The sequence below is a fragment of the Cnephaeus nilssonii genome (assembly GCF_951640355.1).
Source record: "Cnephaeus nilssonii genome assembly, chromosome: 6".
In the NCBI taxonomy this organism is placed as follows: Eukaryota; Metazoa; Chordata; class Mammalia; order Chiroptera; family Vespertilionidae; genus Cnephaeus; species Cnephaeus nilssonii.
The window spans coordinates 87,635,561-87,707,649 of record NC_137077.1 but is presented as its reverse complement, the minus strand read 5'-3'; the positions used below and the strand labels follow the sequence as shown (position 1 = coordinate 87,707,649).

At 43.2% G+C, this 72,089-nt stretch overlaps 1 protein-coding gene across 1 annotated transcript; it reads left to right on the top strand.

Moving 5' to 3' along the window:
* Window positions 1-15,971: 15,971 nt before the first annotated feature.
* GALNT8 (polypeptide N-acetylgalactosaminyltransferase 8) lies at window positions 15,972-68,973 on the top strand (the record flags this gene model as incomplete). Its single annotated transcript, XM_079775746.1, has 12 exons — window positions 15,972-16,182; window positions 23,591-23,885; window positions 44,169-44,335; window positions 49,938-50,121; window positions 50,843-51,040; window positions 51,513-51,627; window positions 52,661-52,729; window positions 54,846-55,031; window positions 58,199-58,336; window positions 58,903-58,998; window positions 60,047-60,211; window positions 68,833-68,973. The coding sequence occupies 12 exons, from the start codon at window positions 15,972-15,974 to the stop codon at window positions 68,971-68,973; spliced, it is 1,965 nt and encodes a 654-aa protein (XP_079631872.1).
* Between the last annotated feature and the right edge of the window lie 3,116 nt (window positions 68,974-72,089).

Below are 72,089 nucleotides of genomic sequence, written 5' to 3'. Positions count from 1 at the left end.
ATAGACTTCAGCACAAAGATAAATGTATAGGCAACCAATCCAGGAGGTTAGAAAGGACATTAGAAAATGAATATATATGCAAAAAGAAAACTATCTGCAGGTTATCTGTACTAACCCCTGTGCCACGCCAGCACAGCCAAGGGTTCAGCGAGCCTGAGGGAGGACCGGTGAAGGATGAAGAAAAGACAGACAAAGAGAATAAGCTGGGTCTAGGTGAATCTTCTGTGCCTGGCTGAGGCCACAGAACAGATCCAGACTGCAAGCTGATGCTTTATTTTATAGTCAGAGGTAAACAAGGTAGTGGTCACCATAGTTACATGTTCTTGTGAGTTTCACTTGTTTTGGCAGCACTTGCTGCACCTCCCACAGCCCATTAGCTACCCAGGAAAGATCTAGGGAGTAGTCACAAGATCAAGCTTAATTATGCTAAGAGGTCTGTGCCCTCTAAGTGAAATAAGACCTTAAGAATATTCATCTCAGGTAAAAACTGCTGTTTGAATTTTAACCCTGCTATCCCGGCTTCTACACTCATTTACTTGCTTAAACAATAGGGTAGTTACCTCAGCTTCCAGACTGAGACCTGAGGACTCACAAGGTAATTTTCCTGTGCCTGTGGACCAGGACTACAGGAGATTGATTCCCACTGATTCAGTAGCTCCAGGAGTAGAAACTGTAGATAACCTTTAGAGATTACTGACTCCGCTTGGGTCTGCTTCTGTAAAACCTGCTTTCTCTAGATAGGGCCACGTTCCAATAATGTCCAGCAGGGGCTGGAAACCCCCCCCCCCCCCCCCCCCACACACACACACACAGGCTGTTCCCAGCATTTAGAATTTAGAATTTAGAACAAAGGAAAATTTTTGTGGTTTGGGCCTTTAAAAAGTCTGGCTAGACCTGAAAAGGTGCGGTCGTGTGGACTCCACCTGCATGTGGTGATCTCGCGGCCGTCCTGGCCAGTTCAATAAATCCTTGCCTGTTTTTTTAATCAATCAGCAGCCTCCGGTGGTCTTATTTTGGCTCCAGGGTTCGACCCCATAACACTAAGCTGGGACTTGTTTGCGGCTTTGCCAGCAGGTCAGTCTGAGGCTTAACCCTATAACCGCTCCCTACAAACCCCCAAAAACTATAGTATGAAGAACTATAATTCAAACATTGAAAAGAATATAGCCTGGTAAATATTACTCAACCTCTGACCCTCAGATTCTTTATCTGTGAAAGGGGATCATGATCCCAATATCACAGGGTGGTTATGAAGACCAAATGAAATCACATGTACACAATGACTAACACTGGATGTCCCATAGAAGTGCTTACATATATTTGTTTTCTTTTTTTCCTCCAACACATACTCATAATCTACAAATAAGCTTTTCTCAGTCATTATTACCAACTCTATTATTTGTCAAATGAATGCATCTTCTGCAATTACAGATATTTGTAACTGATTTAGTAAGAGAAGTTTAATCTCTTGAGAACCTATTACCCCCACCTGAGCATAGAATGAGCAGTAATTTTAGAGATAATATATGAGTCAGGGAGGAGTCCCCCCCAAAAAAAGTCAGCATTATGACCAACAAAAGTATTTCATTTTGAAATATTTACTGACTGGCTAGAGGTTTTATGCTAAGGGAGAGAAAAAATAGATATTATTCATATTGAATCACCATTTTCCTCCAATATGATTTTAAGATACTACAAACATAAAATTGTCCATACTTGAATATTCTATTGCTATGTTTAATTACAATCCACTTCAATTCTCAAAAGCTTTTTTCATTTCCTCTGAGAAAATTTTTTGCCCTTGATTTCTCCCTAGAGCTTCAGAGCCAAATTTCCATTTTCTTTTTTTAAATGTTTATTGTTGAAAGTATTATATGTCCCCTTCTCCCCTCGCATTGACCCCAGCAGGGGCTGGGAACACCCCCCTATTTTCTGTGTCCATGGATTATGCATATATGCATTCAAGTCCTTTGGTTGATCTCTTCCCACCCACCCACCCCTGCATTCCCTCTGAGGGATTCGACAGTCTGTTTCTATGTCTCTGGATCTATTTTGTTCATCAGTTTATTTTGTTTATTGAGTGAGATCATGTGATGCTTGTCTTTCTCTAATTGGCTTATTTTGCTCAGCACAATACTCTCCAGGTCCCTCCATGCTGTCTCAAAGGGTAAGTGATCTTGCAGAGGCTTTTCAAGTGAAACCTATGTTTCCTTTACCTAATTATTCCCCCTCCCCCATATCTACTCTTCCCCTTTGTTCTCTCCCTGTATTCTGGGCACTGCCAAGCAGAAGCTAGACACTTCAGAGTCCTCTTTCACAACTTTTCTCCCATAGCCTCCAGTTTCAGATGGCGACTCTACTTTAAATTATCATTAATTTAAGGAAATAATAAAGATCAGAAATAAATGACATAGAGACCAAAAAAAACAACAACAAACAATACAAATGATCAATAAAACCAAGATCTGGTTCTTAAGAAAGAATAAACAAGATTGATCAACCTCTAGCCAGGCTCACCAAGAAACAAAGAGAGAGGACCCAAATAAACAAAATCAGAAATGAAAGAGGTGAAGTAACAACAGACCCCACAGAAATATAAAGGATTGTAAAAAATACTGCAAACAACTCTACTCCAACAAACTGGACAACCTAGATGAAATGGACAAGCTCCCAAAACTCAATCAGGAAGAACAAAAAAACCTGAATAGGCCGATAACTACTGATGAAATTGAAGCAGTAATAAAAAATCTTCCAGCAAACAAAAGCCGTGGTCCAGACGGCTTTACAGGGGAATTCCACCAAACATTCAAAGAAGAATTAAAACCTATCCTCCTCAGACTATTCCAAAAAATTCAAGAGGAAGGCACACTTCCAAGTTCTTTCTATGAAGCCAGCATTACCCTAATTCCAAAACCAGATAAAAACACCACAAAGAAAGAGAAATACAGCCCACTATCCCTGATGAACATAGATGCTAAAATCCTCAACAAAATTCTAGTAAATCAGATCCAGTATTACATTAGAAAGATCATACACCATGATCAAGTGGGATTTATTCCAGGGGTGCAAGGATGGTACAATATCTGCAAATCAATAAATGATACATCATATAAACAAATTGAGAGACAAAAATCACATAATCATATTAATTGATGCAGAAAAAGCATTTGACAAAATTCAACACCCTTTCTTGATAAAAATCCTCAGCAAAGTGGGAATATATGTATCATACCTCAACATAATAAAAGCCCTATATGACAAACCTACAGCCTACATCATACTCAATGGGCACAAACTAAAACCATTTTCCCTAAGAACAGGAACAAGACAGGGATGCCCACTTTCACTACTCCCATTCAACATAGCACTGGAAGTGCTAGCCATCATGATCAGACAAGAAGAAGAAATAAAAGGCATCTAAACTGGAATAGAAGAAGTAAAACTGTCATTCGCAGATTACATGATATTGTACATAGAAAACCCTAAAGACTCCATAAAAAAAACTACTAGACTTAATAAATGAATTTGGCAATGTAGCAGGATACAAAACACCCAGAAATCTATAGCTTTTTTTATACACCAATAATAAACTCACAAAAGAGAAACTAAAAAACCAATCCCATTTACTATTTCACCAAAAAATTAAGATACCTAGGAATAAACTTAACTAAGGAGGTAAAAAACCTGTACTCAGAAAACTACAGGATGTTGAAAAAAAGATATAGAGGAAGACATAAACAAATGGAAGAACATACCATGTTTATCCATTGGAAGAATCAACATCATTAAAATGTCCATACTACCCAAAGCAATTTATAGATTCAATGCAAATCCCATTAAAATATCAAAGGCATATTTTGCAGACCTAGAAAAAACTCTCCAAAAATTCATATGGAATAAAAAAAGATCCTGAATAGCCACAGCAGTCCTGAGAAAGAACAAAGTTGGAGGGATCACAATACCAGCTATCAAGCTATATTACAAAGCCACTGTTCTCAAAACTACCTGGTACTGGCACAAGAACAGACATAGACCAATGGAACCAAACAGAGAACCCAGAAATCGACCCTAGCCATTATGCTCAATTAATATTTGATAAAGAAGGAAAGAGCATACAATGGAGTCAAGACAGTCTCTTCAATAAATGGTGTTGGGAAAATTGGTCAGATACATGCAAAAAAATGAAACTAGACCACCAACTTAGTAGTAAACCATACACAAAAATAAACTCAAAATAGTTAAAGGACTGAAACATAAGACAGGAAACCATAAAAATCTTAGAAGATTCCATAGGCAGCAAAATATCAGACATATGTTATAGCAATATCTTTACTGATACAGCTCCTAGGGCATTGGAAACTAAGGATAAAATAAACAAATGGGACTACATCAAAATAAAAAAAACTTCTGCACAGAAAAAAAAAATCAACAAAATGACAAGAAAGCCCACTGTGTGGGAGAACATATTTGCCAATGTTATCTCAGATAAGGGTTTAATCTCCAAATTTTACAGGTAACTCATACATCTTAACAAAAGGAAGATAAACAATCCAATAAAAAAAATAGGCAAAGGACCTAAATAGACACTTTTCAAAAGAGGACATACAGGAGGCCCAGAGACATATGAAAACATGCTCAAAGTCACTAATCATCTGAGAGATGCAAATCAAAACTATAATGAGGTACCATCTCACACCTGTCAGAATGGCTATCATCAACAAATCAACAAAGGACAAGTGCTGGGGAGGATGTGGAGAAAAAGGAACCCTCGTGCACTGCTGGTGGGAATGCAGACTGGTACAGCCACTGTGGAAAACAGTATGGAGATTCCTCAAAAAATTAAAAATGGAACTCCCATTTGACCCAGTAATCCCACTTCTGGGAATATATTCCAAGAAACCAGAAACACCAATCAGAAAGGACATACGCATCCCTATGGTCATAGCAGCACAATTTACAATCGCTAAGATTTGGAAACAGCCTAAGTGCCCATCAGCAGATGAGTGGATTAAAATATGGTGGTACATCTACACAATGGATTACTACACTGCTATAAAAATGAAGGAACTCCTACCATTTGCAACAGCATGAATGGACCTGGAGAGCATTATGCTAAGTTAAATAAGTCAGTCAGAGAAAAAGATAAATATCACATGATCTCACTCATATATGGGATATAATGAACAACTTATACTGATGAACAAAAACAGATCCAGAGACAAAGAAACACTGAACAGACCTCCAACCTCAGAGAGAAGGCAGGGGAAGGGTGGGGGGGCGAGCGGGCTAGAGATCAACCAAAGGACTTGTATGCATGCATATTAGCATAACCAATGGACATGGACAATGGAGTAGTGGGGGCTTGTCCTGGGGGTTAAGGGTGGTGGTGGGCGGGGGCGGTCAATCAGGGAAAAAGGAGACATTTGTAATACTTAAAAAAAAATTTTTAAAAATCGCCCTGGCCAGTTTTGCTCAGTGGATAGAGCAGCGGCCTGTGGACTGAAAGGGCCCAGGTTTGATTCCTGTCAAGGGCATGTACCTTGGTTGCGGGCACATCCCCAGTAGGAGGTGTGCAGGAAGCAGCTGATGGATGTTTCTCTCTCATTGATGTTTCTAACACTCTATCCCTCTCTCTTTCTCTCTGTAAAAAAATCAATAAAATTTAAAAAATCACAAAATGAAAGCAAAGGTAGAAATAAAAAATAAAATCATCATGATTTCTAATCTAAAAAAATTATCATTAATTTGCTAATGTTTCCCATTATGAAGCTGTTAAGACCATATCAACAAATAAGTAAAAAGTAGAAAAAGTAAATTAAATGCCTGTACTGCTAATTTACACATTTGTATTAAGAGAGTAATGAAATCTTAATACAACCATTCTTATCATTCCAGCATATTTCCTTTCAGTCTTTTTTCTTGTACTTCTGTTTAGTTTTCTTGTCTTAGTTTTCTTTTTCTGATCATTTCCTTACTTTCTGCTATTACAAGATGCTTCAGGTTCATCTTGTATTTTTCCTGTTCCAGAATCAATCATTTCTCTAAGATACATTGGTCCCTTGCATTGGAGAATGTGGGCAATGGGTACTGGTTTTCTTTCAAACATTGCTGTAGTCAATGTCATGTATTGGGATATGGGGCAGTTCCCACATGGATTCTAAGCTATGCTCATTGTTAGGTTTAGCCATTTCTGGACCCATCTGGCAAAGTGGTAGAGTAGGTTACCAGGAGTCTGCTAAAGACGAGATGCCTCCTGGGAAAGAACTCGTGCTAAGGAAAGGTGTCAGGTACACAAATGTGTACAATTGCACAGTCCTCATCTGAGGGAGAAGTGATTCTGTCTAGGTGTGATAGTGACATCTGGATTATCTCTGACTCAACATTCCTCCCATTACACATTGAATTTGTGTCCTAGGGAGAAAAAAGGCTGTCTGTGGTTAGAAATGGAGTTATTTTCACTACAAACTTTTTAAGGCAATCAGATACAAGATAGATTGGCTTTGATGTTCACTACCCCCAACTGTTTCCTCCCAGCACAGGATATCTCCCAGTCTTTGGCACCTCTAAGAGGCCTGTGAGTACATCCTCAGAAACAGGAGCCTGGGCATTTCACAGAAGGAGCAGGGTGGGCTGTAAGAGTTTGCTGTGTTTGGAGAGACCACCTGCTGGTGGAGGTAAGGAGGAAAAGGGTAAGATGCTGCATGAAGCCTGGTTGCCCTACTTCTGAGACCCCACAGGGGATTTTTCAGAAATGTGTAAGGAGTCTTTGCAGAGGCTTAGAATCCTATAACAGCAGACATAGAAGGGTCAAATAAATTTGGGCTGTCACTATGTCACTAGGATGCTAATTAGACCCATTTAAGAAGCTCGGGCTACCTGCACAATTTACTTAGCATTTTCTTATAAGAAGCTCTTCATGTTGCAATATGACCTTCAAAACCTTTTTAACAGAAACAACATAAATGATGATATAGAATTTTTATCAAACATGACACCCTTTACAAAAGTTTCTCCTTTAAACTTCACAACAACTCAGTAAAGGAGAGTGTTATATATTCCCATTTTGCCGATAAAGAAAATGAGGTTGAGGTGAAATAACTTACCTTAGTTTATCTGGCTACCAGTAACAGAATCACCATCTTACTCTACGTTCACTCTTTCTCCAACAGTCTCTCCTTGCTGCCCATAATATTCTACAGAGTGGAGGTACCATAATTTAGCTAGTCATCAATGCATTATAAATTATTTAACCATTCCCTGTGGTTATACTTTAAGTCAGCTTATTATTTTTGTACAGTTATAAACAAATATGAAGTGAACAGATGTTATTATTTTTATGCCAGTCCCCACCTCTACATTCTGATCACCCTGAACTATTTGTCCTAATTAAGATGATTTGTAGCTTCTTATTCCTATAACCTTCCTTATACTTGCTCCTTCTGCTGGAGAAACTGAAAATTACATACCGTTCAAGATGCCAAATACTCAGGCTGAATGGTCATTTGCCCTTTTGTGGCACCTGGCCTATGTTGGTGCCTCCTACATTTTCTAATCACATTTACTCTAACTGTGAATCAGTCAATTTCTTCCATGGCTTTGTGGGGCAGAGATGTAGGCTTATTCATATGAGGCATTTGTTAAAATTAAGACACCTAGGTCTCATAATAGACCTACAGAATTACAATCTGTAGACTTAGGAGTTGGATATTTGCATTTTTACCAAGCTACCGTTGTGATTTTTTACCAACTTGAACATTTGAGGACCACTGCCCAGTGTTCTGAGCAGTGAATGGTGCCTGGGAGGGCACTTAGTAATCCCACAGACAATTATGTGGCTCCTTTAGAGCAAGTGAAGACTACAGGGAAAGAAACACTTGCTAGTATCTCTAGCTGAGATCATGATGCACATTTTTATAAAGTATTCTATTTATTTTAAATAGATAATTCTTCTAGAATGATACACACTTAAAATATATAAGAAATTGTGCAGTTCATGGACAACAGGGGGGTGGGGGCATATGTGGGGAGGGGTTTGGGATGGGAATGGGGGGATGACGACAATTATGTGATACCATAATCAATAAAGAAATTAAAAAAAAAAGAAATTGTGCAATGAAAAGCCAGTCTACTTCCCACCTCTATCTCTCAGTTTATCAACTCTTGTCACCCACACTATTCTTTTGTGTATTTTTAATAAAGTGATCTACTTTAACCATAAGTTTGTTTAGGGTAGGGATAATGCTTTCTTTAAAAATAAAACTTTTAATTTTGAAATAATTATAGATTTACAAAATTTTGCAAAAATAGTACAGAGAACTGCTGTGTACCCTTCATACAGTTTCCTCCAATGGATATATTTTATTTAACTATTAGAGGCCTGGTGCATGAATTCGTGCATGGGTGGGGTCTGGCTGGCCCACCTCAATGGGAGCTGATTGGTTGGGGGGGCCGATCGGGGCCCCAATTGGGCCAGTTAGCCCCCACAGTAGGCATCATAGCGACCGGTCATTCCGGTCACTTGGCTTTTATATATATAGATAGTTTGATAGTAAAGCCAGAAATTTTATGTTGATTCTGTGTATAGTTCTCTGCCATTTTATCACACAGGTAGATTTATGCAACCACTGCTATAATCCAAATATTTCAGCACTATTCCATTACTAGTATCTCTATATATAAGAACCTAAGTGACCATTACGATTGGATGACTGGATGACCGGACAGTAGCTATAATGTGCACTGACCTCCAGGGGGCAGATGCTTAATGCAGGAACTGCCCCTGGTGGTCAGTGCACTCCCACAGCTAAACTCCCTCAGCCAGCCAACCTCCCGCAGTCCCTCCCCTCTGGCCAGCCAGCTGTGATCGGGACTGGGTGAGATGGCCCCAATTGCTGGGAGGGACCCCACCTGTGCACTGGGCCTCTAGTGCGTATATAACTTAGCACAGTCTACTAGTGTCATCATTTTACTAGTTTAGATAAAACATAGAAACTATATTTGCCTTTAAGCCCCTTTACCCTCTCCCAGTTATAATGCAACTGTCTCAAATATCTCTTCTACATACTTTGAGAACCATATCAGACAGTGTTGTGATTTTTGTGTCAACTGTCAAACATAATTTAGAAAACTCAAAAGGAAAAGGAAAGTCTTCTTATTTAGTCAGAATTTTACCTTTTCTATTGTTCTCCATTTCTGGACTAGAGGCCTGGTGCACGAAATTCATGTACGGGAGGGGGGGTTGTCCCTCAGCCCAGCCTGCACCCTCTCCAATCTGGGACCCCTTGATGGATGTCCGAAAGCCCGTTTAGGCCCGATCCAGGTAGGATCGGGCCTAAACGGGCAGTCGGACATCCCTCTCACAATCCAGGACTGCTGGCTCCCAACTGTTCGCCTGCCTGCCTTCCTGATTGCCCCTAACCGCTTCTTCCTACCAGCCTGATCACCCCCTAAACACTCCCCTGCCAGCCTGATTGATGCCTAATTGCTCCCCTGCCAGCCCAATTGCCCCTAACTGCCCTTCCCTGCAGGCCTGGTCCCCCCCAACTGCCTTTCCCTGCAGGCCTGGTCGCCCCCAACTTCCCTCCTCTGCCGGCTTGGTCACCCCTAACTGCCCTCCCCTGCAGGCTTGATCGCCCCTAACTGTCCTCCCTTGCAGGCCTAGTCCCTCCCAACTGCCCTCCCCTCTGGCCATCTTGTGGTGGCCATCTTGTGTCCACATGGGGGCAGCCATCTTTGACTACATGGGGGTAGCCATCTTGTGCATTGGAGTGATGGTCAATCTGCATATTAGTCTTTTATTAGATAGGATAAAGGCCTGGTGCACGGGTCGGGGCCGGATGGTTTGCCCTGAAGGATGTCCCGGATCAGGGTGGGGGTTCCCTTGGGGCGTGGGGCAGCCTGGGCGAGGGGCCTGTGGTGGTTTGCAGGCTGGCCATGCCCCCTGGTGACCCAAGTGTAGGCCCTGGTATCTGGGGTTTATTTATCTTCTATAATTGAAACTTTGTAGCCTGGAGAAGAGCCAAGCCTTCTGCTTGCTTTGTGGCAGCAGCCATTTCTGTTGGGATTTATGTATCTTCTATAATTGAAACTTTGTAGCCTTAAGTGGAGGCCAGCCAGGGTGTGTGGAATGCTTGGCTTCCTCCATCGCTGGGGGCAACCCTAGCCTCCTGCTCTTTCCAGCTCCGTGGCTGCTGCGATTTGTTTGGATTTATGTATCTTCTATTATCGAAACTTTGTAGCCTTGAGTGGAGGCCTAGGCCGGCAAGGGCAGGCAGAAAGCTTGTCTTCCTCCATTGCCAGGGAAACCCAAGCCTGCTCTCTGTGGCCGTAGCCATCTTGGTTGGCTTTATTTGCATATTTGCTCCTGATTGGCTGGTGGGCGTGGCTGGTGGGCATGGATGGTGGGTGTAGCGGGGTAATGGTTAATTTACATATTACTCTTTTATTAGATAGGATGTTCCAAGATTCCTTCTTTTGTCATTTGTTCATTTTGAAAAATTTCTGTAGGCTTTCTTTTATTTATTTATTTTTTTAATTACCTTATTGATTAAGGTATCACATATTTGTCCTCAAACCCCCACCCCCCATTTCAATCCCAAACCCCTCCACACGCATGCCCCCACCCCCTGTTGTCCGTGATCACTGGTTAGGCCAGTGATGGCAAACCTATGACACACGTGTCAGCACTGAAAGGTTCCAGGTTCAATTCTGAGGCGGCCGCATGCCGAGGATGAAACATTTGCTGCTCCTGAGGATGAAACATTTGCGAAATAATGTTTTTTCCTCAAAGAGACACACTACTGGAGTTATGCTCAGTTTTATGGGGAAGTTTGACACACCAAGCTCAAAAGGTTGCCCATCACTGGGTTAGGCTCATATGCAAGCACACAAGTCCTTTGGTTGATCTTTCTCCCTTATCCCCACCCTCCCCTACCTTCCCTCTGAGGTCTGACAGTCTGATTGATGCTGTTCTTGTTCTTCAGTCTATGTTGTTCATCATTTCCCCTAGATGAGTGAGCTCATGTGATACTAGGAATACACTTATAGGAACCGAAAATGAGACAAGCAATAATGGTTATGCTGAGAAGCAAATGAATCAGTCTATAGTGAGTTTCTTTCTGGGCCAACAGTTTTTTTGAGTCCCAATTTCTATGTCAAACAGTTCTTTATGTGTACATAACAGCAATGATATTTCAGTTCTGGATGGTGGACAAATGGTGGTAATGCAGGTCCGACCCTCTCTGGTTTGGTCCTGGGCAATCTGCAGTGACGCACATCTGCTGACTGTTAGTATGGCAAGGCATCGTCAGCGTCTTCCATCTCTGGACTGTTTCTCTTCTGTCTTCATGGCTGGAGCACTCTTGTCAATTCCTCTCTATTGCAGGAATCCACATGGTCTCGGAGTTGTTTTCTGAAAATATACAAACATATTCTCGACCAAAAGTTAATAAAGGAATATTTTCTATAAATTTGACTTGAGATCCTTTTTCATTTTTTTGCCCAAATGATTTTCCTTTGGCTTGTTTTGACACCATGTGTATTTTTCATGGGTGTCTCTCTGTTAGCATTATAAATGAAAGTTAATTTTCTAAAGTAAAAATTTTCTAGATGTAATTTACTTACAAGATATTTTTCCTTACATGATATTCTTCTACTATCCCCCCTTTTTTGGTTTAAATATTAGGAGGCTTTTGGAAATTTTATGCTGTAATCTTGATAGCTTTAACCCTTTGCACTCGCTTGCTTTTTTCTTGATTCCTTTATTCTACTCGGGATTTAATTTTTTAAATACCCCAGATTTTACAAAGCACGGCAGTAAGATAAAAAACTGGAGTTTCTTTTCATACAAACTTATTTATTTAGATTTTTTATATTTCAAATTATTGATATATTCAAAGAGTATAAAAAGAGCTGCTACCGATGCTAACCGTGTCGAGTCACACTCGACATCAGAGTGCAAAAGGTTAAATTTTACTTTTTTGCACTAAAATGTGACTGCTTTAGGTTCATTGCATTTTACGCAATTTTACCATGAGATGAACTACCAATAAAAATTTTAATTAACACTTTAGGAACAGCTTTTTTGTCCAGTACAATTGATTTTTCTAGAATATTCGCTTATTTCGATTGGCCAATTTAAATTAGTCTGAAAACTTGACTACTATTTTACTGTCAAATTTAATACTCTAACAACCATCTTATTTTACCCTGTAAATATTAGTGGAGAGGATTATTTGCCTTCTTGAGTAGGCCCTGAGCATTCCTGGTGCTAGGCTGGATTTAGAAATCAAAGACCCCAGTTCCCTGCATCATGGGTACAAGACATCTGCATCAAGTCTTATTGCAGTGAGAGGGCATCTGCTGTCGGCCAAGTCTCTGTTACCTGGGTCCGGATTTGAGCTGGGCATGGGAAGCAAAGCAGCCATGGGGGCAGGAGACCTCCCTCAGCAGGGGTGAGGGTTCAGGCCCCTGCAAACTTGGGAGGGTGAAGGTCTGTGCCCCACCTCTGTTGACCCCCAAGTTCTCTCCTGATGGCCCCTTTGCGCCTGTGCCTGTCTTACGTTATTCCTTCCCTGAGGAATCTTACCTGTCTCTGGCTAACCAGCCATCCTCTGGGGCCAAGCAGGGTGATGTGAGGTTTAGTTCTGTCTCCTTGGTCGCCTTCTGTAGGCTTTCTTTTAGAGTAGATCTACATCAAACGCTCTTAATTTTCTTTTGTCTGAGAATGGCTTGATTTCCTTCATTACTGAGGGATATTTTTGTTGGATAGAGGACTCTGGGTTGACCTTTTTTTCAGCACTTGGAAATGTAATATTTCCTTCTGGTCTCTGTGATTTCTGGTCAGAAATCTGAAGGGAAAGCAGAGGACAGAGACAAATAAATTAGAATTAATTTTTGTTTGTTTGCTTGCTTGGGTTATTTTTATGCTCTTGCTGTCTGTTATTTTTCTACTAGAGGCCCGGTGCACGGATTCATTCATCGGTGGGGTCCCTAGGCCTGGCCTGCACCCTCTTGCAATCCGGGACCCCTCAGGGGATGTCAGAGAGCCGGTCTTGGCCTCATCCCCACAGGCCAAGCCAAGAGTTGTTTTCAGCCTGATCCCCGCAGGCCAGGCTGAGGGACCCCACTGGTGCACGAATCTGTGCACCCAGCCTGTAGTATGCATATAAGATCTTTGGTTAATCTCTTTCCCCCGTCCGCCTCCCCGCTTCTCTCTGAGATTCATCAGTCTGTTCCATGTTTCCATGCCTGTGGTTTCTGCTCTTGCGTTGAGTGTCTGCCCCTTGTGGTCAGTGCACATCATAGCTACCAGCTGGTCACTTGCTTTTTGAATCTGTAGATTTATGTCTCTTGCCAACTTATTTCTTCAATTTCTTGTTTAGCCTCACATTTCCCCTTTCCCTCTGAGACACTGATGAAACACTAAATCTTTTACTATATTCTCAAGTTCTTGAGGTTAATCTATACTTGCTCTGTTGTTCAGGTTGATAATTTCTACTGTCCTTTCTGTTTTCTAATCAAGTTCCCTGATTCTTTTCTCTATCTCTTTCATTTTGCCTTTGAAGCTTCTCCAGTGATTTTAAAATTTTATTTATTGTATTTTCAATTATAAAATGTTCATTTGGTTCCTTTTTATGTTTTCTATTTTATTTCCTTAGACTTTATATTTCTTTGCTGAGACATTTTTTTTCATTTGTTCCAAGTATGTTGATAACTGCTTATTGAAGCTTTTTTTTTTTTTTTTTTTTTTTTTAATGATGGCTGCTTTGCAATCCTCATTAGATAATTCCAACATCTTTGTCATATTGGTATTGGTATCATTCAAATTGAGATTTTCCTGGTTCTAGGTATATCAGGTTATTTATTATTGCATCCTCGACCTTCTGAGCATTATGTTGTGAGACTCTGTATCTTAATTAAATCTTCTGTTTTAGCAGGACTCCCTGACACTGTTTGGTGGGGAAATGGAGATGCCTCCTTGTTGCTGTCAACTGGGAGTGGAAGTCAAGGTTTCCCACTTTGCCTCCATTGACACCTGAGGGTAGGAGGAAGTACAATTTCTGCTTGTGGGGAAGGAAGTTCAGGTTCCCCACTAGGCCTCTGCTGACACCAACTGGCTAAGGGAGGAAGGGCCACTTCATTACTGTTTCCTTACTGACATCCTGGGGGGCATGGATAAAAATTATGGTTCCTTCTTAGGCCACCATCCTAGAGGGGATGAAGGAAGGGGCACCTTGTCATAGCTGGGGGAGAGGGTGGTAGTCGAGACTTCCCACATGGGATGGATGGGTGTGGTATAACAGGTTTGTAAGTGGTGTTTGGCTGGAGTAGAGCAGTTATTGTCTGAATGTTTTCCACCTTGCTAGGCTGCCCCTGTCCTGTTCCTTTGTCTAGAGAGAACAGGATTTTCTTTGGGGCTTTTATTGTCTTTTCCTGTTGGCATTTATAGTGTGGTAACTTACTCAGCATTCAGTCTAGGATATATTAGGCTAAAGGAAAACGCAGGGAACTCACCACTATGTTGTTCCCATAGCCCCTTTCTCCACCTTTCAGTCTTCACGTTTGTTTTATTTCTAGAACCCAGAGGTTTTAGTTGCCTTCAGTGGGGAGAAGTAGAGATAAATGGTCTACTCCATTTCAAGTGTTAAATAGACATAATCATACATTTTAAATTTATTTTGACTCTGATTAGTAGGTGAGGGCATGGGAAAACAGATATAAAAAACTCTAACATTTTATTATTATGTTTTGTTCTACCTGCTTTTTCTAAAATCACATCTCTGCACTTTAATCTAAATGTCTGCCCCAACTCTTACTGATTTGGAGACCTAGTAAGGAGTGCCAGAAGCTGGGACACAGTGAGAGAGATGATTCTGGAGGGACCCAACACTAGACTTAGAACTTTAAATTTTTGGCTCTGGGGAACAATTTCCAGTGTTTAATCTATAACGATGGCAATTAAATGATTTGTCCAAAACATATAGTGAGTATGAGGTGTGGGAGCCGAAGAGTTAGTGGAAGCTGGAGCAGGGTGGAACTGAAACCAGACCATCAATGGGTCCCAGCTGCCTGTCACTACTTGAGCAGATTAAGCAGAGTCAGGGTTGAACCATATATGAGCGTTTATTCCAAGAATGCTGGCAGTGTGATAGAGCAGCAGGTCATCCACAAAAATCTGCTCTCCCATCTCCTACTAGCTGGCTGGTTACATAGGAATAAGGAATAAAGGCTGCATGCAAGGGGAAAGGGAGGGGGTGGCTGCAGGGTCCGTGGTCCCTGTCTCCTTGCAGGATATTTAAGAGAATGGTCAGCATTCCTGAGGCAAACTCCCAGAGGACAACAGGGTCCAGGCACAGCAACCAAACCAAAACTATCCTGTCCTTTGTCTGTTCTCAAAGTGCATTTTCTTTTCTGAGCAATGGACCCATCGGGGTGCCAAGGTGTTTCTTATCTCTTTACAGTTCTATTTTTCTCCTTGCAGCACATCCTCCAGTTTCCCAGGGTCTGTAAGAAAACTTCTTAGCTATAGTTAGTAAGGTGAATACTCATTACACAATTGTGGCTCTATTCTTATTACGTGCCCTTCCCCACCATCAGAATCTCAGGGAGCAGAGCTGTGTGCAGATAGCTAGCAGAGGGCAAGGATCAGTGAAGCAGGGCCATCGCCTGGGGCTCACCTCCACCTTAGAAAGCTTTCCTCAAGTTTGTTGACTTTGACTTCGGAGACAGTGCAAAGTGTACCCAGGGAGCCTGCCAGTCATTGGGTGGCTGCCATGACATACTCCACACCTGACACTGTGCAGGGAGAAGCCAGGCAGCCTGTGCCAGCTTTTCCAGTCGGAGAACATCTGGTTCGGCAGGCAGGGTGTCATCTCTGCACCCAGGAGACGAGGCTCAGCTGATTCTGATCCTTAGCTTGCCCGAGCAGTGACACTCAGCCCAGCAGAGAGCGGCAGAACCAGAGTCGAAGTATGATGCTCAGGAGACATCTCTGCAAAATTCTCTGCATTGGACTGACTCTCATTATTGTCTACAATCTCGTCCTGGTATTTTATGCCAAGATGACTTTACAAAAGTTGATTCTGGGTGGTGTCCGAAAGGAGCTTTACTTGCCTCTGTCTGAAAGGAACGGGACAGTGATGAAGAGACTCTCTCACCTGGAGTCGGAGTTGCAGCGTCTGAGTAAGTTTCTAAGTCACTTGGAGGGGATGGTGTGTGTGTGTGTGTGCGTGCACATGCTCGTGCACACTTAGGGACTCTTAGAAGAAAGGGGTGTGGAGAATAAAATGAGTAAGAGTTCATGTTTTTATCTCTCAGTTGCTCAATTTAGCATCTGACATTGAATTCTATGCCTCCAAATGGGCAGTAAGTGTTGAGAATTAGTGGGAATCCGAGCTGTCAGTATAAGAAAACATTCAAACCTTTAAAGGATTTTTGCGAGTTTATTTGAGCCAAACTGTCAACAATTGCCGGGAAGAAGAATCTCAGCATATTGAGCTAATGCTCTGAAAAATGGTGGCTTTTCACTTGTATAAATTTCATCAAAGGAGGAGACGTAAGTGGGTTACATGAAATCCATTGGTGATAGATTAGGGAAGTGGGAGAAAGCAAAGCAGAGAAACCTCTGGATTGGATACAAAGCGAAGTGATAGACATGTGCTTCTTTTACATAGGTGGGTGGGTACAGTACAGTTAACAGTAGACAACACGATAACAATAACAATTTGTGGTTTCTGCCCTGGTGTCCTCGTTAGTTGTGCCCTGAAGGGTCCAAAAAAAGGGAAGTTACAAGTTACCCTGACATTCCACAGGTATGGTATCTTAGATGTAAAAAGACAATAGGCTCAGAAAGATTGAAGTTGATCTTTGTCGGGGAAGATACTGGCCTAGGACAGGAATACCCACTATAAACTGCTTTTTAATGAAAGGTTTTAATTTCAGACCATGCTTCGTGGTTACTTTAGGTGTCTTAGTTTGCAAGGCCTCCATGCAGGCCTTCCCTGAGCTAGTCAGTTAGCATGTGGGCCTTTTTCATCCACATGATGTGAGTGGTGTGTGTGTATGCTGGCACACACTCATGATCACAAGCACATACATGCAGGCAGGAAAAGGCTCAGACAAACACTCCCAGAGAGGCTCAGGACTCTTCCGCACAGCCCTGCCCTTAGGGCTTTGTGTGGCAGGGCTGACAAACGGAGGTAACAATCTCTGGGGCTAAGGCCTCATTTCCATTTTGCCGTGAGCTGCTGTCAGGGACTCCTGGGGGCTTGTTGGAGGACCTGAGGTGGAGCCCTGATGTGACATGCTGATTGAGAGGCCTGAAGCCAGCACTTATCTCTCCCAGTGAGGCTCCTGGCCTGGGAGTAGAGAAGATGAGAAGATACCTGCCAGCGTCCCACAGCTGTGAAATCCATGCAGGGTCACATATTAACCTCTTTCTTTTATTGAGGTGTAATTGTCCTTTAGCATTATGTTAGTTTTAGGTGTACAGTGTAATGATTCAATTCTTGTACTAACTGTGAATGACCACACCCGCCACCACACATAATGACAATTTTTTTTTTTTTCCTGTGATGAGATCCTCTAAGGTCTACTCTCTTAGCAACTTCAAGTATACAGTGCAGTGCTATTAACTGTAGTCACGATGCTGTATGTTACAAGACATCTCAGGACTTACTTATTTTATAAATGGAAGTTTGTACCTTTTGACCCCTTTCACAACATACCGACTCCCCTCCCCCCCCCAACCTCTGACAACCATCAATCTGTTCTCTGTAACTATGAGCTTGTTTCCCCCACTTTTAGATCGACATATATGTGAAATTAAATGGTGTTTGTCTTTCTCTTTCTTACTTATTTCACTTAACATAATGCCCTTAAAGGTCTACCACATTTTAACCTCTTCACATGAATTCTGAGGCTTGCTTTTGATTCTGACTCTAACCCCTATGAATTTTATGTGTCTCAGCATCTGACTCCAGTGAGGGAAGCAGGCATGTTTACCCTGATCCCTGTCATTGCAGGGATCAAATGCCTGCACCCCTGAAGGGAGGTTGAATGTATGAGCAGGGAAATGGCTGCAGAGATGCGTGGTTGTGTGCATGTGGGGGCTGGCGGTGGAGAAAGTGTCTTTTAATATAAAAACTGAACATTGCCCAGGTTCAGGGCGAGGCAGAGGGATAGATGGAAGGACAGAAGGGAGGATAAAAAGTAAAGGACTAAATCAGGAAAAGAGAGAGAGAAAAAGAGGACAATAGAGGACTAAAGAGATGAGGACAAAAAAGGAGCAAAAAGCAAAAGCCTAGAGCAGTGGTTCTCAACCTTTCTAATGCCGCGACCCTTTAATACAGTTCCTCATGTTGTGGTGACCCCCAACCATAAAATTATTTTCGTTGCTACTTCATAACTGTAATTTTGCTACTGTTATGAATCATAATGTAAATATCTGTGTTTTCTGATGGTCTTAGGCGACCCTGCTAGCGGTTCTCAACCTGTGGGTCACGACAGATACTTACATTACGATTCATAACAGTAGCAAAATTATAGTTATAAAGTAGCAACGAAAATAGTTTTATGGTTGGAGGTCACCACAACATGAGGAACTGTATTAAAGGGTCGTGACATTAGAAAGGTTGAGAACCACTGGTCTAGAGCAAGGGAATGAAAGAATGTACAGTAGGTCCTTGGGTTACGTCGGAGATCCGTTCCTACAGCACCACGTAACGCGGTTTTCTCCGTAAGTCGGAACCCACCTACATAAGCACCTACGTCACTCACATGGAGCACACACACAGCAGTAATGAAGTGAAACAGTAAAAAAGATTTAAAAGAAAGATAACAATTCCTGACCTTTACTTGTGATAAATAAATAATAAAAAACATAAAGCACATATGTACATACGTCGAAATGATGAAACTTTTTTTTAAATATAAATAAATGGGAGATGGCGACGTAACCCCGAAATGTCGTACGTTGAGTCTGACGTAACCCGAGGACTGTCTGGTATGTGGAGACAAGACAGAAAAGAAGAAAATGATGTGGATGGGCATAGAAAAAAGGAATCATAAAGCACCATAGCACCTTCTACATCTTCCCTGATAAGAGTCTTCATATTTTATTGTGGTATAATTTTTCTGGAAGGCATGTTTCATGGGGGCTGGTTTCAGGGATGTCGCATAGAATATCTTACCACTTAATCTCCTGTGTCTGGCACATAGAAATTAAATGGATGAGTAAATGAATGTTGGAAAAAGAGGACAGAGGACAAACAGACAGGGATGGAGGGAAGAGTGATACACGGTAAGAGAATAATGAAACAAATAATATTGTCACTCTTTTTTACTTTATTTATTTATTTATTTATTTATTTATTTATTTAAGGTATCCCAATTACTTTATTGATTAAGGTATCACATATTTGTCATCAACCCCCTCCCCCCGTTCCCTTCCCAACCCCCCCCCCTCCCACACGCAAGCCCCCCTCCCCCTGTTGTCCATGATCACTGGTTAGGCTCATATGCAAGCACACAAGTCCTTTGGTTGATCTATTTCCCTTGTCCCCACCCTCCCCTACCTTCCCTCTGAGGTCTGACAGTCTGATCAATGCTGTTCTTGTTCTTCAGTCTATGTTGTTCATCTTTTCCCCTAGATGAGTGAGCTCATGTGATACTAGGAATACACTTATAGGAACCGAAAATGAGACAAGCAATAATAGTTATGCTGAGAGGCAAATGAATCAGTCTATAGTGAGTTTCTTTCTGGACCAACAGTTCTTTTGAATATTGTCACTCTTGGAAGCCCTGGCTTTGAGCACATCTGACTGGGTTGGACATTGACTTGCAAATATGCTCAGTGTAGTGTCACCAAGAGGATGCCTATGTACCTGGGCAATCACTGTCATTCCTTGATAGAATACCTAGACCACACCACCACTCACTCACCCAACCCCAGGGCTCAGCCACCTCGGGCCTTAAAGTGGCAGGAGTTCTGTAACCAGACAATCAATGGGCCTGTGCCTCCTGTCACTACTTGGGCCAATTAGGCAGAAACAGGGTTGACTTATATATGAGCGTTTATTCAATACTGCCGGCAGCATGGGAGAGCAGCAAGTCATCCACAAAACTCTGCTCTGCACCCCACCATAAGCCAGCTGCTTATATTGGGTAGGAGGACAAATATTACATGGGGAAATAGGCAAAGGGTATGCCAAATAGGCAATTAACAGGTAAGCAGGCTGGAGGTTTGCAGAGGCCCATAGGTATGCAAAAGGATGGGATCTTCAAAGGGCTTAGTGATATGCAAGGGTGGGGGATCTTCAAAGAACTGGCGATTCTGGTTTCTACCAGAAAGTTGTTCATGTTTGCATGATAATAGGCAGCTCCAAATGGGGAGGATAGGGCTGCATTTGCAGGTGAGTTCCGAGGTCCAGAGTGCAGCTGCCAGCCAGGTTAGAATGTGCCTTCTTTAATCAGAATAAAACAGTCACGGTTAACAGAGCATGACTAATATTTCTTATAATTCTAGCTGGTTCCCCAACATTCTATTTCTGCCCATATCAGTTCTGCCTGCAGCTGGAACACATTATACCTCCACAAGTCATCTGGAGCCACCCGTGTACTTCCCTTTTCTTCTGCAATGACCAGTTCCTCTTTTTCTTATTATTCTTGATGCTTCCCACACTTTAGAATGATGTGGTGTCAGGCACTCCCTACCAGCTGAGATGAATTTCAAAATGTCTTCTGGACCCTGTTTCCAGATCACAAAGGCTCTTTCCTGAAGGGTTTCCTGAAATGAAGTCTGTTCATTATGCTGCATCCTGGTTGCTCATCGCCTCCAGGAAGTCCAGAGGATATCATAACTCAATAAGGATGTTTAGACACGGATGTAAACTATCATACAGAACAAAAGCAAACACCTAATGATAATGATACCCCTATAGCAGAGGATTTGATGACTCTGAATGAATCTTTTGGAACCTCCCCAGGGCGTCTTAAAGGCTTCTGCACAATGGTGACATTGGGTGTGGCCCCTTTGGATCCTGGAAAGTTTCTGTATAAACTGGAAATGGTCTAGTGGCACTGTATTCATCCTGTGGACTCTGCACTTCCGTATTCAAACTGACTCTAGGGTGTCCCAGTCCAAACAATCTCCCAACTGGCAGCAATGAATAAGAGAGGAAAATCCCCAAAGAGGAGCACAGGAGTTAAAAGGAACAGAGAACTCAAAGCTACCCTGTGACCCCCCTATGCTTAGTACAGAAGAGTTTGAATAAAAATACTATTTAATTTGGAATATTGTAAAATTTCTGCTCTCACTTTGATTGTCTACCTGAGCAAATATGCAGGGTATTCACATGAGCTTTCTTTGAAAGACACTCCATTTATATTTGTTCATTCTGAGTTTTCTTTGACCCTATTTATTTATTTATTTATTTATTTATTTTGCCTTAAGCACTTCTGTAATTGATTCTCTTTCTTCTTGGGCCCGGTTTTGCTACCTTCCAAACATGTCCTCCTCCCACTTGTGGACTTTCCTGCTTCCCTAAAATTCAGCCCATGTTCTGCTCACAAAGCCATGTGCTGTGCCTGGGGCTGCATCTGCCCAGAGGCAGTTTACACAGTGAGATGTGTCCTGGCCGAGCTGGTAATCCCTGGGCTGCAACTATAAAAAAAAAAAAGGGGGGGTGATTCTTTCAACTTGCAAGAAAATATACTACATGGGCTAGAGGTGATCCTATCTGTCTGGTAGGAATGCAGTATGGGTTTAAGGGAAGATTAGTGGGAGCGAAGTGGGTCCCCATGGTGGAGTATCTCGGTGACCACTTTGGGATTTGATGCTGAGGAGTGTCATTGTCAATATTGAACTTGGGAACAATTAATGGGCTCTAGGTTTGGTCTGATCTCAGAAAGGAGAGAGTCAGACAGCTATGATGATAGTGCTTTACCTTATCGTGTAAACCTGGCTGCCCTCTAGCATTTCTTCTGTTGACCTCCCTGACAAGTTTCCTCACTCATTACAGACTTTGCCATGGCTTCTGGTCCAGTCTTTGGCTCTGCCCCAAATCCTGCTATCACCCTGGGCCACTGCAATGTCCTGTGGATGACCCATTCAACAGCTCTGCCTTCCCATCGATGTAGTTCATTACCTCCTTCCCATCTTCCCATACTTCTATGGTGTATGTTGGACTTTGTCATCATCCAGAACTGCTCACCTGTGAAATGACAAATTCAAGCTGTCCTTTGCTGATCACAAGTTCATGACTACAGCATATTCCCTCAGTTGTTCTCTGTAACAGTACCATTTCTCCAGCTTTTCTTTGCCACGATCCACAACTCCGTTGCATACTTGTTCTATTGCACCCTCCTAAGGACCCCCCCCCCCCCCAACATTGTGTGAAATCAATTGTCAGTCTTCGCTGTGCCTTCACCCAAGGGCTGAGCAACTGCTGGAAAAATTCCCATAACTGAGCCACTTCACACTCACGGCCCTGCCTCAGCCAGCCCTCTACTAGGCCCTCAGTACTCTGTTTCACGATTAAATTCTCACTCCCATTTCTTAGCATAAAAATTTTAAAAAGTTTTCCACTCTTCTCAATATCCTTCCTCACCTCTCCCCCATGCCTAAGTAGAGGAAATAGAGAAACCAGAGAAAAGAGAAAATAGCCAAACTTTATTGTGCGCTAGGCTCTGTCATAAGCACTTCACAGGCATTAAGCCACATAGTTATCACTGCAATGCTCTGAGGTACTTGGTAAATCTATGGCACCAAGAAGAGAAAGACCCTGGCCAAGGTCACACAGCTAGGAAGGAGTAGCCACTGATAGTGTAGTGCAGTGCTTCTCACATTTTATTGTATAAAAGAATTACTCATTGATTTTGTTAAAAGTGCTGATTCTGGCCCTAGCTGGTTTGGCTCAGTGGATAGAGTGTCAGCCTGAAGACTGAAGGGTCCCAGGTTCTATTCCGGTCAAGGGCACATACCTTGGAGCCTACAACTCCTCTCTGACCTGGGCCCTGGTCAGGGCTCATGCAGAAGGCAACCAATTGACGTGTTCTCTCACATCGATATTTCTCTCTGTCTTTCCCTCTCTCTTTCACTCTTTCTAAAATCAATGGAAAAATGAGGATTGAAAAAAAAAAAAAAGTGCTGATTCTGGCATCTTTCCTTATCCCTGTCTGACCCTGAGATTCTGATTTAGTTGATTTGGGGATAAGCCTGTAGATCTGCATTTTAAAATAGTCCAACAGATGATTCTGATGTAAGTGGTTCTCAGGCCTTATTCTGAAAAAGGGTTCGCTATGGTCAATACATTTCTCAGATGCCAGTTCCTGGAGGAACTGTGAAGGCTTGGGACTTGGGATAGACAAGTTCTGATGGAGCTGAAAGGAGAGGTGTGTTCCAGTGCATGCCTCATCAGGACAGCTTGGCACAGCTCCGACAAGTTCCTTGACATATCGTATCCTCTGGGACAAGAGCTGGTCAATTTCAGAATTTGGAGAGGAAAACATTGTAGTGAAATTTGAATGCAAAGCAGTGCCCAGGTAGCTAAGGATTGGCTGAAATGTTTTCTCCCCTGCCCTTCATTTGCAGAAGAAAGTATGAAATTGGCTATGAGGCAACAAGAAAATGTGGACAACTCACTGGAAAGGGTGAAAGATGAACAACCTGTTCAAATGGCAGTGGAAGCCAAGGCAAGCGAGACAAAGAAACACAGACCCAGAGAGAAACTCTTCCCAAACTCACCGCTTTTCAAGCAATGGGGTGAGGATCTCTCTGAGGCCCAGCAGAAAAGGGCCGAGGACCTCTTCCAGAAGTTTGGTTACAATGTTTACCTCAGTAACCTGCTGCCCCTGAACCGGTCCATCCCAGACACGCGGCATTCCAGGTAGGATGTACAAGGTTGGGCTTCCTAGGAACCTCACTTTAATTTGGGGGGATGAACTTTGGGAGAGTGAAAAGGCAAGGATTGAAAAGTGGGTTGGAGGAGTGGAAAATTGGTGGGGAAGGGTTCAGGGCATAGAATGTTCTAGCAGGCTGTCTGAACAGACTTCTTGTTGTTTTTAATTTATTTTTCAATTACAGTTTACATTACATATTATTTTGTATTAGAGGCCCGGTGCATGAAATTTATGCATGGGGGGAGGGTGTCCCTCAGCCTGGCCTGTTTCCTATCCAATCCGGGACCCCTAGGGGGATGTCCAACTGCCAGTGGGATCGGGCCTAAACCGGCAATCGGACATCCCTCTCGCAATCTGGGACCGCTGGCTCCTAACTGCTCACCTGCCTGCCTGCCTGATCACCCCTATCCCCTCTGCCTGCCAGCCTGATGCCCCTAACCCTAACCTTAAGCCTAAGCCTAAGCCTAAGCCTAACCCTAACCCCTAACCCTAACCCTAACCCTAACCCTAACCCTAAACCCTAACCCTAACCCTAACCCTAACCCTAACCCTAACCCTAACCCTAGGATTGTTTAAATGGGGGGGGGGGAAGCATTTTTCATCAGGAGGAGATGCTCTTGGCAGACAAAAACACATAATCCCTATATCTGGACTGATAGTCAGCCATATGCACTATACTGCCAAACCAGTCATTAAAAAATTGAACCGCTTTCTTACACCTTACACCAAACAGCTGTTGCCCTTAAAACCCTTCCTCAGGCCCCGCCTTAGGTTCTTCCTTCGCAGTTCACCTAGATTAGGTTCTGATTGGTTGGTTTCTATGCCAGTCAGCGTCAAAAGCTCCACCTCCTAGGCATCCATTGGCTCCTCGCACTTCACCCAGATTTGGTTCTGGTTGGTCAGTGTCAAAAGCTCCGCCTCCTAAGCAGCCATTGGCTTCTTGTAGTTCACCAGATTTGGTTCTGATTGGTCGGTGTTTATGCCAGTCAGTGTCTCTGGGCCTATCAATGGGCCTGATCAGAGAGGCAGAGCTGATCAGCAGCCCCAGCGGAGGCCCGAGAGAAAGAGAGGCGTGGCTTCTGGCCAGGCCTGGAGCGAAAGAGAGAGGCAAGTGCTGATCAATAGCTGCCACAGAGGCTACAGATCATACCCTACTTTTCTCTCCAGGTCTCTCTTCGAGCCTGATCCGCAGCCCCCTCTGTAGTCAGTGCTGGTTCTCCATGGCAACCCAGCACTGACTTCCAGTTGGTCGAGCTTTTGGTTGTTTTGGATGTTACGGACCCTGGGTTTTTATATATTAGGATACCACCTCTTTTTTATTCATTTGTCTCTTGTTGGGCAGTTAGGTTGCTTCCATATCTTGGCTATTGTAAGTAACACTACAATGAACATAGGAGTACATATATTCTTTCAAATAGGTGTTTTAAGTTTCTTTGGATATATACACAGAACTGGAATCACTGGGTCATAAGACATTCCATTTTTAACATTTTTGAGGACCCTCCATACTGTCTTCCATAGTGCTGTACCAATTTGTATTTCCACCAACAGCAAACAAGGGGTCCCTTTTCTCCACCAACACTTGATTGTTGATTTATTGATGACAGCCATTCTGACAGGTGTTAGGTGATATCTCATTGTAGTTTGTTTAATTATTTGTTTATAATTTTTTTCAACCACAGTTTACATTGAATACCATTCTGCACCAGTTTCAGATATACAGCAAAGTGGCTAAAAAAAATTCATTCTTCATTGTGGTTTTAATTTTCATTTCTCTGATGATTAGTAACACTGAATATCTATTCATATGTTTATTGGCTATTTGTGTGTTCTCTTTGGAGAAGCATCTATCCAGGTCCTTTGCCCATTTTTAAATTGGATTGCTTGTTTTTTGTTGTGTTGAGTTGAATGAGTTCTTTATAAATTTTGGATATTAACCCCTTATCAGATATATCGTTGGTGAATATGTTCTCCCATTCAGTAGGTTGTCTTTTTGTTTTGTTGATGGTTTCCTTTGCTGTGCAAAAAAATTTTAGTTTGATGTAGTCCCATTTGTTTACTTTTTCTTTAGTTTCCATTGCCTGAGGAGATATGTCAGAAAAAAAAATTTGTGGGTGAGCCCTGGGCCCCGGGTCCGGGCGAGGCCGCGGGCCCCTGGAGCCGGGTGAGCCCTGGGCCCCGGGTCCGGGCGAGGCCACGGGCCCCTGGAGCCGGGTGAGCCCTGGGCCCCGGGTCGGGGCGAGGCCGCGGGCCCCTGGAGCCGGGTGAGCCCTGGGCCCCGGGTCGGGGCGAGGCCGCGGGCCCCTGGAGCCGGGTGAGCCCTGGGCCCCGGGTCGGGGCGAGGCCGCGGGCCCCTGGAGCCGGGTGAGCCCTGGGCCCCGGGTCGGGGCGAGGCCGCGGGCCCCTGGAGCCGGGTGAGCCCTGGGCCCCGGGTCGGGGCGAGGCCGCGGGCCCCTGGAGCCGGGTGAGCCCTGGGCCCCGGGTCGGGGCGAGGCCGCGGGCCCCTGGAGCCGGGTGAGCCCTGGGCCCCGGGTCGGGGCGAGGCCGCGGGCCCCTGGAGCCGGGTGAGCCCTGGGCCCCGGGTCGGGGCGAGGCCGCGGGCCCCTGGAGCCGGGTGAGCCCTGGGCCCCGGGTCGGGGCGAGGCCGCGGGCCCCTGGAGCCGGGTGAGCCCTGGGCCCCGGGTCGGGGCGAGGCCGCGGGCCCCTGGAGCCGGGTGAGCCCTGGGCCCCGGGTCGGGGCGAGGCCGCGGGCCCCTGGAGCCGGGTGAGCCCTGGGCCCCGGGTCGGGGCGAGGCCGCGGGCCCCTGGTGCCGGGTGAGCCCTGGGCCCCGGGTCGGGGCGAGGCCGCGGGCCCCTGGAGCCGGGTGAGCCCTGGGCCCCGGGTCGGGGCGAGGCCGCGGGCCCCTGGAGCCGGGTGAGCCCTGGGCCCCGGGTCGGGGCGAGGCCGCGGGCCCCTGGAGCCGGGTGAGCCCTGGGCCCCGGGTCGGGGCGAGGCCGCGGGCCCCTGGAGCCGGGTGAGCCCTGGGCCCCGGGTCCGGGCGAGGCCGCGGGCCCCTGGATCCGGGTGAGCCTGGCCCCGGGTCCGGGCGAGGCCGTGGGCCCCTGGATCCGGGTGAAGCAGTGCCCCTGGGTCCAGCCGAGACCAAACCAGAGGGAGTCGGACCTGCATTACCACCATTTGTCCACCATCCAGAGCTGAGGGGTCAGTGCCGACATGTACTCATAGGGAACCGGTGGACATTGATATTGGGTCTCAAAAGAACTGTTGGTCCAGAAAGAAACTCACCACAGACTGATTCATTTGCCTGTCAGCATAACTATTATTGCTCGTCGCACATTCAATTCTTATAAGTATATCTATAGTGACACATGATTTCGCTCATCTAGGGGAAATGATGAACAACATAGACTGATGAACAAGAACAGAACCAGAAACAAGGAGGCATCGATCGGACTATCGGGCCTCAGAGGGAGGATAGGGGAGGGTGGGGGGAGGGGGGAGAGATCAACCAAAGGTCTTGTGTGCATGCATATGAGCCTAACCAATGCTTAAGTTCAACAGAGGGTTGGGGCATCCAAGGGGAGGGGTGTGGGATGGGAATGGGGGGATGAGGACAAATATGTGACACCTTAATCAATAAAGAAATTTAAAAAAAATAAAATAAAATAAAAAATGCAAAAAAAAAAAAAAAGAAAAGAAAAAATAATTTGTTCTGAGAAATGTCAGAGATTTTACAGCCTATGTTTTCTTCTAGGATTTTTATGGTTTCAAGTCTTACATTTGTCTTTAATCCATTTTGAGTTTATTCTTGTATATGGTGCAAGATGGTGGTTTAGTTTCATTTTTTTCTTGTATTTGTCCAATTTTCCCAGCACCATTTATTGAAAAGATTGTCTTTACCCCATTTTATATTTTTGCCTTCTTTGTCAAATATTAATTCACCATATAGGCATGGGTTTATTTCTGGACTCCCTATTCTGTGTGGTTTTTTAAAAAAATTATTTCTTTATTTTTAAAAAACTTTATTGTTAAGAGTATTACAGATATCCCTCTTTATCACCTCACTAGAGGCCCGGTGCATGAAATTTATGCACGGGGGTGGGGTGGGGTGGGGAATGACCCGCAGCCTGCCTACACCCTCTCCAATCCAGGATCCCTCTCACAATCCGGAACCACTGGCTCCTAACCGCTCACCTGCCTGCAAGCCTGATGCCCCTAACTGCTCCACAGCCAGCCTTATGGCCCTAACTGCTCTCCCCTCCTGGCCTGATCGCCCTAACTGCCTATCTGTTTTCCCCTCCTTGCTTGATACCCCTAACTTCCTATCTGCTCTCCCTTCCTCTCCGCGCCCTTCAGACCCCCGGCGCAGGTGTTCTGAGAGCTCTCCGCTGCAGCCCTGCCTCCATCCTGATTGGTTGTTATGTGATGGAATCCTGGACAATTTGCATATTCCTTTATTATTAGTATAGATTGTTCCCCTCCACCCAGTTTCTGCCCCACCCAAGTCTATGAACATGGGAAATCTTTCCATTTATTTAGTTATTTTAAAATTTCTTTTAACAATGCTTTAGGTTTTCAGGTCTTTTTAAAAAAATTATTTTTATTGATTTCTGAGAGAAAGGTAGAGGGAGAGATAGACACATCAATGATGAGAGAGAATCATTGATCGGCTACCTCTTGCAGGCCCCACTTTACTGGTATTTTGTGTGTGTGTGTGTGTGTGTGTGTGTGTGTGTGTGTGTGTGTGTGTGTGTATTTGGATTACTGTCTGAGATTACTTGCTTTCAGCCTAAAGAACTTATATTTCTTGTAAGGTGGGTCTGCTACCAACAAATTCAGTGTTTATCTGCCCATGTCTTCATTTCATCTTCATATTTGAAAGATATAAGATAAAAGATGCTTGGTTGATTTTTTTTTCCTTTCAACACTTACAATATGTCATCCCACTGCCTTCTGGCTCTATTGTGTCTGGTGAGATGCCAACTGTTAATATTATTGGAGATCCTTTGTAAGTGTTGAGGTATTTTCTTGTTTCTTTCAAGATTTTCTTTTTAACTTTGGCTTTCAGCATTTGGACTATGAGATATACATCTGGGTGCATACCTCTACCATTACGTACTTGTGGTTCATTGAGCTTCGTGGATATGCCTAGAAGTTTTTGAGTATAAATATTTCTTTTAGAAGTTATGAAATATATATTTTGCAGTTTCATCTTTGATGCCAACACCAATTGACTGGTAGTGACTCCCTGGTGTACTGTTGCAGGTAGATTTTGAGACCGTGGTCAAAGGCATGAGTGCCATGATCTGTTAGAGATGCCTGCCATCATGCAAGGGGAGAATGGGAGCATGTGTGCCAGTATTTGCCACTTGTGTATTAGGAGTCGAGTAAGATATAATACACTTTCTTCTGTACCAGTTACATAACTTAGGTCTTTAGGTATGGGATCAGTTGGTTACTTAAGCTTACTTGTACTTATTTAATTTTGGAGCATTCATACTTAATTCCATTAGGGACTAACTCATGAAACTGCTTGTTAGAAAGTATTATTGTGGATAAAAAAATATGCATGAATCACTTATCCTTATATACTTGATTAACATCTGAGTCACATCTGATACTTATAAACCAAATGAGTATTCTTATTCTCTGATGTACATAAAAAATTTATGTGTTTTAGACATATATGGATTTCAGAGCTAAAGCATTCTGAAAACCACTATGTTTAGAGAACTATAGAAAGGCCACTCCATTAACTGTCTTTGAGGGAGAAGTGATTTAGTGAATCCTAGCTATGACAGAATCTTGAATTATCCTATATAATAAGACCCTAATATGCAAATCAATCAAACGGTGGAACAACCAGTCGCTATAATGCGCACTGACCACCAGGGGGCAGATGCTCAATGCAGGAGCTGACCCCTGGTGGTCAGTGCACTCAGCCAGAAGCTGGGCTCATGGCTGGTGAGCACAGCGGTGGTGGTGAGATGGGAGCCTCTTCTGCCTCCACAGCAGCACTAAGGAGCAGTGAGCAGGCAGGCAGTAAGGAGCGAGGGGTCCCAGACTGTGAGAGGGCACAAGCCAGGCTGAGGAGCCCTCCAGAGTGCAGGAATTTTGTGCACCAGGCCTCTAGTCTATAATAATAAAAGTATAATATGCTAATTAGACTGGATGTCCTTCTGTACGTCCTTCTGGACGACCTTCTGGACGAAGCCAGGGCTGCGAGGGCCGAGCCCCTTGCATGAATTTCGTGCATCGGGCCTCTAGTATGATTATATAAGAATAGTTTCCTGCTAAGTTAGGTAGCAAAGTGATTGTAGTCACTGAGTTCCCCAGCTTTCTGGATAGCTGTCTGACACGAAAAAGATGCCAGTCCTTGCAACTTATGCTATCATGCCCTCTCTTTACCTTTTAGAGGCCACAAAAAAGCTACTCAGGAGAGTATTGTACAGAAATGGATGATCAGTCAGTCACTTTATTGAGTTTATGTAGTTATTAAATACCAACAAACAAACACATGAAAAGGCATAGCTTTGAAAGTTAATTTCTAATAGGCCTTCCACCAAAATGCTGTGGCCAGGACCAAGTACAAAATTTGTAGGACCCAGTGCAAAATAAAATGTGGGGACCTTTGTTAAAAAATTATTAAGAATTTCAAGATGAGGTCAAGTGAACTCACTAAGTATGGTGACATGTGTGACTGGACAGGTTGCACACTCAGGAAGTGGACCTTTCTACCGGCATAACTGGCCTGGGGAAATCTCAGTGTAATCTGTTGTGTAGTTGCTTAAAGTCTGTTTGCATGTGTACATATTAGTTTATTCATTCTCTAGAACATTGGTTGCAAGCAAAGTTGTAATATGCATCATAAAGTTTATCGTTCTAACTCTAATTCCTAGAACTTACTTATCTGTTTCTGCCATTGTGCCCTCTTGTTGCTAGAAGTAAGGGGAGACTGTAGTTCTATATTGGAAGGAGTTGCTAATGATCAGTATTTCTATTTTTTTTTTGATGATCAGTATTTCTAGCTGTCATCCAAGAAATAAATATTTTTCATTATCTTCTGTGTACTATCCAATATAGTAGGCAATAGTCACATGTGACTAATTAAATTGAAATGAACTAAAATAGAATTAAATTAAATTTTAGTTCTTTGGTTACAGAGCCACACTGTAACCAATAGTCACATGGCAATCATAATAGAACAGATAAAAAGCATTTCCATTACTGCAGAAAATTTTATTGGACACATCTGGTCTACACATTCTGGGTCAGGTGCTGGGAAGCAAGGAGGAAGGAGAGATCATTCTTTCTGGAACTGCAGGAGCCACATTTCCTGCCTTTCTTCATATAAGGTGGGGAAGAGAATGTGGGTATATATACTAGTAAGAGAAGTACATTTAGAATATAGCCAAGAAAATATTCAAACTGCTGCCTGAGAGACTGGGTGGATGAAACAAAATCTGAAGGTAGCTGATTGGATTATGTGGATTAGCAGGAAGAGAAGCTGAGCAGAATTTTAATCAGTTTTCAATGTAACATAATTATCAATTCTACTCTCAATGAAATACATATTTATTGTATAACCACTCTGTACAAGGCATTAAGAACTGCCATTGAGCTTGAAATAATTTATTTTTATTTAAAAAAATTTTAATCGATTTTAGAGAGAGGAAGAAAGAGGGAGAGAGAGAGAAGCATCAATGCAAGAGAGAGAAACATCGACCGGTTGCCTCCTGTAAGCACCCTGACTGGGGATTGAATCCAAAACCCAGGTATGTGCCCTAACCAGGAATTTAACCTGCAATCCTTCAGAGCACAGGACAATGCTCAACCAACTAAGCCATACCAGCCAGGGCTGAGCTTGACATCATTTAAAGTTCACCTCTCAGGCTCCTCATTCTCAGCTTTAAATATTGAAGATTGTCAGGCGTTAGCTCAAGGCTCTTATCTGTATGTATCTTGAGTGATTTTATCCAAATCTGATGAATCAACCATCACTTCCATGGTGATGACCCCCAAATTCACACATGGCCAACCCATATTGTCCAGCTGCAGTTCCAGGACCACATATGCAATGACCTGCTGGGGAATTTCATGGTGTGACTCAGGCATTTCAGACTCAACATGGCTAAACCTAAAAGTATCAATTTCTTTTTTAAAAATATGTTTTTATTTTTCAATTATGCAGTATTATAATAGTTTCAGGTATACAACAAAGAGGTTAAACATTTATACACCTTACAAAGAGATTCCCCTCATGTCTAGTACCCATGTGATGCCATTAATAGTTATTACAATACTAGAGGCCCGATGCATGAAATTCATGCAAAAGTAGGTCTTCCTTCCCCCAGGTGCTGGCACCGGCTTCCCTCTGGCACCCGGGACCCAGGCTTCGCTCTGGCCACCAGCAGGCACCCAGGCCCCAGGGTTCTCTCACAGCCCCGGAAGGACGTCCAGCCTAATTAGCATATTACACTTTTTTTATTATAGATTATTGGCTATACTAGAGGCCCAGCGCATGAAATCGTGTGTGGTAGGGTCCCTAGGCCTAGCCTGTGATCAGGGACATCTTCCGCCCGCTTGCCAGTCCCCAGTCCAGCTCCGCTGCGGCCACTCACCCCTGTTCCTCATTCGCCATCCGGCGATCAAAAGGGGCACCTGGCCCTTTGCTCCCTTTAAAGAAGTAAAATAAATGCCCTCTCTCTACACCTGTCTCTTCTCTCCCTTGTGAATCCTTTCACAGCTGGCGTCACCAGCCAAAACCCTAACAATGACGTGGGAAACTCAACCAGGAAGGGCTATGCCTGTGGGAGGAGGTGCAGGGAATCAGGGCTGCCCCCTTGCTCATGCCCTGCCCTCCCTCCTCCTCCCTTTCCCCTCCCTCCCTCTCTCCCTGGCTCCCTCTGTCCCTACACTGGCCCAGCTGACTGGCTGGGCCCCTCCCCCATCGTGGAACCACTCAGCTCAGGCTCTGGCCCCACTCATCCCACCGGAAGGAGCATGAGCAGTTTCTTGCAGACCCGGAAGCAGCTGTGGAGTAGGAAGGTGGTGGATCCTTCCTGAGAAGGGTGTTTGTGCTTTAAAACTGATGTTCTCTGTCCACCTACCAGCAGTGAAGGCTGAGGGTCACTGCAGGCGCTGAAGTCGTTGAAGTCCCCACTCCAGAGCCTCTCAGAGCAGTGAGTCCGCATCCTGGGAGGCTGCATAGTGGAGGTGCCACGTTCCTTTCGGAAGAAACTGAGGATCGATCGGAGCCCGCGGGCCAGGGGGAGGGACCAAGAGGTCTGCCTTCCACCTGCTAGCCAGTCCCCAGTCCCACAGTGCCGCCACCCAGCCCAGTTCCCCGTGGTTCCCTGTTGGCCATCCAGTGATCGGAGCCTGCGGGCGGGGGTGGGGGGGTGGGGGTGGGAGGTACCGAGAGGTGGTCAATGCACCTCAGAGTGACTGGTCAATCAGTCGTTCTGGTCATTACAGCATTAAAATGGCTAGCCTTTTATTATATAGGATTCCCTATAGCTGTACTTTACATCCCTGTGGCTAATTTTAAAACTTTTTCGTCTCATTGTTCCTAGCTCAGTGAATGGGTCATTGTTTAAGTAATAATTATAACAAGAGAAAGAACCGCCAAATTAGTAATAATAGCATTGAGCACTTTTTTTATTCTGAGCAATTTAATCACGTTGCATTTGACCCTCCTGATAATACTATTGTGAGATAAGATAAAATATACTAAATCGATCTCTGCCAGGGTTCCTGACACAGAGCTCCCCAAACCCTTGTAAATTCCTAAGTAAGATTACAAGCATCTTTTGTTCTATTGAGGCACCCTGGATGGGCTACTGGATAAGGGCTGGTCACCAGAAAGACCAAGCCATTCTATTACCAGAAGCTTGGATTTTCCATTTTATCCCCACATCTTTCAGAGAAGGGAGTGGGGCTGGGAATGGAGTTAATCATTGATCATGCCAATGAGGAAGCCTCCATAAAATCCTAGTAGTACAGGGTTTGGAGAGCTTCCAGGTTGGCAAAAACCTCTACACTGGGAGAGTGATGCACCTCACCTCCACGGAGAGGTTCTGCGCTGGGGACCCTCTCAGACCTGGCCTGTGTATCACTTCACTGGCTGTTCATCCATGTACTGTATCATATCTTTTAATAAGCTTGCCAATGGAAGAGTTTTCCCTGAGTTCTATGAGCTCCTCTAGCAAATGACTCAAACCTGAAGAGAGGGTCATGAGAATATCCCGTTTGTAGCCAAGTCTGACAGAAGTCATGGGTAACCTGATGTGGGGGAGGAACAAACTTTCCTCTACTAAGGTTGTTCTGGCTGGTCTAGTAAGCACAGACATGAGGCAAATTAGTAAGAGAAAATAACCCAATTTAATACATGCATATGTTCCCTAGCTGGTTTGGCTCAGTGGATAGTGCCTGTGGACTCAAAGGCCCCGGGTTTGATTCCTGTTAAGGGCACATGCACGGGTTGTGGGCTCTATCCCCAGTAGGGGGCGTGCAAGAGGCAGCCGATCAATGATTTTCTCTCTCATCATTGATGTTTCTATCTCTTTCTCCCTCTCTTCCTTCCTCTCTGAAATCAATAAAAAATACATAAAAAAATGCATATGTGTGGGAATCCTGAATACATGAGAGAGCCAGAGACCCCACATGCAGGAGAGGTTCAGAGAGAGAAAGGGAGACTGAGGTATACAAGACATCCTGAGCTAGGGAGAGGTAAGGTGCCTCGGGGACTCAAAGGGTCATTGCAGAATGATAAGAGCAGATGCTCAGTAAATAGAAGTTTGTCCTGTATTATGGGCAAGGCCCCTAATTAAGTTTTTCTAGGTAACTAAGGGAGGGGCAGAAGTTTCTCTTGAGCCTGCAGCTAAAGTAAAGTAAAGCTCAAAACAATCTGCATACCCCAGAGGCACATCTTGGGGTGATTTTTTTCTGAATCCCCACCTGGAGGCCCACTACTTACAATTGGCATCTGAACTGGAGTGGGGCAGGCTTGTGGGACTGAGCCTTTAACCTGTGGGGTCTGATGCTGTCTCCAGGTAGTTACTGTCTGAATTCTATCTGAATTTATACTGTCAGAATTGTAGGACACCCAGTTGTGGTCACAGAGAATTGCTTGGCATGGGAAAAACTCATAAATTTGGTTACCAGAAATGTCAAGTGAAGTGTTCTGTGTGGTAATAATGTGAGTAACGAAGGAAACACATAGTAGAGACAAACTAGGTTTTTCCCTACATAGGTGGGAAAGTGGTAAGATATTTTTTAATATATATATATACAACTACTAGAGACCTGGTGCACAAAATTCATGCACTGTATGTGTGGGGGTCCCTCAGCCCGGCCTGTGCCCTCTCACAGTCCGGGACCCCTCACTCTTTACTGCCTGCCTGCTCACTGCTCCTTACCACTCGGCTCCCGCCACTGCCGCTGCACTCACCAGCTGTGAGCCTGGCTTCTGGCTAAGTGCGCTCCCCCTTTGGGAATGCACTGACCACCAGGGAGCAGCTTCTGCATTGAGCATCTGCCCCCTGGTGGTCAGTGCGCATCATAGCGACCAGTCATTCTGGTTGTTCTGTCGTAATGGTCGCTTAGGCTTTTATTATATAGAATAGAGGCCCGATGCACGAAATTTGTGCAAGGGTCTCGGCCCTTGCAGCCCTGGCCGGCCCTTGCAGCCCCAGCTTTTGTCTAGAAGGTCATCCTGTTTGGACAGTTGTTCTGCTGTTCAGTCTAATTAGCATATTAGCTCTTTATTATATAGGATGTGTGAGTGTATTATTATTACTATTACCACTTTACAGATAACATACAGGAGGCACAAAAAGTGTAGATACCTTTCCCAAGATCATACAGCTAGAGAGTGGCAGAGCTGTGACTTGACTATGCATCTGTCTGGAAACTCTGCTCTTACTTGCTCTTATTCATTGTGCAGTTGTCTTCCCTCATACATGGTTTTGCTTTCCATGGTTTCAATTATCCATGGTCAACCATGTTCTGAAATATTAAATGGAAAATTTCAGAAATAAACAATTCATAGCTTTAAATTGCATGCCGTTCTGAATAGTGTGATGAATTCTTGCTCAGACTTGCTCTATCCCACCCAGGATGCAAATCATTCCTTTGTCCAGTGTATCCAAGCTCTACATACAATACAGTCAATAACATATTCTGAGAGAAATATCACTTTTACATAACTTTTATTATACTGTATTATTATAATTGTTCTATTTTATTATTAGCTATTGTTGTTAATCTATTTCTGTGCCTAATTTATATATTAAATTTTATCATAGGTATGTATGTGTTAAAGAAAAAAACAACAACCAGTTCCCCAATCGCATAATTTGTGCTAAAAGCCCATAATACTGTCAATATAAGAAGCATCCAAACCTGTAGAGATTTTTTTTTTGTTTTTGTTTGTGAACCAGTTTTAATAAGTCAATTTACAATGAGGGAGGGGAGCAGGGGATGAGGGAAAGTAGAAAAGAGAATATCTTGATACATAACAACATAGTGCCCCCGAAGGGACTCTTTTATTTGAGCATGTGCACACATGTGCACAATCTTTCTGTGTGAAAGCAGGAATAACAACAAATGCAAAATTAAGGATTCTGTGGCTGATATGATTACCCTATTGTATACATGTACAGTTCCTTTTTTAAAAGAAAAATGCCCGCAACCGTTCTGTTTTTTTGACAGTGATAAAACAATAGCTTTTGTGGAGAATTTTTATGAGTTTAATTGAGCCAAACTGAAGATATTTGCCAGGGAGCAAGATCTCAAGTGCTCTAGAGAATAACTGTTTTGCAGTTTCTTTTATGCATTTGAAATTAAGGAACGAACATGAAGAAGGTTACATGAAGGTGCGAGAAAACAAGGTAGGGATTGGATTACAGGGTAGTTAAGATTAGGTGCTCTCTCTCTCTCTCTCTTTTTTTTTTTAATATTTTTTATTGACTTTAGAGAGGAAGGGAGAGGAAGAGAGAGATAGAAACATCAATGATGAGAGAGAATCATCTATTGGCTGCTTCCTGCACACGCCCTACTAGGGACTGAGCCTGCAACTGGGGCATGTGCCAGAACGGGAATTGAACCATGATCCCTTTCCTGGTTCATAGGTTGACTCTCAACCACTAAATCACACTAGCTGGGCAAGATTATATGCTCTCTTGAAAGTGCTTATGGTTTATTTCAAAGGTTTGTTAACTACATGCACAGACACAATGGACAGAGCTTGCTCAAGGCAAAAGTAAACCTGATTACTTACAATGACCTGCCCAGTTAGAAATTTATGACCAGATCACCCTTTGAAGTTATTTTTTCATATAACTCACTTTTTTGTTCTCAATACAAAATCTAGATTTAATACCTGATCTAAATGTCATTTCAACCCCTCCCAGAAATGTAATCTTAATCCACCACTCTTGAATTTCCTGGTATTCTGTCACTGTGGGCCCTCTCTATCCCCCTTAGAAAGAAAACAAAATCTGCATGATACAAACCCTTTGGTTCTCTCCCTCCAAAGAAAAGGTGTCCTGGACCAAAAGTCATCTTTTTCTTTTTTCTTTCTCTTTTGTTAATAGCTCCCTTGCCTCACCCTTCTTCCTATAAAAGCCTTTCATTTTGTACAAACCTTGGAGTATCCTTTTGTTGCTGGATGGGATGCTGCCCAATTCATGAATTTCTTAAGTAAAAGCCAATTAGATCTTCAAATTTGCTCAGTTGAATTTTTTTAAACATGTGTACAGAAAATACATAGTATATATAGAGTTTGGTGCTATTTGTGGTTTCAGGCATCTACTGGGGGACTGGGAAAGTATCCCTGGTGAGTAACAGGGAGCTACTGTAGTCTCGAGGTTGATCTACAATCTCTATCAAAATACCAGCTGGATTTGGGGTAAAAATTGACAAGCGGATCTCAAAATTCAAATGAAAATGCAAGCAATCCCAAATAGCCAAAACATCTTGAAAAAGAAGAAAAACTATTACAGGACTCATATTTTCCCAAGTTCAAAACTTACTACAAAGCTACAGTAAATAAGACCAGGTGTTACTGGTTCAGAATAGACATATAGATCAGTGGAATGGATTGGTATCCAGAAATAAAATTACATTTATGGTTAATTGACTCTTGAATAGGGTGCTGTGATTTTGCAATTTATGCTAAGAAATATATATTTGGTCTTTATCCATGTTCCTGGCACAGAGCTTCTAAAATCCTTGGGACCTTTTAAGTACAAAGAGAGATAAAGTTGTCTTTTGTTATTCATAAAAGATATGGGCTTGCCAGGGTAAGCAACCCTGTGATTAGAGGATTAGGACATTCAGCTCTTCCCCCTTTTGGAAGTGGAGAGGGGCCAGGAGATCGACTTGGTCACTAATGGCCAGTGATTTAATCAGTCATGCCTACATGATGAAGCCTCCATAACAATCCATGAGCTATGGGACTCAGAGAGTGGTAAACAAGAACACATACACGCGCCCGCAGTGTGCTGCACCCCAAAGCCACACTGCGGCAGATGCTCCTGTGCTCAGGACCTTTCAGGACCCTGCTCTTTGTATTTATCTGGCTGTTCATTCATATATTTTAATATCCTTTGCAATGTAATCTAGTAAGTGAACTGGTTTCCTGAATTCTGCAAGCCCCTCTAGCAAATTAATCTAACCCAAGCAAGGGGTCATGGGAATTTATAACCCATAGGTCAAAAGCACAAGTAACAACCTGGACTTGTGATTGGCCTCTGTAGTGGGGGAGAGGGGGATAGGGTGTAGTTTTGTAGGCCTAACCCTTAACCTATGGGATCTGATGGTAACTTCAGGCAGACAGTGTCAGCATTGAATTAAATTGTAGGACACCAGGCTGATGTTGCAGAGTTCTTTGATATGGGAAAACCCTCCACACACCTGGTCACCAAAATTTTCATTGTCAGTAGTGCTATGAGTGGAGAGAAAGAAACAAACAGAAGAGTTTTTCTTCTTTGCATGTATCAAGACAATTCATTGGGGAATTAATAGTTTCTTCAACAAACATTATTGGGACAACTGGGGATTTATATATTAAAATGATGAATTTGGACTCTTACATCATGCATACATACTATAAATATTTTTTAAAATTTTCTTTATTGATTAAGGTATCACATATTTGTCCTCATCCCCCCATTCCCATCCCAAACCCCTCCCCATGCATGCTCCCATCCCCCTGTTGTCCATGACCACTGGTTAGGCTTATATGCATGCATACAAGTCCTTTGGTTGATCTCTCGCCCTTAACCCCACCCTCCCCTACCTTCCCTCTGAGGTTTGACAGTCTGATTGATGCTTCCCTGTCTCCGGGTCTGTTTTTGTTCATCAGTTTATGTTGTTCATTATTTCCCCTAGATGAGTGAGATAATGTGATACAAGAAATACACTTATAAGAACCGAAAATGAGACAAGCAATAATGGTTATGCTGAGAGGCAAATGAATCAGTCTGTAGTGAGTTTCTTTCTGGGCCAACAGTTTTTTTGAGTCCCAATTTCAATGGCAAACAGTTCCTTATGTGTACATGTCAGCAATGATATTTCAGTTCTGGATGGTGGACAAATGGTGGTGATGCAGGTCCAACCCTCTCTGGTTTGGTCCTGGGCAACCTGCAGCGATGCACAGCTGCTGACTGCTAGTATGGCAAGGTGTCATCAGCGTCTTCCATCTCTGGACTGTTTCTCTTCTGTCTTCATGGCTGGAGCACTCCTGTCAATTCCTCTCTGTTGCAGGAATCCACATAGTCTTGGAGTTGTTTTCTGAAAATATACAAGCATATTCTCGACCAAAAGCTAATAAAGGAATATTTTCTATAAATTTGACTTGGGATCCTTTTTCATTTTTTGCCCAAACGATTTTCCTTTGGTTTGTTTTAACACCATGTGTGTTTTTCATGGGTGTCTTGCTGTTAGCATTACAAATGAAAGTTAATTTTCTAAAGTAAAAATTTTCTAGATGTAATTTACTTACAAGATATTTTTCCTTACATGATATTCTTCTACTATCCCCCCTTTTTTATTTAATTATTAGGAGGCTTTTGGAAATTTTATAATGTAGTCTTGATAGCTTTTAAATTTTAATTTTTTTGCGCTAAAATATGACTGCTTTAGGTTCATTACATGTTACGCAATTTTACCATGAGATGAACTACCAATAAAATTTTTTAAAAATATATTTTATTGATTTTTTACAGAGAGGAAGAGAGAGGGATAGAGAGTTAGAAACATCGATCAGCTGCCTCCTACACACCCCCTACTGGGGATGTGCCCGCAACCAAGGTACATGCCCTTGACCGGAATCAAACCTGGGACCCTTGAGTCCGCAGGCCGACGCTCTATCCACTGAGCCAAACCGGTTTCGGCTACCAATAAAAATTTTAGTTAACACTTTAGGAACAGCTTTTTGTCCAGTACAATAAATTTTTCTAGAATATTAGCTTATTTCAATTAGCTAATTTAAATTAGTCTGAAAACTTGACTGCTATTTTACTGTCAAATTTAATACTCTAACAATAATTTTATTTTACCCTGTAAATATTAGTGGAAAGGATTATTTGCCTTCTTGAGTAGGCCCTGAACATTCCTGGTACTAGGCTGGATTTAGAAATCAAAAACCCACTTCCCCACACCATGGGTACAAGACAACTCAAACAAGTCTTGTTGCAGTGAGAGGGCATCTGCTGTCGGCCAAGTCTCTGTCTGTTACCTGGGTCCCGATTTGAGCTGTGCATGGGAAGCGAAGCAGCCATGGGGGCAGGAGACTTCCCTCGGAAGGGGTGAGGGTTCAGGCCCCTGCAAAGTTGGGGGGGGGTGAGGATCTGTGCCCCACCTCTGTTGACCCCCAAGTTCTCTCCTGATGGCCCCTCTGTGACTGTGCCTGTCTTAGGTTGTTCCTTCCCTGAGGAATCTTACCTGTCTCTGGCTAACCAGCCATCCTCCGGGGCCAAGCAGGGTGATGTGAGGTTCAGTTCTGTCTCCTTGGTAGCCTATGCCCCCGTGGCCTCCACACCCAGCACCTGCCTTGGGATCCCCTCGCCTGCTGGCGAGGCCCCAGCACTGACCACATATCTTGGGGAACCAAGGTTTCTTCTTCAGGGAGGGCCCAGCTCACCCCACTGGGCAAGAGATAGATCCATGGTACCAGCCACCATGAGGCTTCATCATCGGCATGAACTGAAAGCTCAGGCAACAGCTGTGGGCAATTGGATTGTGAGAAGAGGGTCCCTCTTGGCCAAAAGGGCAAGAGGGGCCAATCATACTATAAATATTAACTCAAAGTGATCATATATGTAAATGTAAGAGATAAAATTATAAAACTCTTGGAAGAAAATCTGATCATGGGTCAGATAGCATAAGTGATAAAAAAAAGATTGAAAACTTGAACTTCATAAGAACTGAAAAATTTTTTTTTTTTTTGCTGCAAATAATATAATCAAGTAAGTGAAAAAACAACTCACAAAGTGGGAGAAATATTTGCAAACCATATATCAGTAAGGTACTTGAACCTAGAATACATAAATAACTCCTATAAATCAATAACAAAAAGACAAATAACAAAATTTAAAATAAACAAAGGACTTAGACATTGATCCAAAAAACATACAAATGACCAAGAAACAATGAAAATATGCTCAAAATCATTAGTTATAAGGAAAATGGAAATCAAAACCACAGTGAGCTAATACTTCACAACCTTTCGGATGGCCATCATCAAAATAACAGAAGATGACAAATGTCATTCAAGAGGTGGAGAAATTTGAACCCTCATTTATTACTGATAGTAATGTAAAATGGTGCAGCCACTTCGGAAAACAGGAGGGCAGCTCATCAAATTGTAAGCCAAAATTAATTTTAAACTTTAACAAAGAATAGAGGGCATTTATTTGAGCAAAAAGGAGCTGCAGCCCAGCAGACACATTTAGATAACAACCTAAATTGCATTCCACCAAGATGAAGGGGAAGCATATTTTATAGCAAAAGTCCCCCTCACCCCGCACCCCCCTTATTAATGAGGTCCATTGTATGTAAATGAGGTATCCAAATTGTGCAGTTCTGATTGGGCCAATCTGTCTGTTGGTGGATAGATGAAGCCAGAGTTTCCTTCCCTGCAGTGGTTGACTCAGATGGTGTAAACAAGCGGGGCATAGTGCCGGAGCCCAGAGTTCAGTCAGAGGTTCTTCCTAGTTGTTCAGAATATGTAACAAGCCCCAACCAGCAAATGGCCACTAGGCTCTTATTAGTTACAAAATTTTGGCCCTCAGTTGACCAGAGGCAGTCCTTCTCAGCAGGTAAATTTCTTCTTGGATTCACATCAAATGAATCTTTCTTCTCAGTGTCCACATGTTAAACAAAGAGTTATCATATGATTTACAGCTGCACTCTCAGGTGTGTATGTAAGTGAAATAAAAACATGCCAACACAAAAATTTGTTCACAGTGGTAATAATCGGCAAAAAGAGGAAATATCCTAAATTTCCAATAACTGATGAATGGATACATATGGTATATCTATGCAATAGAATATTATTTGACAATAAAAAGAAATGAAGCACTGATATGTGCTGTAAAATTGATGAACCTTGAAAATATTATGCCAAGTAAAAAGAGCCAGTCACAAAAGACCACATATTGTATACTAGAGGCCCAGCACACAAAATCGTGTGAGACCCAGACCCACCACGCCGACGGGCCCCCAAACCCACCCTGCACAAGCCGCAGGCCCCGCCTCCACCACGCCTGCCCCGCTAGCCCTGCCAGCCTCGCCTGAGCCCCGCCTCGCCGCATGAGCCGAGAGTTCTGGCCCGTGAGAGGTGCTCCATGCACCTCCTAGTGACCCATTGTTTGGTCGTTCCGCCCTTACAGCGTCATGACCACAGGTCTTTTATGATATAGATTTCCATTTATATGAAAAGTCCAGAATAGGTAATTCTACAGAAATAGAAAATAAATTCACTAATCAGTGGTTGCTTATGACTGAGGTAGGTGGGAGTGGAATGGTTTGGGGAGAAATAAAGAATGACTGATAATGGGTATGGAGTTTCTTTTTTGTTTGGTTTTGTTAATCCTCATCCAAGGATATTTTTCCAATGATTTTTAGAGAGAGTGGAAGAGAGAGGGCTTGAGCCAGGGAGGAGCCTGCAACCAATGTATGTGCCCTTGACCGGAATTGAACCAGGGACCCTTTGGTCCTCAGGCCGATGCTCTCTCCACTGAGCCAAGCAGGCTAGCGTATGGGTTTCTTTATAGTGTGATGAAAATGTTCTAAAATGAATATTATAAAAAACACTGAATTGTACACTTTTAAAATGGGTGAATTTTATTGCATGTAACATGTATCTCAATAAAAATGTTAAAAGAAGAATAAGCCAGTGCCTCACATTTGGTAAGAATTTAATAAATTTAAACTGTGACATTTAAAAAAATGTGTCAAGCACAATTCTTTGGACACTTTGCTATCTCTCTATAGTGGTGACGTAGTGGGTTGTGTCAAAAATGACTGAAGGTCTGAGAACATAGGGAAAGGGTGGTGACAATGTTAGAAAGAAGTCCTCTGGCAAGTAAGCTAATTTGGGGATGGAGGAGAAATAGGAATTTCTTTGGGGGCATGTTGAATGTTCAAGTGGAAATTTCTCCTGAAGAGTAATAAAAAAGAAATAGATTTTATCCTCAGAACAGGAGAATTTGGGAAAAACAAATATGAAATCTTCTGGCTACTGTGATAAGCAAGAGAGAGTTTTCTTTTCTAATGAGCTTGAGTGAGTTGATTGATATAATAACACTAGAGGCCTGGTGCACGACATTCATGCACTGGAGGGGAGGGGGTCTCTCAGCCTAGCCTGTGCCCTCTCACAGCCCGGGACCCCTGGGGGGATGTCCACCTGCTAGCGGGGAGTGGGCCTAAGCCGGCAGTCGGACATCCCCCAAGGGGTCCTTAGTGCTGCCCCGGAGGCGGGAGAGGCTCCCTCCACTGCCGCTGCTCTCCCCAGCCATTAATTAGCCAGGCTTCTGGCTGAGCGGTGGTCCCCCTGTGGGAATGTACTGACCACCTGTGTTTAGCATCTGCCCCCTGGTGATCAGTGCACATCATAGCAATTGGTTGTTCCGCCGTTCAGTCGATTTGCATATTAGGGTTTTATTATATAGGAATATATGTAGTGAAGTGATATCAATTGGGTAGTAATGGTTAAGTAATTTTAAAAAGTAAACTGGTTATTATAAATGGTCTCTCATAGGTGTCTTCAGAAGACATACTCTTCACAACTCCCATCCCTCAGTGTCATTCTCATATTCATGAACGAAGCTCTGTCCATTATACAACGGGCCATCACCAGTATCATCAACCGGACCCCCTCTCGATTGTTAAAGGAGATCATCTTGGTGGACGATTTTAGCTCAAATGGTGAGCTACTTGATCAAGGAATAGTAGTAAAATGACCATTTATCAGCTGTGGTAGGCTGGAAAGGGGTTTTAGCTTAGAGTTTAGGACATTTTGGGCTCCCCATATAGGAAGAAGAAAGGGTTCATTTATTGATCCCAATTTGCAATGGGCACATTAATCTTCACAAAGTCAAGACAGAGGATCATCATCTCAATTACAGAGATGAGGAAACGAAGACACAGCAAACACATAGTGTGCCCAGATTGCGTGGCCAGTCAGTGGTGGAGCTGAGCCAGGCCCAGGATTGTGCGACTCCAAAGCCACCTGTGCCCTGTCCCTGCTCCATGAGAGAGGCCTGAAGGAGTGAGCTGGGGTCCAAAGGTGGGTCTCAGACACCAAGGTTGAATTTAAGTCCTTCCTTATGAGAAAAAAAAAAATCTTTCTAGGTAGTTAAGCCCAGAGAAAAGATGAGATTTGGATGCTGGGACTCTTCACCGTGGCAATGCTCCCTCCCCACCCTGGTCTAACTCCCGCCCCCCTGCCAGGAGGACACATGGAGAACTGGGAGATAGTGGGTAGACATGGGGTTTCTGGGCTTTCAGAATCCAAGTTCCTCCTTTATAAGCTCTATGACCTTGAGTAACTTAACTTGTCCTGGCTACTGTTTTCTTATTTGCAAAACATGGATGCTGATGAGGATAACTATCTCATAGACTGTAACGAGAATTAAATGAGATAATAATGGTAGCTAACACTGTTCTAAGCACCTTACATATGTTAACTATTTTAACCATGATAAAAATCCTATGAGGAAGGAGCCCTTCTTTGCTCAGTTCACAAATACAAAAAAACTAAGGCATAAACTTGGCCAACACAGCTGGTAAATGATGGCATTGAGATTTGACCATAAACTTCAGCATCTTAGAGCCCTAGCTCTAGCCACTGTTTTTATTGATATAATACATGGATTATGAATAGCATTTAGCACATAGTAACCTCTCAGCAAGTGTTAGCTCTTAGTTTTATGAATTTGGGGCACTTAATAAAAGTAACTAGAATCACATCGCAAAACCAGAGATTTGGGCTAACAATTAGGAGGAAATTTCGAATAGTAAGGACTGTAAAATGGCAGCCCACGAGAGGAATAGTTCTCCCTCTTTGAGGATCTTTAAGTACCAGACAGGTTATTTCAGCTTCAAATTAAGGGCTGTTTCACCAGAGGAGAAGAGACAAATGACCTTTGAAACCTTCGTTTTTTGATTTCCAGACACTAAAAATACCCCTTTTAATGTTATTTTTTAAAAAAATATATATTTTTATTGATTTCAGAGAGGAAGTGGGAGAAAGAGAAAAATATCAATGATAAGAGAGAATCATCAATAAGCTGCCTCCTGCACGCCCCCTACTGGGGATCAAGGCCGCAACCTAGGCATGTGCCCTTGACCGAAATCGAACTCAGGACCCTTCAGTCCGCAGGCCGACATTCTATCCACTGAGCCAAACCAGCTAGGTATCCTTTTCATGTTTTAAATACCTTCCTTTCTTGTCCTTCCAATATAACTGCATAAAAAATGAGGCGGTACAATTCCCAAGCAAAATTCCACCTGAAAAAGAAAGAAAAGAGAATGGCTGACTTGATTCATTTCTGGAAATGGTGGTTAATATCAACTTGCATACCTGATTTTCAAACAAGAAATAGGAGTGTAATTAGAAAGACCTCTGTTCTGGACACCTGAGAAGACCTGGCTCCACTCCCTGGCTCTCTGAGAGGACCTGAAGCAAGTCAAGTCATCTTACCTCTCTGGGACTCAGCTTCTTCTTGGGGCAAATGCAGGGGCTATGGTAAAGGGCCTCTGAAGGTATCTTTTTCTATGAAAAAAAAAAAATCAAAGATTCTATAAGTCTACATTCCATGAGGAGAGATAAGAAATAATTCAAGACTTTTTCATGTGGACCAATGAAATTAAAGATACAATATTACAAACATAGGGTAGACACATAACATAGTCCTTGATTGTCCCATTGTGCCCCCATCATATAATGCATCCCTCTCACTTGAGTTGAGAGTTCATTTGTGTTTTCCATAGAGATAATTTTTTGGATGGGCACAGAAGAGGGAATTGTTAGTCGTTCTTTGTTGTCACTGGAACAGGAACCAATTTCTCTCTCATTAACCGTGGAAACATCAGCTAGATTGGGCCTACACTGAACAGAACTCAAAAATCTGTTTTGTGCTACACTGAGAAAAATAATTGGAAGTCTCTACCATGCATTCCACAAGATAAACTTACTCATGTGACTGTGAGGGTAAGTTACTCAGCTACATTATTCCCCACTTCCTCATCTGTAACATAGGGGAAATAACACTGCCTTTCTGATATACCTTTCTGGGGATTAAATAACACTTGTAATGTCCTCAGAACAGGGCTTGCTCCCAATAAATGTTAGCCAGTGTTGTACTCCTTGTTTATCTCAGTATCATTTGTAGTACTATTGAAATGCCACAGCCTGTTATTAGAGGAGTGTCCCCTTCCTTTATTTCCCTAGATGTAAACATTAATTTGCATCAGGTCAAGTGTTTCAAGTCAATGAAGCTAATCTAAGTTTTTCAGAAATTATATTAACGTAGGTAGAGCCCTGTATTTTCTCCCCAGTTTTAGGCAAATTCCATAATCAACAACTATTTATTAAGTTTCTATCATGTGCCAGGCATTATGCATGGAGGAGAATGTCAATGATTTCAAGAAGTTCCCATTTTAATTGATAAGGCAAGACAAGCCTGTGAAAAGACAACTCGATGTATGAAAAGTAGTGTGTCAAACTGAGTGAGCTGTCAGTGAGTGTAAGAAATCCCAGAGAAGTAATTGGGGTGACTTAGGGAGGCTTCCTGGAGGAAAGGGCCTTGGGTTGGGACTTGAAAGCTTGGTAGGATTTGAAAAGGCAAAGAAAACAAAGGAAGACTGAACGGCTCTGGTTGGGCTACATAGGGAGTGGAGAGAGAGAGAGAAAAAAAAAAGATGTGAGCAAAGATACAGAAGCCAGAAGCACCCTGAGCTGACCAGCCTGAAATAAAGAATCTTTTGGGGATTGAGGTAGAGGGAGTATCAACGGGAGAGCAAGACTGAGAAGGAAACACAGGTTTACTTTAGAAGATCCATTGAAGGGTCTTTAATTCTTATGTTGGACTATAGGCATTATTTCTGAAAGGGTGACTAGAAATCTACAACTCATAGGACTTTGGAATTGGAAGGGTACTGACATGTTATCCAGCCTTCTTTAAGTTTTGGAAATAGAGTTCCCCAAATGGGAAGTGACAGAATTAGATAGTGAGGGAGCCCAAATTATAGTCTAGATATCCAGAGTCTCTAGCAACCCCTTCTTTTATTCCTCCTCCCCCACTATTTTGGTTCCCAAGGTTAATTCAAGAACTCATGCAAAATATGCCAGATAAATGAATTTTGATCCTCATCTTTCTCCTCTTCATCCTGGTTTATCTGGAACTAATGTAATTCCTAACTCTCTTTGCCACATGCAACCAATCTCATAGATTATTCTCCAAATATTTTTTGTGAGATATTTAAAATATCTCTTTAAAAAAGAACCTCAGGCCTTAGCTGGTTTGGCTCAGTGGATAGAGCATCAGCCTGTGGACTCAAGGGTCCCAGGTTCAATTCCGGACAAGGGCACATGCCCAGATTGCAGGCTTGATCCCTGGTGTTGGGTGTGCAGGAGGCAACCGACCTATGATTCTCTCATCATTGATGTTTCTATCTCTCTCTCCCTCTCCCTGCCTCTCTGAGATCAATAAAAATATGTTTGTTTGTTTTTTAAAAAAGAACCTCAGAAACGATGGCAACCTTGCTCTTGCCCCTTTCAATAGTTGCAACCCTTTACTGAGTCACAACTTTTTTATTCACTTTTTATTTCTTGAAGAAATTGTTCAAAAATGGCAGAAGTCATGATTCCATGTTCCACAGGGTGAGTGAAGACAAAGGTGAACTCCACAGCCTGCTTCTTTGTTTGTTTTTGTCCCGCTTCACCACAAGCTTTTCCACAGATGCCATGGTGGCAGCAAAAGCAGAAAAAAAAAAATATATATATATATATCCACCCCTTCTGATTACTTTCTAAAATTAGCGATAGAGTGAATGTAGGGAATTTCAATCTTTTATTTTTTTCAATAGGAGCCAACAGCCTTCAGGTCCATTGGATTGCTTTAACACCTTGAATTACTGATTCATCATCCTGGAGTGCAATAGGGAAAGTTCTAAAATGGGTATGATTTTAGTACCATAGTCATGTCGGTATTGATTCCAGGTCCTGACCACTCCAGGATTCACAAATCTAATCTTCTTCTGAGAAAGAAACCAGAAAGAATCTAATCTCTTGGCCATTGTGGGGTGTGAATAGGGGAGAGGAGATGGAGGGAAATCTTGATAAACCCAACCAGTACATACATAGTTCTTGAGGCAGCATGGCATGGTGGTTAAAACAACACGGGCTCACACTCAGGTATGCCACTTACTTGATGTGTGATTTAAACAAGTTTCTTACCCTCTCTGTGCCTCCGTTTTTTCTGAAGTGCCTTCCCCATAGGATTTTTTGAGAATTAAATGAATTAATATTATCAGGGAGTCATTTGGTTAGATATTTTAAACATTGCTTAGTGATTTGTATGTAAGTTGTCTTTATACATATGAGAAAGTCAACTAGTAGGCTCACCCAAAGAACAAATGCATAGACAGGCTTTATGAAAAAGAGGAGAAAGGGAGAGAAAGAAAACTATCAGCAATCTTGGAATAGTGAATCTTGTTTGCATAATTTTGGGGATATACTCATTAGCTGGAAGTTAGAAAAGGGATTAATTGGGCATTCTGTTCCAGTTGGCCCTTGAGTAGGCCAAGTAGGAATAGCTAACACAAGACAAAACAATTTCAGTTGCTTATGTATTCTTTAGAAAAATCTTGAGTGTTTAGTTGTGGAGATGTTGTGAGCTGTCTCTGCAATGTCTGACCATCAACATTTCTATCTTAGATCAGGTCTGTCCTACTCATTCTTTTTTTTTTTTAAACATACTATTTATTTATCTATTTATTTTTAATCCTCACCCAAGGATATTTTTTTCCATTGAGTTTTAGAGAGAGTGGGAGGGAGAGGGAGAGACAGAGAGAAACACTGCTGTGAGAGAGAAACACATTGATTGAATGTCTCCTGCAGGGTCAAAAGCCTGCAACCGAGGTACGTGCCCTTGACCGGAGTTGAACCTGGGTCCCTTCAGTTCGCAGGCCAATGCTCTATCCACTGAGCCAAACTAGCTAGGGCTGTCCTACTCATTCTTGTTAAAAAAAATTTCAGTATACATAAACCTTGTAAAACAGTGTCTGGCACATAGTAAGCAATTTCTAAGGTAGTTTAACTTTGAGGGAAAAGAGATTAGAATGGTGCTATTAAGCCTGAGGATGGAATAGAGAGGAAGGTGCAGGGGACCCAGTCAAGGTTGTAGAATCGCACATCCTAACCTGGAGATAGTTCAATCACTACTAGCTATAGAATAGTATTAAATTTCAGTACCAAATTCATCATTACATTCAGAATTTCTATAGGTGTGTATTTTGTTGGCAGGAGAACTAAAGGCAAACTTGGATGAGCATATTAAGCTTTACAACCAGAAGTATCCAGGACTACTGAAAATAGTACGGCATACCAAGAGACAAGGTCTTGCTCAAGCCCGCAACACTGGCAGGGAAGCGGCCACAGCTGAAGTGGTAGCCATCCTGGATGCTCATATTGAAGTGAACGCTGGGTGGTAAGGCTCCAGATGGTTTCTTCTTCCGAAAAAGGGGAGAAAGGACATATTGTCATGCTGAATATAAGACAGGATAGTGTGGAAATGGGGAAAGCCTACATCAGACCTTAAACACAGGGAAGCTACAAAGACAGGATGCTTTTACTCGAGGATTTTGGTTGGCTAAGGATAGTGCTGGAGCAAAAACAATGGGCTTGGTGTATTGACATTGCACCCAACCCTGACTTTACAATACTTTGGGACTTTGTATACATCACGTCATCTAACTTGATATTCATGTGCTTATCTATAAAACGGAAGAGATTACCTTTTGGTAATTCCTAAGGTTTTTCCCAGCTCTGAAATTACATGACATAAAGAGAGCTGTGTTCTTTGGAGAAGGTGGAGAATCAGGTAGTAAAGAGTTATCATTTTGGAAACAGGACAGCCCAAAGGTAATGTAAATTCAGGTGGAATACTGATGGTCCTGGTTCAGAGTAGCTCAGGGGTAGTATTTGGATACTAATTTCAAATATGCTTTTGACATGGGTCAACTGCTAGCATCCCAGCTATCCCAAGAGCTGCAGACCTTTTCTGGACTCTGGAGCATTCTTCTCACCATCCAGCTCAGTCTAAATGAAGAAAGTGCTTAATGTCAGGGCAAGGTGCTTGGGGCACCTTTGTCTGCTTGCTCCTGCTGCTTACCCACATACCTAACCTGGTTTGTTACACACCCTTCTAGGGCAGAGCCCATCTTGGCCCGGATTCAGGAAGACCACACTGTGATTGTGTCTCCTGTGTTTGACAACATTCACTTTGACACCTTTGAACTAGAAAAGTATGCATTGGCAGTTGATGGGTTTAACTGGGAACTATGGTGCCGTTATGATTCACTGCCAAAGGCCTGGATTGATCTGGATGATGTCACTGCTCCAATGAAGTAAGTCTGAGAGGTCTCAGAAACATGGTTAGCACATGGTAAGTCAAGAATGAATAGTGTGTGGTGGTAGTAATGGAAGAAGAGTGAAAGGAATGAAGGACAGAGAATAAAAATAAAAAACGCTGATCCCAGATAAGAAATCATAGACACTTTGGGCTATCTGAGGGCAAAATAAAGCAAATGTTTTAGAAAACATTTGGGCCATTTTAAGCATTTATGAGGCTATGAAGTAGGGATATCCAGATGAAAAAGATGTACTTTTAATAGACCTTGAGAAAGGTTATGACAACACAGAGGGTGAGGGAAAGTTACACACACTTAGTTCAGCTGGAGGGCTTAGGGAAACCCTACGGATAAGAGGTCTGGGTAGAGTTTCAAAGGCCAAAACATGACTGTGTTTCCTACTGCTCACCTCCTTCCTAACCCATTCACTATGGAGAGGTTAGTTATTCTCTTGCTTTGTGTTCCACAGGAGTCCTTCCATCATGGGCATCCTGGCAGCCAACAGGCTCTTCCTGGGAAAGATCGGGTCTGTGGATGGTGGAATGCTGGTCTATGGAGGAGAGAATGTGGAACTTAGCCTGAGGGTGGGTACATTTCCATTCTTCTTATGGGACAAAGCAGAGGGAAAATAATAGGAGGGTAGTAGTATCTCTGGAATCCTGAAACAAGGCTGAATGTAATTGGTTCAAGAGGTGGACAAATCCTCATGTTTGTAGGTCACTAGAGAAAGGCAAGAGGACTTCAGGAGTGGCGTCTTTTTGATGTAGGTTTATATAATCTGGGACTTATCGGGAAAAGGGTAAAACTGAGGCTCAGCAGATGGTGTTCCCCCTTGTCTTGAGGAATCCAGGTATTTTTCAAGCATCTCCTAGAATCAAACAACTCTGGCAGACAGCTTTCTATAATACCAAAGAGAAACTGGGCAGAGGGTCCAGAGGATACAGATGTGTGGGTAGCCCAATTGCTTCTGAATGGACAGCTAGAACAGCTGACATGATGGCATAGGTCATGCTGAGATGTAGTTTAGTCTAGGACAGTGATGGCGAACCTATGACAAGCGTGTCAGCACTGACACGCGTGGCCATTTCTGATGACACGCGGCCGCTGAGGCGGCCGCATGCCGAGGATGAAACATTTGCTGCTCCTGAGGATGAAACATTTGCGAAATAATGTTTTTTCCTCAAAGTGACACACTACCCGAGTTATGCTCAGTTTTTTGGCGAAGTTTGACACACCAAGCTCAAAAGGTTGCCCATCACTGGTCTAGGACAAATAGCCAGTGATGGATTGTACAGCAATAAAATCCTCAAACCAGTTCTCGTTCTGACCAACTTCCTGTGCACTGGCTACTCAGCAATGATGCCTCCTTTCTGCTCCAGCTTGGCTTTGCTGGGGTGACTCTGAAGGCTTCAGTTTGGAACTAGGGCATTATTTTTTTTCTGTCCTATTAAATTTGTCAAAGTACATCTTATGGTCAAACCCAAAGTCAAGGGGTGGGGCGTATCTTCTATCTACAATGAAGTGACGGAGAACTGGGGCCAATAAGTTCAACACATCACAATCAGTTTGGAACAGGTCTCTTGCAAATCTTAATTCCAAATCCTACTTTTCCACTAGAAAGTTTGTGCTATCCTGGCCAGATACAAACTCCCTAAGCCATACCTGTTGCACCAAGAACCTAGCATGGTGAGTGACATATGGCTTACACTTGATAATGAGTTTATAATAAAATAATAATAAGGATGTCAGGATGGCATTGTAAAAAATGCCTGACCTAGGTTCTAATCCTGGCTCTGCTAATTCCCCATTTCTATAAAATGCTCACCCCCGCACCTCCCAGCTCCAAAATTCTTTGCCTGAGTCAAAGTTCCTCTGACCCACTGTGTTTTCTGGAGGAACAAGCTAATTTCCTATATAAAGCTTATTCTGTCCAACTCCCTTCAGTTTCTTTCCAATTGAAACTGAAGGCCACATATTGCACCCACTTAGGACCCAATCAAGATCCCACATTTATGTGTTAAAAAATGAACTTTGAGTCCCTGTCTGAGTTTTCCATTAAGCCACAACCATTATCTAGCAGAGAGAATTATTACTTTTTTGCCTGGTGGTCTTGATCAGTTTTTCCACTTGTGAAATGAAGAGAAGTGTCCTTGTTTTAACTATCTCATAAGAATGATTGTGCAGTTAAAATGTAATAAATAATTTGAAATGATTTATGAAGATATGAATTAGAATTCTTATTTGGCTTTTGGGACAGAAGTCAAAATAATAGAGGTTTAAATAAGATAGAAATTATTTTTTTTCTTCCATAACTTTTTGAACATAAGTGGTTCAGGATTGAGATGGCAGCTCCAGGGTGATGGGGACCAAGACTCTCCCATCTTGTGGTTCTGCCTCACTCAATATCACATCCATATTCTAGTTAGCAGGAAGAGAAAGTAGGGAAAGAGAGAGTATGCTCTTTCTCTCTCTCTCTCTCTCTTTTTTTTTTTTACGAGTTCTACCTACAATTGTGTATATTGTATTTCATTGTCCAGCACTGGTCAGATGGTCATACCTATACGCAGTCAAGGTGTTGGCCAGGGCTGGGTTCTCAGCGAGGACTGACTGAAGAATGATCTGCTTCTAGGCTCATGTTGGTGTTGGCAGCATTCAGCTCCTTGAAGTCTTCCAGACTGAGGAGGCATTCAGGTTTTGGCTGTCTATCAGTTGGAAGCCACCCTTAGTTTCTTGCATTCTGCATATGGTAGCTCAACTTGGTGGCTTGCTTCTTCTAAGCCAGCAAAAGAGTGCATCTCCTAGCAGGACGGACACTACAATCTTATGTAATGTAATCACACACATGTAATTGTGTACATACCTTTGCCATAGTCTACTGGTTAGATGAAGATCACAAACCCACACTCAAGGGGAGGGGAGCAAGGAAGGGTATTAAGATGAGGAGGCATGGATCATGTGGGCCACCTGTGGGTCTGTCTATCACATTGCATAATATCTGGCATGCAGGTCCAGGAGGGGTCATAGGACACTAACTCCAGTGTGATTAGCTCAGGGCTTGGTGCTCCTCAGGACATTGGCACTTTCCCTGAGGATAAATGAGCAGGGACAGATTGCCACGACCTTTGCAGTGGGGTTCACGATCTGAAGGAGGGGCTGACGCAAAAATGAAAATGCTATACAAGAAATATGAATTTAGAAGGCATTGGGGGCCAGGTGGAGCCTCTTTCTTGAAGAGACACACCGAAACTGGGTCCTGTCTGCTTTTATTTAGTTTTAGATACACATCTTGCCCTCAGTAAAGTATGGCAAACAGGTAGCAGACGGACTGTCTCTCTAAGGTCAATAAAGATCAGTAAAGATCAGTAAGGTCCAGTAAACATTTCCTTGGAGGCTATCAAGCCACCACTATCGCAACACAAACCATCGGTGCTTAGCGTCAGCCCTGCTAACGCTCAAGATCCATCGGCCTTCCGTGTTCCTTGGTGCACTCTCATGAAAGTATTGGCAAGTGGTGACTTCCCACAACAGACCTTCCTTTGGTTTGTTCAGAAGGACTTCCTAAAGTGGGTAGGATTTCTAGAACTGTCTGAGTGACAGGAGAGAAGAAGGTTGGTAAACTTCTAAGGAAGATTGTTTTAGATAAGTGGTTTGGGAGGTAACATAAAGATGGGAGTGGGAGGACTGAATTTACATTCTTTAAAAATGGCTCCAAAATGTTGGTCTCTGTGCATCCGTAAGCAATGCTACTTGTTGGCCACGGGGCCAAGACTGTCCAGATGATTTTCCCCCCCTTCTCTTGCAGGTGTGGCAGTGTGGAGGGAGAATTGAGGTCTTGCCCTGCTCCCGGATTGCTCACCTAGAGAGACATCACAAGCCCTATGCCTTGGAACTGACTTTTGCCATGAGGCGCAATGCTCTCAGAGCAGCCGAAATCTGGATGGATGAGTACAAATACATGGTCTACCTGGCTTGGAATATACCACTCCAGGTTTGTCTTGGCATTGAATAGGACCGGGAGGAGGAGGTGGTGGTAGTGGTGGGAAATGGGAAGGGATACAGCAAAAGTGTCATCCCAGCCCTAAAGAATAAGGGTGAAGTCCAGATGGTGTGATGATAATGACACAACATTTGTGAAGTAATACTATGTTCCAGACTCATTAATTATCACAACATACTTAGAAGGTAGGTTTTATTTTTAATTTTATGTATTTTTAAAGTTTTATATTACAGTTTACATTCCATGTTATATTAGCTTCAGGTATATATCATAGTGCTTGGGCACTTACATAACTTACCAAGTGTTCCCCGTGATAAGTCTAACACCCACCTGGCACAGCACATAGTTATTACAATATTCCCTATGCTGCACTTTACATTCCTGTGATTATTTTGTAACTGCCCATTTTTTAGTTCTTAATTCCTTCCCTCTTTTCACATAGCTCCCAAACCCCCTCACATCTGGCAACCATCAGTTTGTTCTCTGTATCTATGAGTTTATTTCTGTTTTATTTGTTTATTTATTTTGTTTTTTTTTCTTTTCCACCTAGAAGTGAAATAATGTGATACTTGCCTTTCTCTGTCGGACTTATTTTACTTAGCCCAAATACCCTCTGTGTACATTCATGTTGTCACAAATGTCAAGATTTCATTCTTGTTTATGGCTAAGTAATATTCCATTGAATATGTACCACACCTTCTTTATCCATTTGTCTATTAATGGACACTTAGGTTGCTTTCAGACTTCATTGCAAATAATGCTGCAATGATCATAGGGGTCCACATATTTTTTTCAAAATAGTGTCTTAGATTTCTTCAAATAAAAACTCAAAAGTGGAATTGCTGGGTTATTTGGTAGTTCTATTGCTTGCCTCCATTTTGTTTAGTTCTTTTTCTGGAGTTTTGTCTTGTTTAATTTGGAATATATATTTTTTCTCCTCCTTTTGACTTTCTCCTGTGCTTGTTTCTATGTATTAGGTAGATCTGCTATGTCTCCCAATCTTGGGAGGGTCACCTAAAACAGTAGGTGTCTTAATGGGTTCAGTGGCACAGTCTCCTTGGTCACCTGAGATGGGTGTGCCAGGGCTGTCCTTTGTGTGGGTTGTGTGTGCCCTCCTGTTGTAGTTGAGCCTTGATTTCTGTTGGCATATCAGTGGGTGAGATTGAGCCCCAAGCTGCCTGGGTGTGAGGGCTGACCATGACTACAACAGACAACCTAATGGTGTGCGAATGACCCCATAGAATGGGGTTCATTTGGGGCTCTGGTGCTACTGAATTTGCCCTTTCAGTGTGTCATTTGTGGAACTAATTGGGTGGTGCTCTGCTGTGGTCTGAAGCTGGCCACTGGGTGTGTTATTTTTGGGGCCTCTTGAGAAGAGCTCCAGTGTTAGCCAAAGTGAGCTGCTGCCTGCCTGGCCCGCGGCCACCTGGTAGGAGCTACAAAATGATCGGTGGTTGGTAGCTCCCTCTGTTGGGTTGGAGGCATCTGGTACCAGTTATGCTATGGACCGAGTGTGACTGCCACTCATGCCAAGCTTGGGGCTAATTAGCAAGAGGTGCAGGGCATACAGAGGCTACCCACTGCTTGTTTGGGGTTTGTAAATCTTTGAGAGATTTTAGGGAAGTCCACAGCTCAGGCCAAGGTTGGTTGTTTGTGAGGAACAGCCTTTGAAAGAGATTCATGCTGAAAGAGAGTTCAGTGAGGTAAGGTCTCAAGGAACCACCAGGGAGGGGCAATTGGGGTTAGCCAGGCTGATGGAGATTCAGATGTAGTACACACCTGTGTCTGCCTGCGGTGTGGGGAGAGGGCTCAATAAAGGAATAGTGGCACATGTCAGTACTTCTGTCCATGAGAGAGCTGCCCCTCCTTCCCTCTTTCTGAAGCCAGTCAATTCAGTTTCTCCCCATATGTCCCTGGTGCTTTCCAAGCTGCTGTTCCTTTGCTGGAGTTTAGGGCAAGTGTGAGCGAGTGAGTCTTCGTTCGGGTTCTTTAAAAGGATATCTGGTCTACAGCAGCCCTCTGTCTCACCTGGATGGACTTCCTGCTGATTTTCACAGACAGATATTGTGGGGACTCCTATTCCTAGCACTGGTTCTTTGGGCTGGGGAGTGAGGTGTGAGCCAGGACCCCTCACTCCTCAGTGAGGACCTTCAAAGCTGAGAAGGTCTTACCCACTACATGTGGGTGTGAGGCCAGCCCATTTTGCATCTGTGCCCCTCCTACCCTCTATATATCCTTAGTTATAGGAGTTCTGTTCAGCTAGTCTTCAGGTGGTTCTCAAGGGTGGTTGTTCTATAATTTAGTTGTAGTTTTGATGTGGTTGTGGAAGGAAGCAAGCACAGACTCTTCCTTGGGTAGGTTTTATTTTTATTATTCTAAGTTTACAGATGAAGAAACTGAAGCACAGAGAATTTAAAGAACCTTGTTTAAGGTAATAAGGTAGTAATTGGCCGAGATAAGATTCAAACCAAGTAATCCTCTACATTCCTTGTTCTTCATCCATCATCATTACTGGTGGAATCTTTATGGTACAGGGTTGGACATCAGGAACTCACTGTCTTAAGATGACATAAACATGGTAGGCAGGATGTGAGATGGTGGAAATAGAAACTATAATCCTGTTGGATGCACATGAATGCGGATGACCTTCTTGGCTAAGGCCCTACATTGTCCCTGCCACCGGAGGTCAGGGTGATTTGCTATCTTCTGCTTCAGAGCTGTGCCTCTGGGCTCAAACATTCTTTCAATTTGATTCCCCACAGATATCACTTTTAGAAGATGCCATTTAACCACCAAAATCTTGCTGCCAGAATATTCCTTTTGAAAGCCTTTTCTGGCCATCATGAGTAGTATTTTGTGTCTTACTGATATAAATATGATCTCTAATAGGAGCAGTCTGCAGTAGCTTGCTAATGATGAGAAAGAAACCTGAGTGACCCCACTACACAGGCCTTGCAAGTGTCTTTGAAACCAAAGGTGATTCCTAAAGTTCAAGCTTTTTTCACTTTCCCCGGAAAACTATACATTACTTTATGGGCCATCAGAAAAATACCTCCTTCCCTCAGGCATCATCCATACCCTTTGATGGAGCCATGGACATTACACAGAAACACTTATATGTTTTATTTACACAGAAACACTCCATGTTTTACTTACAGAACTCTGGAATCGATTATGGAGACATTTCTTCCAGAATGGCACTCCGGGAAAACCTGAAATGTAAAACTTTTGATTGGTATCTGAAAAATGTTTATCCAGTCCTGAAGCCAATCCACAACATTGTAGGCTATGGAAGAGTACGTATTATGAAATTGCGTTTCAGATTTTAAATATTTGACTGTAACAGACAATGAAACCTGAATCACATGACTACCCAGAAAAGGGTTTCCCAAACCCATCCTGTCCAAGATTCTCTACCTATCCCCCAACTCCTTCCTCAAGTGATTTGCCCTTGGGCCCTCTCAGTTCCTGTTATCTCTTACTTCCCAGTTCCCATCTTTCCTTCTCTTTGCCTCTGCTTCCTTACTTGGCAGTGCTTGCTCTGCCTCTCCCGTTTCTCAGCCAATCAGGGTGTTTGGCCTCACCCACCTGAAGGAGGCTGTAGGTGTCACTTTATATAAATGTTGTGATGGTCCTGGTGGGCGGGTATTCCCAGGAAGTGGGGGTCACAGCAATGCCTCATTTCAGCATTTGTCTTAGAAATTTGCTTAGAAAATTGCTGTCAGGATAGCAAACTGCTGGTCCCTTTGGCTGGTAATTCGTGGCACCTTGGAGTACTGGGGAAAATGCAGGGTCCGGGAGGCTTGGTGCTCTCTTTCTCGGACTCTTTCCAATCATGTTGTCATGTGTTTTGCTCCTTCAGATAAAAAACTCACTAAATGAAAATGACTGCCTGGATCGGGGCCCTATTACAGGCAAGACCCCCATCATGTATTCCTGTAATGAATACAGTCCACAGGTATCTTCCACAATCTTCTTTGCCTGGACAGGATGAGTCTGTTGAGGCTCAGCCCTAGCAACCTTTGCCAGATTTTGACTCAGTGTCAGATGTCAGGGAGGCAGGAGCTGGGAATCCTGGGTAATGAGTCATGGTGAAACCCCAACCTATACTTTTAACTAAGCACTTCCAAGTTCATTAAAAAAGTTATGGCAGGGCAGTTCTATTTCAGATATGAGTAGGGTAGGTGGAAAGGCTCTGAGCTGTTGCATTCATTCTCCATGCTGATATTTTCATTGACAAAACCTTCAGTTCCCCTTTCCCCTCTTCCCACTGCCTCCATCCACCCCCACCCCCCACTGCTCCTTGTGTGGGAAGGTGGAGAGCGGGCACTACCTTGGCTTCTTCCATAGAGAAGGAAACAGGGCCTAGAGAAGAGAGTCCCTGGCGGAATGGGGACAGGAGAGATCTGGCACCAAGTGGGAGGTGTAGCAGGGGACTTCTTTTTCCCTGAGACTACTCACATCTATCATGTTACTTTGCATATTGCCCTCACAGGAACCTCTTGAGGGATGCAGGATAGATAGCATTTCCACTTTCCAACAACAACAACAACAACAAAAGTGCTGTGACACAAAACAACTTACTTGTTCGAACTCACTGAGCAAGGGAGGGTCAGATTGAGAATTTGAAAGGTTTCCTGACAACAAGCTCACAGCGGAGGCTTCCGATGACACCTTATGAAGTTCAGTTGCGTTTTCCCCCCGAACCTTCCCCCGCCCCCCCGCCCCAAAGATAAGCTCCCTCATCCATGCAAGCCATGATTCTGTTGGGTTCCTTGCATGGAAGGAGGCAGGCTAGTGCTCCCACCTCATGCCTGATCTCCCTAAAATCAACTGGGGGTTGTGGGAGAAAGAAACACAGGGTACTGCTTATTACTCAGGAAAATTCAGTGCTCCCCCTGGTGACTGAGTGTCCACAGGACCCATAGCAGTCTTTATGTCCACTATCCGGGTCAAGGGCCTCTCCACAGCCTGTGCCTACAGCAGATCCCTTTGCTGTCTTTCAGAAAGTCTACTACCATCTAACTGGGGAGTTGTATGTGGGACTGATTGCAGAGGCAGTTGCTGAGGACAACTGCCTGACAGACCCTGGCAGTGGGGAGAACCCCACTTTGGAGCCATGTTCCAAGGCAGCCCAAAATGGACTACACATATATTGGGATTTTAAGCCGGTGAGTTGTGTACTTTTTAAAGGATAGATATATTCAAATATAATCTGAGAGATTCATATTTGATTTCATAGTGTTTTAGAAAGACTCAGTTTGTGACAATGTGTAGGGAAAACACCAGAAACAGGGAACTGGGTATGGAACACTGAGTCTGTTGACTAAGGTGGGGTGTTGAAGGGAAAAAAATCTGGAATCTGTTATAGCTTAACAGGTAAGCATTTGGGTTTGAATCATAGTTCAGTTACATTTAGCAATTTTGTTACCCTCTCTGAGACTCAGTTTCCTCATCTATAAAATGGAAATAGTATTGACTTTATAGGTTGGGAGGATTAAATGAGATAATGTGTGTAAAGCATTTTAGCATAGTGTCTGGCACATAGAAAGTATTTAATAAATACTAGAGGCACAGTGAACAACATTCATGCATGAGGGTGTTCCTCAGCCCAGCCTGCACCCTCTCGAAATCCAGGACCCCTCAGGGGATGTCTGACTGCTGGTTTAGGCCCAATCTCACAGGGATACCTGCGGGATCGGGCCTAAACCGGCAGTCGGACATTCCTCTCACAATCCAGGACCGCTGGCTCCTAACTGCTCGCCTGCCTGCCTGATCACCCCTAGCCACTCACCTGCCTGCCTGATTGCCCCTATCTGCTTGCCTGCCTGCCTGATCAGCCCAAACCATTTGCCTACCTGTAACCCTGCCTGATCACCCTAACCACTCGCCTGTCTGCCTGATAATCCCTAACCCCTCTGCCTGCCTGCCTGATTGCTCCTAACCACTCACCTGCCTGCCTGATTGCCCCTATCCACTCTGCCTGCCTGCCTGATCACCCCTAACCCCTCTGCTTATCTGCCTGATTGTCCCTAACTGCCTCCGTCTGCTTGCCTGATCATCTCTAACCACTCTCCTGCCTGCCTGATTGCCCCTAACTGCCTGATTGCACCTAACCACTTGCCTGCCTGCCTGATCACCCCTAGCTGCTTGCCTGACTGCCTGATCACCCCTAACCTCCTCTGCTTCAGCCCCCACCCACCATGGCAGCCACCTCTGCCTTGCCCCCTGCTGCTGCAGCTTCGTCTGGAAGGTCATCCAGAATGATGTCCGGAAGGTCGTTTGCTGTTAGGTCTAATTAGCATATTACACTTTTATTATTATAGATTAGCCATTGTGATCAGTTTTATTGTTAATACTAAGCAGAGAGTCTGGAGCACTGGGCTGAAATTTGACAGGGACTATATAAAAGTCCTGACTTTAACTTGAACATCAATTGAGCAAGAACAAGGTGGAAGGAATCTGGCACATTTATATGATAGTGGCATGAGGGACTTGGTCTGTGTGTGAATTTACTGTGTGATAGGGCAGCATTAAGCCGCACTGGCAGGATTGTGATGTCCTGATTGAGGGTGGCAATGCTTTGTCTATGGACATACCTCTGAGTATGTTGGTACTTTATGAGGTTCAGGAACCTCATATAAAAGGACATGGACAATCTAACTCAGAAATTCCTAACTTCAAGCTCATAATCTCTTTGGAAATCTGCAGAATGGGAATGGACTATCTCCAGAAAAACATATATATGCACATATGGGCACAATTTTGCTTACAATGCCAAAGGGGTTTTGGATCTTAGATGAAGTCTCTCTTAACTAGACAACATCAGTGAATAGGAGGGGAGTAAGTCCTGTCTTTCTGCCTAAACTGTATGGAAATATATATAATTCTATGCAAGGCCATGCTTCCACTTATCTGAGGCACTTTTGTGGGTGTTCTTTTCTCCCCTCCCACCTTTTTACCCAGCCAAATGCAAAATGTTCCTCTGAATTCTCTATGTGCTATCAGCGCCCCTCTTCTACACCTTGTCTCATTGTCTGTTTTAATTGCCTACTCACTTGCTTCTTTAATCACTAGACTGTAAGCTGGAAGGCAGGGCCTGGGTTTTGTGTGTTGTTTTCTCTAGCACCTAACAGAGTACCTGGAACATTGCAGGCATTCAAGAAATGGTTGCAGAACAAATAAAAGATTGGCAGACCTGGAGGTAGAGGAGAGGCGAATCTAGAGAAAAGATGATGCTGTGTTCGCGAGAAAGAGGAAGTAAACTTGTTCAATGTCTACAGGAGGGCAGAACTAAGACCAGTTGTTGGAGGTCAAGGACTTTGACTTAACATAATGGGCAAGGGGAGGAATTTCTAACGGTCTAATGGCTTACGCTGTCCTACAAAAGAATGGGCTGCCTGGCAAGGTGGTGAGCATTCTGTCAATAGTAGTCACCAAGCAAAGCATGTCTGAGCATCTGGCAGCTAGTGCAGTTAATGTGAGTTTTTGACGTCCTTAATGATACCTTTTGTAGAAAATGCAATTCCAGGTTAATTTTCATTAAAAATTAATGTTCAATTTATTAAAGTTATAAATTAAAGACCTCTAGTTTTTCTTTAAGCTTTTATGTTCCGCTCACAAATTTTATTTTATCTATGAACCTATCAAGTTTAACAATCACTTTAAAAAATGTATCTTTATTGTTGAAAGTATTACAGATGTCCCCTTTGTTGTTTTTTTATCCCATTGACCCCCTCCACCCTGCACCTGCCCCTCCCCGGAACAATCACGTTTGAAGTGTCTAATCTATATGACTTTTATTTGTTTTTCTTGTTTTATTATATTAGCTAGATTTTCTAGTACTATGTTAAATAAGAGTGGTTATAGTGAATATCCTTGCCTTGTGTTCAAACGTAGGGGGAAAGCACTGAGTATTTCACCGTTAAGTATAACATTAGCTGTAGATGCTAATGTTATCTGCAGTTGAAGTAATTTCCCTGTGTTTTTAACTTTTTAAGCATTTGTTTTATTATGAATGTGAATTGGATTTTGTCAAACACTTTTTCTGTGTCAATTGACATGATCATGCTTTTTCTTTTTTAGCTTATTGATATAATGGATTACACTGATTAATTTTCAAAGTCGAAGCAGGCTTGTGTACCAGGAATAAATCACACTTAGTCATGGTGTATACTTTTATTCATACTTTGCTGGATTTGAATTGCTGGTATTTTATTGAAGATTTTTGTGTCTAAGTTGGCTACAGTTCATGTTTTGCAGCTTTTCTGTTTTTTAGTCTTTGGTTTTAGTACTGGCCTTATGGAGTGAGTTAGGAAGTGTTTACTCTTCCTGTTGATAACATTTATCCTTTTGATAAAAATTTTAGAAGAGACCAATTTCTGGAAGAGGCATTTTCTGGAAGAGATTCTCTGGAAGAGATTGTCTTAAATTGGTGTACAACATAGTACTAGAAATTCTAGCCAATATAATCCTTCTTTAAATGTTTAGTGCACTTCTTTAGTGAGATCTTTGGGCCTGGAAAAATTCTTTTTCAGGAGCTTTTATATAATGAATTGAAAAAAAATTTTAATGGTACAGGGCTATTCAGATTATTTATTTTGAGTTTTTATAATTATTTATGACTAGAGGCTGATGCACAAAATTCGTGCAAGAGTTAGACCCTCCTTTCCCTAGCTGCCAGCACCAGCTTCCCTCTGGCACCTGGGACCCGGGCTTCCCTCACAGCCCTGGCTTTGTCTGGAAGGATGTCTGGTCTAATTAGCATATTATGCTTTTATTATTATAGATGATTGAGTTTTGTTTGTTTATGGTTTTTGGAAATTAGCCCTTTTCTTCAAATTTATAAGTTTAGAGTTATTTGTAGTGTTTTATTTATTCACTAGAGGCCCGGTGAATGAAATTCATGCACGGGTAGTGTGTCCCTCAGCCCAGCCTGCACCCTCTCCAATCTGGGACATCCCTCTCACAATCCAGGATTGCTGGCTCCCAACCACTCGACTGCCTACCTGCCTGATTGCCCCTAACTGCTTCTGCCTGCCAGCCTGATCACCCCCTAACCACTCCCCTGCCAGCCTGATCGATGCCTAACTGCTCCCCTGCCAGCCCAATTGCCCCTAACTGCCCTCCCCTGCCAGCCTGGTCACACCTAAATGCCCTCCCCTGCCAGCCTGGTCACTCCCAACTGCCCACCCTGGCAGGCCTTGTTCTTTCCAACTGTCCTCCCCTGCAGGCCTGGTCACCCCTAACTGCCATTCCCTGCTGTCCTGGTCACTTCTAACTGCCCTCCCCTGCAGGCCTGGGTCCCCCCCCAACTGCCCTCCTCTGAAGGCCTGGTCCCTCCCAACTTCCCTCCCCTGCAGGCCTGATCGCCCACAAAGGCACTCCCCTGCTGGCCATCTTGTGTCCACATGGGGGCGGCCATCTTGTATGTTGGAGTGATGGTCAATTTTCATATTACCTCTTTATTAGATAGGATTTTTTATTACTGAGATATAATTGACATATTACATTATTTAATTTCAGGTGTACAACATAATATACTATATAATTTATTACAAAATGATTACACATACAATAAGTTTAGTTAGCATCCATCACCAATTACAAAATATTTTTTATTATGAGAATTTTTAAGATCTACTCTCTTAGCAACTTTAAAGAGGATTTACAATTTAATAAATACCCTTACACATTATAGACTATATTTATAAATTTAATACATTAAATTTTCTTTAAGACATTCAATTATCTGAATTTAAATTAAATAATTCTTAAGATCATTTAAGTGTTTAAAAGTTTGCAATCCAGTAAAATTTCAACATGTAATCACAAATTTAATTATTCAATTACAACTTTTTAAATTGGTAGCACAGTATTTTTAAAAATATTTTTATTGATTTCAGAGAGGAAGCGAGAGGGAGACAGAAACATCAACAATGAGAGAGAATCGTTGATCAGCTGCCTCCTGCATGCTCCCAACTGGGGATCGAACCTACAACCTGAGCATGTGCCCTGACTGGGAATCGAACTGTGACCTTCTGGTTCATAGGTCGATGCTCAACCACTGAGCCATGCCGGCCGGGCTGGTAGAACAATATTAATCTGTAACACAATTTTTCTTAAATATAGCATGCACTTAAAAACAGTAATACTAGTATATGCAGAATCTTTAACAAATACTATGTCTTTGGTTCCTTTAACATTTATATTTAAGTGCAAATCTCCTGGGAATCAAAGATATTACATACGCTAAAGAAACAATTATGACATCCCAAACATTTTGGGGGTTGCTTTTTCAAGAGAATTTTGGAAGATTATTTTCTCAGGTGGCTGAAGTTGCTGACAGAATACAGGTTGTGGTGGGTGAGCCCTGGAGCTGCAGGGCAGCTGGGAGAGCCTGCCCACCTCTCTGGTATCTGGGCTGGATCCCTTTGTATGTCACTATGCCAAGAACTCCAAAGTCAAAGAGGGAGGCAACCATGTAGATGATGGTGTTTCCTGATTTCGAGTCAGTTTTACGTCAATTCATTCCATCTGAGCCTTTCATAACTGTCTTATCCCAGTCCTTTCAGATATGAACATGATATTTGATTGAAAGTTGGGACCCTTTTGTGCTCTATTTACTTTGTAGACACAACTACATTTATTCTACTAAAAAGTTACCAAAGATATATTCCAGAATTGAGGGGGATGGGTAAGACTAGACAATCCTTTTGTTTTCTTCCAAATTCATGATTAACATTTTGAGTCAACCAGGTGAGGTTATGACCTTCAAAGACCACAGAGAATGGAGCCAGTGACCATGAAGAGACCCAATGTGAAGAGATGAGTCAGAATAGAGACACATCTGAATTTAGAAAGAATGTGGTGAAGGTCATTGTTAGGAAGTCTTCCAGTTGGAGTGACAAGAGAATCTCTGGGAGAGGTAGTGAGGAGACCACTTGTAGTCAGGGTTCAAGAAGTGACCTCCTGGGGGGTGCTCTCCCAAGCTGCCCGTGGGAATAGTTCCAGAAAGCAACTTAGCTTTCTATAGGGAAAACACTAACACTGATCAGAACCCCAAAACTAATTATGCCCCCTTTAAAGGCACTAAATCTCTTTTAAGACAATATCTTAATATAAGGAATAATATAGAACGTAGATCAAGATTCGTATAGAAAATATCTTACTATTTATCATGGCAAAATATTAGGAACAATTGAATGCCTAACAATATGGGAGATTTTTGTTCATCCCTTGAACTGAATATTATATCACCATTCAAACTATCCATAAGAAATATATTTTCAAAAAATTAATGAAATTGAAAAATGTACATGATGTAATGTTAGATTTAAAGTATCCTATCTAATAATAGAGTAACATGTAAATTACCATCACTCCGCTACGCCCACGATTGGGTGGCAGGAGGCTGGGGGGCGGGACTCGGGGTGGCCTATCCGGCCATTGAGAGGCACGGATCCGCTGCCACTGAGGGGGGCTACCCTGTTGTTGAGAGGTGCAGGGGGCGGGACTCCCGCCCCCTGTGCCTCTCAACGGCCAGATCCGCGGCCTCTGAGGGGGCCTGCCGTGGACACCCAGCTGCGCCTCTCAACGGCAGGGTAGCCAGGTGTCCACAACAGCCCCCCTCAGCGGCCGCGGACCATCAAAAGTCGGGGAGCTGGGTGCCTGTCTGCTCCGGCACCAGGCCTTTTAGAAGCCTCCGCCGAGCCTGGTGCACCAGCGGACAGGCACCCAGCTCTACCGCGAAAAGCGAAAGCGTGTAGGGGACCCTATACGTGCATGATTCAATCATGCACTGGGCCTCCAGTAGGATATAAAAACTTTATATGCAATGCTGTCCCATCATGAGTGCTTCTAATTTTAAACATATTTTTTCCAAGTTAAAAAATAAGCATATATTCCTTTTGTAAAAGGGAAAAATAAATAAAAACAAAAATCTCTTTAAAACTGGCAGGCAACACCCCCAAATAAAAACCAAAGCAAAAATGTATTCGATCCAGATGAACACAATGCAAAAGAAACCAGAGTCTAGAGAGGATGTAAGGAATACTGCCAGAACACATCTCAATTGTAAATGACTCGAAAATAGAAAAAAGATCATTGACTCTCTCAGAAAGATCACAATAAATTATAATAGCCAAGATTTATTGAGTACGTATTATGTACCAGGCACTGGGTTAAACATGATCTATTTTAGTCTTTACATAAATTTGATAAGAGAAGTATTATCGTTAGCTCTACTTTAGCTATGATGTAACTAAAGCACAGAGAAGTCACATAATATTCCCAAGGTCACACAGCATAGTAAATGCTGTGGGTTCAAAGACAGAATTTGAACCCACTGTTTGTTATTGCTTTATCCACTATTTGTTATTGCTTCGTTGCGTAGGAAGTTTGTTTCTGAAAAGGGAGAAAAACGCTGAATGTTGGTTTGAAAAGGAAGATAGAGTTAAGGGTGTTTTTCCCCTTCTTTTATACTGGGACATTTGGATATATTTAAAGTCAGTAGAAAAGGAAGCTGCTAAGAGGAAGAAATAAAGGAAGGAGTTAGGCAGGAAGAGTGTTTCTCTCTATATGTCAAGCACGGCTGGGCTCAGACATAGGGACTGCTGGCAGGAGACAGAAGCAGGGCAGCTCCTCTGAGACCGCCTATGTCACTGGGATGAGCGGCTAGACTGCCTGGAAGTGGGGTCTTCTAACAAAGTGAAAACTAAAGGCATTGAGTGAAAGGGATACAGCATGCGAAGGAGACCTGGAGGAGTAACCTTAAGGAATAAGCCAGGTGCCGAGGCCAGACTGCTCTAGGCACATCTGTGGGCTAGGTCCACTCCAATGGTGGCCCTGTGTTGTCTGAAAGTGGGGGCCAAGAGACAGGAGCAGCGGGAGTGATGGGAAGAGCTCAGGAACCGGAGAACCACCTGGAATGGTGATGCTGGATGGATGCACCGTGGGAGGTGGGGGTGGAGGGAGTCCCGTGTGGCCGGGGGCAGGTGACATTTGGGAACAGGGCTGTTGGGGGCAGTTTGTGATTGCAAGAGAAGAGAGGTATGGAGCTGAGGGCTAGGGAGGGAGCAGGGATGTGGCTTTGAGAATGTGGTCTCTGCCTCAAGATGCTCAATAAAACATTAAACCTAACTTTAACCCTAATATTACTGCTCAACCCATTCTATAGATGAGGAAACTGAGACTAAGGCAGGTTAGGTAATTTGCCAAAGGCCTCTCTGTACATGTTTGAGCAGGGATTTAACACAGATGTTTTATCTCTAAAGCCCGCAACATTCCCAGTAGTAAATCCTCGTGAAGCCCCCACAGGGGAGAAGCAGGAACTGCCCCCCAGAGTGATGGAGAAAATAGGTTGAGATTCCTGAATGTAGCTCCCTCTCCAGTCCTACCACAGAGCCTCCCTGAAGAAGGAGGGAGAATCCTAATGGGTGTTACAGGCTCAGAGCTGCAGGCGTGAAAAGGAAGGTGGGTCATGGCTCTCCAAGGGGCATCATGTCTTGTCAGTCACACCGACCTGATGCTCAATCTCAGGAGAGGCAGCCGATAACATCAGAACCCAGCACTGCAGGGCTTACCCCAGATCTATGATGAGGTCACCGCGGGGCTGGGAGAGAAAGCTCTGGGTGACCCGAAGCTACACTTTGCTTCCTCTGTCCTCTGGGTGGCTTGCCGAGAACCCAGGGACCCTCCAGCTTTTCTGTGAGCAGAGCAGGGAGTGGAGGCGCAGGGAGGTGAGGCACGCCTAGGGCGTTTCAATACCTTGATTGTCTCTCTTCCCATCCAGGGAAGAGCCATCATAAACAGGGCCACCAAACGATGTCTGGAGATAAAGAAGGTTTCCAGTTACTATGTGCCTGTGCTGCGGACCTGCACCACACAAGTGTGGACAATCCAGCACACCCTCGGACACTGGGGGTCCAACTAGCATCCAGCGATCCTCAGAGAGCCTAGATTTGAGACACCAGGTCTTGCCACTGATATGGCTTCTACTCCCAATGCTGTTCAGCGTGCCAGCGGGTGAGAGAAAGAAAATGTGTGTGTGTGTTAAGCAAACGTGACTTCTGCCTGCGACACACAGGATGGGGGAGGGGAGGACTGAGCACGTGTCCTGGAGCCCTGGCCGGGGAGAGTAAGGAAGCAAGAACGCCTCACCCAGCTTCCCTTGGAATGATACTGTGTATATCAAACGCCATTCTTGGAAACTCCTTCATCTGGCTGGCGCGTGGGGGAGAGAACCAGGAGGGTGGAAGATTATCTTTGACTTCCGCCGGCGCTGGTTGGTCTTCATTCCTGACAACTACGGCTGTCATCTGCCCCTCACCTTCTCCCCATGGGCTCGGAGACGCCCCGCCTTGGGGCTGCCGCACTGCAGAGGCCCAGTCATCACCGGGGGCAGCCAGACACCTGCTCAGGGGCCGCCCACTCTCCAAAGCCATGCCGCTGCTCCTACTCTCTTTTCTGGGCTGTCCTGAAAGATACAACAAAATAGATAAGGAATCTTAAAAATTCCCCCGTTTACCCACTCTCTCCAGTACCAACTAGGTTCCAGAGGCTGAGCGCAGCTCCTCAGCTCTGCACAGTGCAGGGAGAATGGTGGAGACATCCAAGCATCTGGATCTTTCTCCAAGTAGCTCACACTATTTAATAGACTTGGTTACCCTTTTCCTTCCACAATCCTGAAAATTAGAGAAAAGGAGGCTTGAAGCGGAGAGGCATCACTTACTGGGACACAAAGGAAGGACTGTAGGACAAACTTGAAACCAGGACTCCTTACTGACATCACTGGGTGAGCCCTTTCCCCCAGCTGGCGAGGTGGGAAGACAGGTTAGAGGATGGGAGCCGGCTCCATGGGGGGAGGAGAGGTAGAATGACTGTGTGTGTGTGTGTGTGTGTGTGTGTGTGTGTGTGTGAGAGAGAGAGAGAGAGAGAGAGAGAGAGAGAGAGAGAGAGAGAAAGTGTGTGTTGTGGGCTCAGCTTTCAAGTATGAACTCACAGGGCCCCTTCTTCAGGGGTCACTTTGCCCCCTTGTCTCATATCAGAGCTATGTGGGAATCATTAAATTCCTGTAGACAACTGGCAAGCAAGACACTGTTAATTGAGAACAGAATTAAATCAGTTAGAATTTTTAAAAATAAGCTTTTAGAAGTGTACAAGTCATAATTGTACAGCTTGACAACATTTTCACAGTGAACACCATATCAAAAATGAAAACATTGCCACAGATAAGATTTTACCATGAAAAATTACAGAACAGGATAAATGTTAAGCAAATGTATAACTTCTAGCTTCTCCCTAGCAAATTGAAGGAAAAACGCAATTCCTAGCAAAGTTTTTTAAAAAGCACGTATCCAATAGAAAAATAGACAAAAGACACCGTATCTTAAACATATGAAAAGATGTTTAACCTCATTTATAGTTAGAGAAATGCAAATTAAAACTGTACTGAAATAATTTTTCACTTGAATTGGTGAAAATTAAAAAGTATGACAGCACATTCTGTTGGCAAGATTATGAGAAACAGGGAGCCTCACATTGTGATGTAGGGGTGACGTAGGGGTGCAAGCTGGTTCAAGCCTTTTGGAGAGATATTTGGCAATATCTAAAAAGATTATATGTACATTTTTAATTTGTGCCAATAATTCTACTTCAAGGAATTTACGCCTCCAAAAAGAAGAAAATACTTATGTACAAAATAATTATTTGCAGTATTGATAAGTGTTAGAAACAAAGTATATGCTCAAACATCAGAGAGTGGTTGAATACATCACCCACAGTGGAGTACTATGCAGCTATAAAAAGAAGTAGGCACATTTCTTTGTACTGATATGGAGCAATTTCCAGTGTGAAAAAGTAAAATGGCATCTATAGTATGTATCTTTTAGGTAAGAAATAAGGAAAAAATATACATGCACCAGTTTATTTATGCAAAATGAAACATAAAGATAAACCAGAAATGACATTGCTCACTGATGGGTGGTGGATAGAAATAGTGTGGAAAGAACTGGGGAGGGGGATAGGGTAGAATGGCTGTGTGAGGAGTGATATTTTCAAAATATACATTTTTTTTCTATAGTCCAGGATTTTAAAACCATGTTATATTTTGTATGCTCAAACATAAATACATAAAACCAGCAGGGAAAGAAGGAAACACAAACGGGATGCAAACAAACACAAGTGAACCTAACTATATTCCTCTAGTTTAAGTGAATACACACTCACTCTAATCACATTCAGCATTCAGCCTCCAGATCTCAATTCTGAAATATTTTCCAATAAGAGGAACTAGGGCTCCTTGGAGATATCGCTGATTTTTGGCTTGGGGGGGGGGGGGCGGCGGCTGGGATGTTTTGATGGGGACATGTCACAATTTACAGCACCTAGGCTCAAGGGGTTCCCATTGGCCAGATCTTTGATAATTGGAAGAATTAAAATAAATGATTTTTATTCAATATACTAGAGGCCTGGTGCACGGATTTGTGCACCGTTAGGGTATCTTGGCCTGGCTTGCACCCTCTCACAATCTGGTATGCCTTGGATGATGTCAGAGGCCTGGTGCATGGATTTGGCCCAATTCCCGCAGGCCAGGCTGAGGGACCCCACCGGTTCACTAATCTGTGCACCGGGCCTCTAGTATGCATATAAGATCTTTGGCTAATCTCTTCCTGCCCTTCCCCTTCCCCCCTTCCCTCTAAGATTCATCAGTCTGTTCCATGTTTCCATGCCTGTGCACTGAACGTCTGCCCCCTGGTGGTCAGTGCGTATCATAGCTACTGGTCAAACATTCGCTTAGGCTTTCATATATATATAGATGACAAGTCATACAATAAAATAAGAATCGATGAGTTCATACAAATGAATGCATGGGTGAACAAATAGATAAACAAGGAAAAAAGCAAGTTCCTCTTTATGGCAGAATGCCAACTAAAAATTGTAAGAAGAATTATGGATTTGGAAAATTATTTGACAACCCACATAACTAAAGTTATTTCAGGCAAGAAACACCAGTGGATATTAAAACAAGTGGGTGGTGAGAAACAGGAT